This window comes from Azolla caroliniana, unplaced genomic scaffold (genome assembly GCF_043228905.1).
Source record: "Azolla caroliniana isolate FFs.n. ecotype wild unplaced genomic scaffold, voAzoCaro1.0.p SCAF_4, whole genome shotgun sequence".
Taxonomy (NCBI): domain Eukaryota; kingdom Viridiplantae; phylum Streptophyta; class Polypodiopsida; order Salviniales; family Salviniaceae; genus Azolla; species Azolla caroliniana.
Window position 1 is genome coordinate 4,464,953 of NW_028230439.1, and position 72,089 is coordinate 4,537,041.

At 45.9% G+C, this 72,089-nt stretch overlaps 1 pseudogene; it reads left to right on the forward strand.

Moving 5' to 3' along the window:
* Positions 1-46,834: 46,834 nt before the first annotated feature.
* Positions 46,835-48,399, forward strand: LOC147864913 (uncharacterized; annotated as a pseudogene).
* The last annotated feature ends 23,690 nt before the right edge of the window (positions 48,400-72,089 follow it).

A 72,089-nucleotide genomic window follows, 5' to 3' on the forward strand; every position in this document is an offset into this window, starting at 1 on the left:
TTGTATCCTTCTGGAGGTTCTTCATTTTCGATGGGATCGATTTGCCCCTTGACTATGAGATAGTCCTGCATTTGCTCCTTCCAGAAGTTGAAGTTCGATCCATCGAACTTTCGTAGACTCATCTCTGACGAGCCGGATGTTGATGCCATCAAATTCGGTTTTGGTTGACGAAGCTCGGTTCGGAGTTGACTACGAACCTTGTTGGAGTGCAGCCGGTTGGCTCACCCGATATCGTTCTAGTCGGATTTGAACCCGAGTCGGTTCGGCTTCGGAACTTGCTCGAATTGACTCCGGTAGCTTGAGGGACAGAACCGACTGGTCTTCCCGAATGTTGCCGAGTCGAAGTGAGCCCGGTTCGCTTCGGATATATATACCGAATACCGATTATTGAAACCGATTATCTGGACCGATTCGGCTTCGGGTGACTGCAGCGACGAGAGAGATGGATCCAACTGATCCTCTCGAATGTCTATCAGCCGGATGAAGCACGAATTTGGGGTTGTTGTCTTGAGATCGATCTGCACCGAGTGGTTACAACGAGCGGCGTTTGATTACCTCTTCGGATGCCGTTTAACCGGGTGGAGCACGATCGTGTCAATGTTGCACAAGGGGATTTCACCTCGAGCGGTTACGATCACAAGGAACGGAGTACAACCTGCTGGCTTACTCCAAGCAAAGATGATCTAACGCGATGAGATGCAAACCTGGTTTTTCTTCTTCTTCTCTCTTCTTCGAATGACGCAGGAAACCGAATGCTGAGACGACGGCCGACAGCGGATTGAAGGACCGACTACTGTGCAGGCTCTGATACCAGATGTTGTAGACAAGGTCGTCTTTGCGGAAGATCAAGAAGCATTCGATTCCTGTTGAATACCTGCGTATGACAGAATCTAGGTCGTTGCACAGAGAGAGAGAGAGAGAGAGAGAGAGAGGCACAAAAGACTCTTTATTTCATAAAGCAAATAATACAACAACCAACAACAACTTATGAAAAGGTTACAAGGTCACTATATATAGTGACCGACTTAGGGCAACTACCCTTTATGCTAATTACAAGAATGGCCAAAACGGGATAGTGTGAATACGTCCATTATACACATGTATTCGACAGGGCACTCCGAAACAAGTGGGTGTACAAGCTAAAAACGGGAGATGTCGGAAACCCACTGAGATACAAAGCCCAGATCATGTTGAAGGGGTTCCCGTAGAATAAAGGAGTAGATTTTGATGAGATCTTTGCCCCGATAATAAAGATGACATCCATCCAGACGGTATTGGGCATAACGGCAAGCATAGACGTGTGTGCTCACCCTTGTACATTCAGTGTGAATAACGAGGGCACCTTTATGGCGCCGAAGAGCAGTCAAGGCGGGACAGACGATCCCATGTAAGTCGGGATTTGTCCCACATTGTAACGCATCCCTCTCCTTGTTCTATAAAAGGAAGGGAGCACCCTTTGTGAAGGGGTTGCCCATTTTTGCATTAGAGGGTATACCGTTAGATTTAGGGTTAGTGACATTTCTTTTCTTCTTCTTCTTCTCCCCCTTTGTGTTCGCTTAGGGTTTGCTTCAGATCGTCTCCTACGCAAGACCCCGCTCAACGCGACAAGCCCGTGAGCTCCCTGACCGGCGGCTTGGCAGCTGACGACTACTGTAACCTACCTTGGTCCGGCTCGAAGCCATGAATGTATTCTTCCTTATATATATATATATATATATATAGTTGCGTCGGTCTGTGTATATTCGCGTCTCTGTTGGTGTCGGGTGCTCCCCTTTCCTGCGTTTCCTGTACATAAGGGCGTGAGTCGAGTTGGCCTATGTGTGTGTGTGCGCGCGTGCGTGTGCGTGAGTCGGTGTCAGCGCGCGCTCCCTCTCTTTCTCTCTCTCCCTTCGGATGCTTCCGGTGCGCTCCTGGGACGCCTCGGAAACGGTGAAGTATGAATTCCTACGCTCCGTCGCTCCCTAGTCCAAGACCCCCGTCGTCCCGCCTTTCTCCACGCACCGCATAGCAACAGATAAGGGCGTAAAACGGACGGGCGATTCTTTGTGTCTTCTCACACTTGCTCCCGAGACGATGGCAGTCGGGCCCGGGTGCCCACGTGAGTGCCAAGCGGAGGAAGGCGGTGGCGAAAGACCAAGAATTACCGGCGAGACGACACGGGGAAGGAGCAGACGAAAGCCCTCGGACCCGATTCCGGAGAACTCGGCTTTCGGGCCCGTATGCCCATGTAAGACCGAGGAGATGGATGGCGGTACCAAGGAGTCCTGGCACGATGCCAGCGAAGATGGATGGGAAACGACCAGCGAGGAGGCCGAGGACGAAAGCGGCACGAGATGATCGGCATTCCGATTCGGAAGGAGCAGAATCCGATCGTGGATTGTTTGATCGGGGCCGGATTCGGCATGAAGGTGCCGATACGGAAGAGGGTGCGGGACGAGCCGCCCTCTTTTACATGGGGAGAAAGACCGACCAGGCGAAGGTCGAGAATTCGAAGGAAGGTGATCAAAGGTTCGGAACGAGTCTGGGAAGGTCGGCGTTGGAGCCGAAACTACGGACATTGGAGAATCAAGCTCAAACGGGGCTTGATTGATCACAGAGCGGATGCTATCCACCGACACCACTAGAAGGGGCGGTGGTCCGAACGAGTCCCAGAAAGACGTTGCAAAATCGGTTACCCTGCGTCCTATCCGGAGACTTCGGCAGTTCGGCCAACGTGGCAACGTGAGACCGAAAGAGATGGAGGATGGAGGCAAGAACGCGAAGAGGAGGGAAACGACGAGTTCAGGAGAAGTACAAGGGATGAAGAGAACAAAGACCAGTCCCATGAGATCTTCGCACCAATCCGGCGGTCGGCCGAGTGCCGGCGGGAGTCCTATAGGAGAGGTCGGTGGCGACAGGAAAACGGGACTCGGCAATCCGGAGAATGACGAATGGACCTAGACGAGAACCGGGCGGTGCGGACTCCTGGATGACCATTCCGGGAGGGAGGAAGAGAGCAAGCCTACGAAGAGGCCGAGGACACGGTATGTCGGTACCACGGGAGAGGGTGCGGAGTAAACCGCCCTCTCGGCATGCGGAAAAGGACGATCCGAGACAGGGTCGGGAAGACAAATCGGAGGCCCAAGGAGGATCCTTCACACCGGCTCTAGAGAATTCGGCGGTCGGCAACGCGGCTGACGTAAGACCAAGATACTGACGATGGCGGCGAGGTGACGAAGGAAAAGGGCTACGGATGGGCGGTCTACGGAGATCCTCACACCGATATGGCGGTCGGCCCGAGAGCCGGCGTGAGTCCTATAGGAAGGGACGGTGGCGGCAGGTGAACGTGACCGGACGACGGAAGCAGAGAAAGAAAGTATCAGGGCGGCGGGGCGGCTACGAACCGAATCGGACCTTCCGGCAAGGTCAGTGGGCAAAAGGAAGTCCGGTCCTACGGGATCCCCACACTTAACCGGAGACCCCGGTAGTTCGGCCAACGTGGCAACGTGAGACCGAGAGAGAAGGTTGTTGGCGGTGGGAAACGGGACCCGACTACGCGGAAGACACGGGGAGAGTCCGGGAGGGACTCAAACAAAAGACACCCGGATCTCGGCAAGCGACGAAACGAAGACTGGTCTTATGGGACCCTCACACTGATCCAGAGACTCCGGCAGTTCGGCCAACGTGGCAACGTGAGACCTAGGGAGAAGGACGGTGGCGGCAGGGAACGGGACCCAACGACCCGAGGTAGCGGAAAGGGAGCCGGAAAGACGGGCGGACGAAGTGCGAAACCCTCACTGGCCGGTTACGGTTTCGGAAGGAGCCGGTAGGGTCAAACACGAGGAGGTGTGTCGGGCAGGAAAGGCACACCTGGGGCGGAACAAGAGTCTCGCAAGTGGCCATCGCGGGTCGGATCGAAGCGTGATTGCGGGACAGTGTTCGGCACGGGCGGTGCCGAACAAAGGAAGCGGAAGACGGCACAAGGGAGGTGTCGGGAACGAGGTGACAAGTGCCTAGTGGACTGCACAGGGTCGGAGTCAGGGGATGACAATAGAGGCGGAGGAGGATCCTTCACACTCGCTTCATAAATCTCGGTGGCTCCGTCGAAGTGGCGAAGACTGACACGGGAAGCCCGGGTGGCAAGCTGGTGGGGGCGAGGGGACAACGACAAGCGGAAGACTCAGGACCTGTTGCAGCAGCACGAAGACGGGAAGGGCCAAGCGGGCCACTACGGGCGTTCCTCAAGCGGAGGACATCGGGCATGCGGCGAAGAGCGGGGCGTTCATACGGCCGAACAAGGGCCAGCGGGGGTACACGTACTACGGAGATCACGACAGAGGACCCATCGACGGGTCGAACGAACCTACAGGGAGGTAAGCGCGAAGGAAGAATCAAAGCCGACGGATCAAACCGGCAGCGAGCCGGGATGTGGATCACGGAAGACCGGTTTCTCACCGGCCGAAATCTCTCACCCTTCACCGAATTTGGCACGTACCGGTGGACGTGCGGTTTGGTGGGGGGGGATGTCGTGAAGAATTTCGGCCAGAGGCGGAAACCGGGAAACATTGGCTACATCGGCGGGGTGCAGCGTGTGTGCTCACCCTTGTACATTCAGTGTGAATAATGAGGGCGCCTTTATGGCGCTGAAGAGCAGTCAAGTCGGGACAGACGATCCCATGTAAGTCGGGACAGACGATCCTATGTAAGTCGGGATTTGTCCCACATTGTAACGCATCCCTCTCCTTGTTCTATAAAAGGAAGGGAACGCCCTTTGTGAAGGGGTTGCCCATTTTTGCATAAGAGGGTATACCGTTAGATTTAGGGTTAGTGACATTTCTTTTCTTGTTCTTCTTCTCCCCCTTCGTGTTCGCTTAGGGTTTGCTTCAGATCGTCTCCTGCGCAAGACCCCGCTCGACGCAACAAGCCCGTGAGCTCCCCAACCGGCGGCTTGGCAGCTGACGACTACTGTAACCTACCTTGGTCCGGCTCGAAGCCGGGAATGTATTCTTCCTTATATATATATATATATATATAGTTGCGTCGGTTTGTGTATATTCGCGTCTCTGTTGGTGTCGGGTGCTCCCCTTTCCTTCGTTTCCTGTACATAAGGGCATGAGTCGAGTCGGCCTGTGTGTGTGTGTGTGTGTGCGTGTGCGTGAGTCGGTGTCAGCGCGCGCTCCCTCTCTTTCTCTCTCTCCCTTCGGATGCTTCCGGTGCGCTCCTGGGACGCCCCGGAAACAGTGAAGGGTGAAAGCATGCGAGTGGAAACAATTAGCTATGTCCTTGACATAGCTAATTAGCTATGCAAAAAGCTACCATTGATAAATAGTCATTTTAGTAAAAAGCCATCATTAATAAATTAAGTATGCAAAAAACTACCATTGAAAATACTAGAGTGTTTTAATTACATATGTAAATGAGTGCCATAAATGTGCAACATAAATTGATGTGTGCACCATAAATGTGTACCATAAATTATATATCGAATTCCTAGGTCCATTATGCATGATCCTTTGCCACATCACGTAGGCCATCTCTAGTTGAGTACTGTGGGTTAGTTGCTACCACTGTTGCTAAACCCTATCGAGTCCACCTGCCGCCACTCTACACTGAGGGGCCGCTACTGTGCGTTCCAAGCATCATCAAAGAGCTGCTCAATCTGACGGGGTTCTCTTCTCTGTGACACTCTACACTCAGGGGCCACTACTGTGCATTCCAAGCATCATCAAAGAGCTGTTCAATCTGAGGGGGTTCTCTTCTCTGTGCCACTCTACACTCAGGGGCCATTACTGTGCGTTCCAAGCATCATCAAAGAGCTGTTCAATCTGAGGGGGTTCTCTTCTCTGTGCCACTCTACACTCAGGGGCCATTACTGTGCGTTCCAAGCATCATCAAAGAGTTGTTCAATCTGAGGGGGTTCTCTTCTCTGTGCCACTCTACACTCAGGGGCCGCTGCTGTGCGTTCCAAGCATCATCAGAGAGCTGTTCAATCTGACGGGGTTCTCTTCTCTTTGCCACTCTACACTCAGGGGTTGCTACTGTGCGTTCCAAGCATAATCAAAGAGCTATTCAATCTGACGGGGTTCTCTTCTCTTTTCCACTCTCACTCAGGGGCCGCTACTGTGCATTTCAAGCATCATTGGTAACTGTTCAATCTGACGGGGTTCTCTTCTCTTTTCCACTCTCACTCAGGGGCCGCTACTGTGCGTTTCAAGCATCATTGGTAACTATTCAATCTGACGGGGTTCTCTTCTCTATGCCACTCTATTCTCAAGTGCCTTCTATGTGCGTTTCAAGCATCATTGGTAACTGTTCAATCTGACGGGGTTCTCTCCTCCATTGCCATCATTCTATACTCAGTTGCCACTACTGTCCAGTCCCGGATTGCTTCCACATTTCGATTTGACGGAGTTCACTCATCCAACGGCAACATTCTACACTCAGTTGTTGCCATTGGTCGGTCTTGGATCGCCTCCTCAACTATTGGATCCAACAGAGTGAAATCCTCTACTGTTCGGTCTTGGATTGCAATAACTTTTCTGTCTATTGATTATCTTGTGTATTGTTGTGTCTAATCTTGTGTATTGTGTGGAATATTTTTGTGTATTGTTGTTGCCCATAGCCATCTTTAATACTTGTTTTTTTTTCTGGAAATTTAGGGTTTTAACATGTCTAGCCAAATGGAAGGGGAAGAAGGGTGTTTAGAATTACCCCTCAATGATCATAAGGATAGGGATGATGTTATCAGGACACAACAAGCCATACGAAACTATTGGGCAGAAAAAAAAGGAAACATCGTCAATTGTTGAAGGATACGAAAGCCACACTCAGTAAAGGTAAGGATAGTTTAGCTGAGAATGTAAGTAATGCGACTACCATCATAGAGAGAAAGGTTGTAGACTATTTCAATGTTCAAACCAAGCACATCAGCAATGAAGAAAAGAAGGTAGTACTTTATGGAATATGTAATGATCCATCGATAAAGGACTTAGTTGATTGTGATGGTCTTAATGCAAACATATCATCTATTTTAGTAAATAATCTTCGTAATAGTTTCGTATCCATGAGCAGGTCAGAAGATGATCTTGTCTTAAAAAGGTCTAGTCTAATGATGTTACTTAATAGTGATGTTGACGATATAAACATCAGTGAGCTATCTAAGGTAATTGGTGTTAGTAGAAAAACAGTGTACAATACAATGAACCGTATAATTTCCTCGGGTGAAGGAACTAGTCTACTAAAGCTAACTACAAGATGTAAGCCAATGACACCCATAACATTTGAAATCAAGGATGTAATCACAATGTTTTGGACTAATGAGAGTAGGGTTTCACCCAATAAAAAGGATTTATGCAGGAAACGTGTTGGAAGAAATCAATACGAGGAGCATCCCATTCATCTTCTTGATGTACCTCAGGTATTTACATTTATCTCAACATTTGTTTTGACTCTACTCGGAAAGTTAATTAGCTCAGTTAGCAGAAAAGCTAATTAGCTTATCAGCTACATTTACCTCAGTTAGCTACTAGGATCGCTACTACATAGGTAACTAGCTACTCTCAATAGTTACTACCATGATAGCTAATTAGCTATTCTCAATAGCTAATTTAGGTACTACCAGATAATTAGCTGTACTGCTAGCTAGTTAGCTATCATGGTAGCTAGTTAGCTATTTCGTTATTACCAGCTAATTAGCTACTAGGAAAGCTAATTAGCTACCATGATAGCTAATTAGCTACTATGATAGCTACTACATAGGTAACTGGCTACTCTCAATAGCTACTACCATGATAGCTAATTAGTTAGGATAGCTAATTAGCCACCATTATAGCTAATTAGCTACTAGACCAGCTAATTAGCTACCATGATAGCTAATTAGTTACTAGGACAGCTAATTAGCCACCGTGATAGCTAATTAGCTACCATGATAGCTAATTAGCTACTATACCAGCTAATTAGCTACCATGATAGCTAATTAGTTACTAGGAAAGCTAATCAGCCACCATTATAGCTAATTAGCTACTAGACCAGCTAATTAGCTACCACGATAGCTAATTAGCTACTAGACCAGCTAATTAGCTACCATGATAGCTAATTAGTTACTAGGAAAGCTAATTAGCCACCATGATAGCTAATTAGCTACTAGACAAGCTAATTAGCCACCATGATAGCTAATTAGCTACTAGAGCAGCTAATTAGCTACTAGGACAACTAATTAGCTACTAGGACAGCTAATTAGCTACCATGATAGCTAATTAGCTACTACGACAGCTAATTAGCTACCATGATAGCTAATTAGCTACTAGAATAGCTAATTAGCTACCATGATAGCTAATTAGCTACTACGACAGCTAATTAGCTACCATGATAGCTAATTAGCTACTAGGACAAGCAATTAGCTACTAGGACAGCTAATTAGCTACCATGATAGCTAATTAGCTACTACGACAGCTAATTAGCTACCATGATAGCTAATTAGCTACTAGAATAGCTAATTAGCTACCATGATAGCTAATTAGCTACTACGACAGCTAATTAACTACCATGATAGCTAATTAGCTACTAGGACAACTAATTAGCTACTAGGACAGCTAATTAGCTACCATGATAGCTAATTAGCTACTAGAATAGCTAACTAGCTACTAGAATAGCTAACTAGCTACTAGAATAGCTAATTAGCTACTAGGATAGTTAGCTAGTTACGAGAATAACTAATTCCCCTTTATTACGCAGGTTGATTTATTTATTAGGTTCAAACGAATGCATCCAACTATCAAAGTTCAACTACGAACATTCGAGTCTCTTAAGCCACACTTTGTGAGACGCTTAAAGGATCGATACACATGTTGTTGCATTTACCATGTACAGATGGGTTTTCTGAAGGACTCTGTTAATCTACTACGTCACCATAGCGCATCCCTAACTAATACAGTTTGCACATGTGGGTGCCCAATCTGTCGATCAAGCCCGCAAGAGGAGTGTAAATCATCTGAGCACGTTATCTCTTCCATGAGTTATTTATTAGATTCAATATTGTGTCCGAGAGAATCTGATGCTATCTTCCATATTCATAAATGTGTCATGGGTTTATGTCAAGATTGTGGCCCTACTAGATTTAGGTGGTGTCCAAATGAATTGAGTAGTGAAATATTGATCTCTGTGAAGTTATTTGAGTCAGTGAACACCAATTTCGAAGGAAAGGTGTGTAAAAGAAAGGATCTAGTTCGGAAGATGCTTAAACCAAGGGATTTGGTGTCTCTGTTTGTAGTATCTCTAGGAAAGTTCATTAAACACAACTTCATTTATTCATGGCAGGCCCATCAGTTTAAGACTTGCATATCTGATTTCCCAAATGATGTAGTAGTCTCAGTAGTAGATTTCGCAGAGAATTATACTTTCAAGCAGCAGAATGAAATTCAATCTATGCATTGGTGTTCAGTTCAGGTAACCATTTTTGTGCACATAACATATTTTCGAGTTTCAGGTGATGTTAAAAAAGTAATTCATTTCTTTATTTCCGATGATAAGAAGCATGATACCTTGTTCGTCCAACACTGTTTTAAGTTACATTGGCAGTGGTTATTAGCTCAACGTTTGGAGCTTACTCAACATTGGGTCTGGTCTGACGGAGCTGCGTCACAATTCAAGGCTCGACGTCCATTTTATTTTGTGGGGAGGTATCCTGCTATAACAGGTTTAGAGATGAGATGGAATTTTTTTGGGTCTGGCCATGGTAAAGGTGAACATGATGGTGCAGGGGCTGTTATAAAGCGGGCACTTACCCATGAACAACTAAAGACAGATGGTGTGCACATGAATTGTGCATCACATGTAGTTGAATTTTTAAGAACAAATATGTCGACGAGTGCCACAGGTGTTTATTCCTCGCAAGTTCGAGATATCAAACGTGAATTTTGGGAAGTGAAGATAGATGAAGTAAATAGGGAGAAGACCTGGGAGTGCCAAGGAATTCCCGAATTGCGATCTCTGCATGCTGTTCGCGGTTATTCCAGGTTGGATGGTCATTGTATTGCGGTTAGAGAATTGACTTGTTTTTGCTTCCATTGTGTGCAGGGAAATTGGAGATATTGTCTAAACAAAGCATACATTCAGAATTGGGAGTATCACACTCTGAATGATAAGGAAGCAGTTGATGGAGAAACAGGGCAGAATGCTGACTTCACATATGAGGGACTTGGAGATACTTTGAGTGATGTCCTGAACGTTGGGGATAACTTCACTGTAAATGCTGAAGAAGGTAATTCAGAGGGTGCTGATTTCTATATATTAAAGTGCACGGTTAGTAAACAGTGTGCAAGGCAGAATATTGTAGATGCATGGGGAAATTTTGTATCTGCCGGGACATTCTACATCGAAGGCATTTTTTATGCAAAACTAGATGACTACGAATATGTGTACAGGCTGTTAGAAGACAAACCAGCGGCGTATATGTACTCTCATTTGGTCAGATGCATCAACGTCCCAATGTCAGAATACAATAGCTGCTCCGGTTTATACACTGTTGGTGCTAATGTGTATGAATGTATTTACAATAGTATGCCATGGAATTTGTAGCTACAAGTAGCACTTACCATGTTCTCTTGTAAAACAAACATGTATTTCGCGAAAACAGATCAATAAATTCGTTTGGAATCAATTTCTTGTATACAGTCTGCTTTCTGTGCTTCTTTCTCAATAAAATCATGTCTTTTTTGTTAAGTTTTAAGTTATAAGTTATAGCGAAATAGTCATCAGTAGCTAATTAGCTGTACAAATGCAGCTAATTAGCTGTACAAATGTATTTACAATAGTATGCCATGGAATTTGTAGCTACAAGTAGCACTTACCATGTTCTCTTGTAAAACAAACATGTATTTCGCGAAAACAGATCAATAAATTCGTTTGGAATCAATTTCTTGTATACAGTCTGCTTTCTATGCTTCTTTCTCAATAAAATCATGTCTTTTTTGTTAAGTTTTAAGTTATAAGTTATAGCGAAATAGTCATCAGTAGCTAATTAGCTGTACAAATGCAGCTAATTAGCTGTCAATAGCTAAATAGTCATCAATAGAATGAAATCAACAATCTGCAACATATTCCTCAAATTACACAGTAGATAAGTACAGTGGGAACAAGTAATTAAATTCTTCATTGAATAATGTCATCTCTTTACATATTTATAAATTACCATTGGAAATGTCTACAAATCTCCTATAAACAGCTAAGCTCTTGCTAGTCAGTGGAACGAGTCTACATATATTATCCGCATATTGAGCTCGGTATGGAGTCCACAACCATGCACCTAGTTGGCAGCTCACTGTTTGCACCAGGTACTGTTCAGGCATTTCCTCGGGTAGAATGAGACAGCATCTCCGAATATTGAAGTAGTGTCGGAAATGTTATGTATCCAAAATCAATGTATTGTCAGCATTATATTCAGGCCAAGTAGCCCAAAAATCAGAAAGTCTCTTGAATCTTGCAGCTTCCATCTGCTCACAATTTTCTCGTGCCCATTGACCTTTAAAACGACTTCGCCATTTTGGGAAGAATCTTGCCAAACACTTCCACACATCTGATTTTGGTTTTTCACTCCAAATAAACAAATCAAAGTACTCCACAGCCCACTCTAGAAACTGATTTGCGTCCCTCCTTGGCTGCATATATCTCACACTCATCAAGACTTTATCCAGCTCCAAGATCAAGGCTCTTCTTTCGACTTCTAGTGGTTTAGGTTTCCATTCCTGAAACTGAGCCGCTGTTACACCATTTTCTGGTAGGATACGATCAATCTCAATCAGCTCAGGTTCGGCTGACACAACTGGTGTCCTTTTCCTCTTTAAACCCCTAGTCGACTGTGTTGGGCCTAGCTTCACATTCTGGTGCTCTTGTTTTGTCGACTTAGTTATCAATCCTTGGATTACCTCAGTGCATGTAGCTACTGTTCTGCTCGATATCAGTCCACTGGTATCACATGCTGCATCTACCTGCAACACCAAGTCATCCGTGCTACATGCTGCATCTACCTGCAACACCAAGTCATCCGTGCTACATGCTGCATCTACCTGCAACACCAAGTCATCCGTGCTACATGCTTGATCAACTTGTGTGACCAGATCACTTGTGTCAGTTGCTACATCTACTTTCAAGATGGGGCCCTTTAAACATGCCGCAACATCAACAGTATCCACACTGCCATTGGCCTTACGAGCAATAGAATCAAACCCTTTAGACTCTGCAACATCAGAAAACACCAACATATTCACACTCACAAAGTAACTAATAGTCTCACAAAACAATATCCTGAACATCAAAGAGTTTCAGTCATAGAACAACACTCTTCAAATTATCTTGGAAAAACATCATAGAGTTCCATTACATAATGTGGATCAAGCAACAACCAATCTGAGGTTTTACTTGTCCAACAGGATAGTAAAACTTCATAAAACCCTAGCAAAATCCCTAAGCTAACAATCATATCCAACTAAACAGTATTTCGCTCCACTACGTCTGGGCCCCTTGACCGAGTAACTGGTCTTGTTCCCGATCGTGGCCCCTTCTTCAGCCTTTTTCTGGTTGGTTCCCCATTTAGCCTTGCTTCTAGGACCCAATGCGCAAGTGTGTCCTCCTCCGACAACCTTCCCATCGCCTCAGCAGCTAATTGCACATCAGCCGTTTCTTGAACTAGCTTTTCAAGTACAGAGGGATCTGTTTGGACATTTTCAGTAGTTGGGCTCGGTGGGGTGGAATCAAGGTCTTGAGACTCGAAGAAATGTTGCATCAAGTGTTCATAAACACTGTTGTTGTGAACCTCAGTTTTACATGTTGTTTCCACTATTTCATGGCATTTCACATCGTTGCCTAATTCAGTACACTGTTCCAAAAGAATAGGGTGCAGCTGATCTGAAGGAGATGTGATAGCAGGACTCTTACTTTCAGCCACATTGGCAGTAGTATCCTCATCTATTGCAGCATCATCAACACCAGACACATCATGTGCCGTCCTTAATCCACAAGATTCTACAATAACATGACAGTTATTTAGGATAGCTAATTAGCTACTTTACTAAACTATGGTAGAAGCTAGGATAGCTAATTAGCTAGTACGATAGCTAATTAGCTAGTATGATAGCTAATTAGGTACTTTACTCAACTATGGTAGTAGTTAGGATAGCTAATTAGGTACTTTACTCAACTATGGTAGTAGTTAGGATAGCTTATTAGCTACTAGGACAGCTAATTAGCTGCCAGTAGCTAATTAGCTACTAGGATAGCTTATTAGCTACTTTACACAACTATGCCAGCAGCTAATTAGCTAGTAGGATAGCTAATTAGCTACTAGGATAGCTAATTAGTTGCCAGTAGCTAATTAGCTAGTAGGATAGCTAATTAGGTACTTTACTCAACTATGGTAGTAGCTAATTAGCTAGTAGGATAGCTAATTAGGTACTTTACTCAACTATGGTAGTAGCTAATTAGCTAGTAGGATAGCTAATTAGCTACTAGGATAGCTAATTAGCTGCTAGTAGCTAATTAGCTACTAGGATAGCTTATTAGCTACTTTACACAACTATGGCAGTAGCTAATTAGTTACTAGGATAGCTAATTAGTTGTCAGTGGCTAATTAGCTAGTAGGATACCTAATTAGCTTTTTTACACAACTATAGTACTAGCTAATTAGCTAGTACCATAGCTAATTACCTACTAGGATAGCTAATTAGCTAGTAGGATAGCTTATTAGCTACTTTACACAACTATAGTAGTAGCTAGGATAGCTAATTAGCTACTATGGTAGCTAATTAGCTACTTTACTCAACTATGGTAGTAGCTAGGATAGCTAATTAGCTACTTTACTAACTATGGTGGTAGCTAGGATAGCTAATTAGCTACTTTACTAACTATGGTGGTAGCTAGGATAGCTAATTAGCTACAATGAAAGCTAATTAGCTACAATGAAAGCTAATTAGCTACTTTCTCAACTATGTAGTAGCTAGGATAGCTTATTAGCTACTAGGACAGCTAATTAGCTGCCAGTAGCTAATTAGCTACTAGGATAGCTAATTAGCTGCCAGTAGCTAATTAGCTACTAGGATAGCTTATTAGCTACTTTACACAACTATGTCAGTAGCTAATTAGCTACTATGATAGCTAATTAGCTAGTAGGATAGCTAATTAGCTAGTAGGATAGCTAATTAGTTGCCAGTAGCTAATTAGCTAGTAGGATAGCTAATTAGCTATTTTACACAACTATGCTACTAGCTAATTAGCTAGTACCATAGCTAACTAGCTACTAGGATAGCTTATTAGCTACTTTACACAACTATGTCAGTAGCTAATTAGCTACTATGATAGCTAATTAGCTAGTAGGATAGCTAATTAGCTAGTAGGATAGCTAATTAGTTGCCAGTAGCTAATTAGCTAGTAGGATAGCTAATTAGCTTTTTTACACAACTATGGTACTAGCTAATTAGCTAGTACCATAGCTAACTAGCTACTAGGATAGCTTATTAGCTACTTTACACAACTATGGCAGTAGCTAATTAGTTACTAGGATAGCTAATTAGTTGCCAGTGGCTAATTAGCTAGTAGGATAGCTATTTAGCTTTTTTACACAACTATGGTACTAGCTAATTAGCTAGTACCATAGCTAATTAGCTAGTAGCTCATTAGCTGCCAGTAGCTAATTAGCTAGTAGGATAGCTAATTAGAAAAGACTAAGCTTATTAGCTACAGTATGGTATACCTGTTTGTTTTCTCCACTCATTTGGTAGAGTTGTACTGCAATCTCCCAAACAGAATGCAGCAATTCGACAGGCATGTTGAAAACAAAGCAGATGGTATGTGTGGTTGCATGGTTGTAGGTGAACCAACAAAGACGCAGTTTTGTCCTCCACACCTAACCCGCAAGCGATGCAACGTGCTTGAACTGTCAATAAATCATTTTCTGGTTCTACTTCATTTGGTAAGGGAGCAAGAATGTTCAGGTCCAAATCCTGTCTGGTCCTTACCATTCCCTCCACAAAATGTAGCTTCTTCTTAAGGCAGCTAACTACCTGTTCTTGATGAATGTATTGTTCCTTCAACGCAACAGAGAAATTTACCGATTAATTATTCTTGTTGTTGAAAGATACACCAACTTTGCTCAGGAATCGTTAACTTACTTGAAGCTTATCCAAATTGTAATCTGCAACAGTATTTACACCTAGAAGGTCCAGGTTCATTGAAAGAACCTGGATCTCTATTTGCAGTTCTATTTTACGTTGGGGATCCAGTGGCCCCTCTAATTCAAGCTCCTGTTGCGCAACCTATTCCAGATAATGCTTGATTAGCACATTTTACCCGTTATTTATAACACAATCACATACCAGCAAAACAATAGTTACCTGAATCTTATTTCTAATTGTTGTAACAACAGAAGTAACTTTGCTCTCCATTGCAGAAGCCATTGTGGCTTTCTCTAAATCAGTCTTAAAAAATGCCAATGTCTCACAGGCTTCATGGACATTTTTTAGCATATAGCTAACCAATGTCTCACCTGTATCATCGACATTGGCTTTCCTTGGGTGTCGGTGTGGTGTATGCCCCCGGTCTTGCTGGGAGTCGGCAGTTGCATCAACAGCTGCCATGCTCCAAAATCTGTCTATTTTTTGTGCCAAGGTCCCCATCTTTCGGCATCTTTTTACCGATGCCTCACCATAGACTGCCCAAGCTACCCTATACATTTCAGGGTCTCTAGATTCCTTCGCTGTTTTGCAGTACTCATATGGAAATGCTCTAGCAAATGAAACTGACAACTCATTGTTGACTGGGATCTCCTGATGAACTTTCTGGTGCAGTCTCATGCAGTCATCGTACAAGTCGGCTCGTACATGCTTCAGCTTGACCTTGCCTTTGACTCTAGGCACTGTATATACTGTCATCCAGTCTATATCACTGATCAATTTATCACTTAGGACAGCAGGGTCAACACCCTCGAGTGACAGACCATAGGTGTTGTGGAAGTCCTCCTTTGTCTCGCAAAATTTTGCGAAGTTTAGCACTCTCGTATACGGAGGAACGAGCCATCTGAAATATCATTACAAAAATCAGAAATAGTGCAAAATCAGAATATGTGAGAATCAAAAACCCCAATCAACAACAACAAAAATGGTGCAAAATCTTTAACTTAGCAAATCAGAAACCCTAATCATAATTTGTAATCAAATTTCTAATTTGTAATCAAAATTTGTAACCAGAAACCCTATTCAGAAATTCTAATCAGAAATTTATAATCAAAAACCCTAATCAGAAATTTCAATCACAAACCCTAATCAGAAATTTCAATCACAAACCCTAATCACTAAAGACAGGATTAAACACAAAAAAAGTAATATAAACACACCTGTTGCTACTCCCCGATTTGCGAGACATCCTTGTATGGGACTCCAAGGACTTCGCCCTATTCGATTTTGGGGAAATATGAATCGGCACCAAAGTTCAGACAGTAGTCAAAAAGAAAAAACAAATGTTTGGGGTTTCTGTAACTGAAACATACCTGGACGATGATCGAGCGGGTTCTGTGTTATAGCTCTCAATCTGCAATGTCGATTTTTTGTTGTTGCGGGAGCTACGTCTGCGTTCGTGCTCTGAGTACTCCATCTGCGTTCAAAATCAGACTTAGGCTAAACAGGAAATTGATGACATTGAAGTCGACCTTAGATGATGGTGATATTCCCCAAGTTCCACTACGTCTGAAACAGAAGTTCAAATATTTGAGTTTTTTCATAAATTAGTTTTTCAAATATTTGATTTTCCCACAAGAAAGACTAGCTAAACAAATAGCTAATTAGCTATGGCCATTTTAGTAGCTAATTAGCTATAATAGTGTTTCCACTCGCATGCTTTTACCCTGAAGTACGACTTCCTACGTTCCGTCGCTCCCTAGTCCAAGACCCCCGTGGTCCCGCCTTTCTCCACGCACGCACGTAGCAACGCGACAACGGACTGAAGCAAGCACCCTGGCAATGGTATCGGAAGTTCGACTCCTTCATGACCGACCAAGGGTACCACAAGACGCAAGCCGATGACTGTGTGTTTGTGAAGAAATTTTATGGAGGAGATTTCCTGATACTCCTCCTATATGTGGATGACATGCTCACCCTTGTACATTCATTGTGAATAACGAGGGCGCCTTTATGGCGCCAAAGAGCAGTCAAGGCGGGACAGACGATCCCATGTATGTCGGGATTTGTCCCACATTGTAACGCATCCCTCTCCTTGTTCTATAAAAGGAAGGGAGCGCCCTTTGTGAAGGGGTTGCCCATTTTTGCATTAGAGGGTATACCGTTAGATTTAGGGTTAGTGACATTTCTTTTCTTCTTCTTCTTCTCCCCCTTTGTGTTCGCTTAGGGTTTGCTTCAGATCGTCTCTTGCGCAAGACCCCGCTCGGCGCGACAAGCCTGTGAGCTCCCCGACCGTGACTAAGTTACAAAAGGTTGGTTTAAATACCATCTAATCTAACGCAATATCCCTTTGTAGTTTTTACAACACTAGCCTAGTATGTCCAACAATAGTCCTTGTACATGATCTTCATGGATGGTAGGATTCGAACCTACAAGGGTGAACCCACATGATTTCTAGTCATGCCTTGCCTAGTATGTCCGACAATAGTTCTTATACATGAACTTCGTGGATGGTAGATTTGAACCTACGCGGGGAACCCACAGGATCACTAGTCATGCCCGATAACCACTCCAACACATCCACATGAGGCCCAACAACATTGAAAATAGAAAATATTATCCTTTAAGAAAAGTCGTTGACTTCCAAATGGTTTAACTTCTTCTTTTTGAATATCCTATCATTGGTTTAAGATTGTAAATAAATGGGAAGCGTAGGTGATGTTTTGCAACATCCACATGATTTCTAGTGATGCCAGATAACCACTCCGGTACATACACATGAGGCCCACATTGAAATCATCATTTGTAAAAGAAAAATCGTTGACTTCCAAATGGCAAGTAGGACACACACACACACATACACAGAGGAACAAGACGATATATTAGTAGGAGATAAAATTACAAAAGGTTGGTTTAAACACCATCTAACCTAAGGCAACTTCCCTTTCTAGTATTTGCAATACTAGCCTAGTATGTCCAACAATAGTCACGGTACATCATCTTCGTGGATGGTAGGATTCGAACCTACGCGGGGGAACCCACTTGATTTCTAGTCATGCCTAGCGTAGTATGTCCAACAATATTTATTGTACATGATCATTGTGGATGGTAGCATTTAAACCTACGCAGGCAAACCCACATGATTTCTAGTCATGCTTGATAACCACTCCGGCACATCCACATGAGGCCGACATAAGGCAAGCAAGAGAGAGAGAGAGAGAGAGAGAGTGTGTGTGTGTGTGTGTGTGTGTGTGTGTGTGTGTGTGTGTTTGTAACAAGATGATTTATTAGCAGGAGATAAAATTACATCCATCTAATGACTAAGTTGTGAAACGTTGGTTTAAATACCAATGCACCTAAGGCAACTTCCCTTTCTACTATTTACAACATTAGCCTAGTATGTTCAACAATAGTCCTTGTACCTTATCTTTGTGGATGGTAGGATTTGAATCCATGTGGGCAAACCCACATGATAACCACTCTAGCACATCCACATGACGCCCAACAACATTGACAATACAAAATATCATCTATTAAAGAAAAATCGTTGACTTCCAAATGGTTTCACTTCATCTTCTCGAATATCCTATCATTGGTTTAAGATTGTAAAAAAATGGGAAGCGTAGGTAATGTTGTGGAGCGGAAGTGAACCGTGTGTGTGTGTGTGTACGTAAGGCAAGGAGGAGAGAGTGAGAGTGAGAGTGAATGAGTGAGTGAGTGAGTGAAAGAAAGAAAGAAAGAAATATTAACGTCTTCTAAGGCCAAAATTGACCCATGAGACATTTAATGGTTTACAACAAAAAATGGGATATTTACCCATTCATCGAAAGTAAAAAATAAAAATAGAGTTTTAAGCTAAATAGTTATAGTAAAATAAAATAACAAACATGTTCTACAATGAAAATGATGTTATACTAGGCCTAATTTCATTTCCATCCAAGTCTCTCGAAGAGAAGCGGGAGGTCAAAGGGTTTCGATGTGGATGTGACCCGTGGCCCCAATGTAAAAGGTACCCCAACCATAGCTTCTAGTCGACGTACCTCACGTTCCCTTATCTTCTTAATCCTTTCTACTCCGTGTCGACTTGTTTTGAAGCCCAACATCCGAGGGCATTTGGTTGTTCTTTGCGTTTCGGCTTCCTCAAGAGAGAGGCCGAGCGGTGTAAGTGTATCCACATTCATCGTCTCCCCTTGTTCCTAAAAAATTACACTAGTTACAAGTTCATGAATAGTAAAAGGGTTATGGTTAACACTTTGTAATTTATTCTCCCTATGTTGTTTTAGCTCTAAGATATACCTACCTAGTCTCTTTACATCCGGGGTATCTAATAGTTTGGAGAGGGTGGGAGAGGGTCCTAATATGTCTTGGTATTCCACTCGTATCTCGGCATAAGTTGGGCACTTGCATGTGAAGTGATACTCATCCTCTATCTCTATGTGGCACAACCTACGTAGCCTTTCCTCCCTAGGGACTCTATTAGCCCGACCACTCTCAATCTCAAGTTGGTGAGATGATATCCTAAGTTGTCCAATGGCAACCCTTACTGCATTTGATAAGAATGTATCTAGATATCTTGGTCTTGTAATAAAACCTAACTGAGAGAAGTGCAACAAGTGTTCCTTATAGTACAACATTTTAGATGGGAGTCGCTTGTTAGGAAACAGGTCCCTCCGGATGGGAAGTGAGAAGAACAGTGTTGATGAGCAACTCGGTCGAGGCCGAATCTGGATGTGGAGTACCCGGCAAGAGCCAGATGGTGAAGGCCCGGTGAGAACCGGATGACGAGTGCCTGACAAGAGCCGGATGGTGTAGGCCCAATGAGGAGTGCGCACCGGATGAAGGGACATATTCGTAAATATGTTTCTGAGAGTCCATTGGGGCTATATTTGTAAATAGCCGAAAAGTCATATTAGTATAAATATAACTTAGGGCAAACTTAGTACAGTGCTGTTGTCATTCTTGTTGGTGCAAGATTTGAGTGCAACCGTGTACAGAGAGAGAGAGTGAGTGAGAGACGAAGAGGACGTTGTCTCTGTTGTAACCGCCGCTTGTGGCGAAGATAGTGAACAAGAGGTCGTTGCCTCTGTGTTCATCTATTGTATATTGTAACATAGTGATAGTTTGCAGTCTGTGGACTGCCGTGGTTTTTCCCGTGTTTGGGTTTTCCACGTAAACATCCTGTGTACTCTTCTCTTTATTGTGTCGTGCATACATTACCCGTTTTTCTGTGTTTGATCCTAGACTCGGTTGTGGCCGAGCGTTGTCTTCGGGAGCGTGTAGTCATTTCATGGCTCTCGTGGGGGGATCCATTTCTATCGAGTCTAAATTTGCCATATTTCTTGGCGTATCACTTTATTACGGTCTTCATGAGATATTAGAGTTTGGTCAGTCCCATGGTTGTACTTAAGGGGGGGTAGGTTATTAATGGCTATGCCGTTTGCAAGTAACCAACTCACGACAATGCTATACCAAGAGCTAGTGTCTCCAGACGCATGTAAGGATCGACATGCCTCAAAGGCTCGACGAGATATCCTATCTTGTGGTTGGCTATGTATCCGATGAATAAAAACTACCACTTGAAATAGTGCTTCTACTAACATAGGTGGCAAACTTAACTCCTCTAATAATGTCATGTGCTACTATCGATTTGCTTCGGAGTAGACGTGATAACTCCATTAGGAGGTCTGGAACAGGCTGCTCTCCAAGATCAGCTAACAATGGTGCTGCATCGACATGTTCTGTCTCCTCAACTGAATCTTGTATATGATCATAACCCAGTGCATCTTCAAGGTTGACAAAATCGCCCCCTTCTTCGTCTAAAGGTTCCATCGGCTCTCTAGAGGCCATCTGAAACATCTCCGTTTCGTTGATATGCTTTGCCCCAACCTCTTGGTCCTGGTTGGGACAGTCCCAGATGCCTTGCATCCTCATCTTAATAAAATTGACTTGGTCGGAGTCCTTTTCTAATGTGGCGCAGCTCCTAAACAATTTAAGAGCACATGCAGTTGTCATTCCTAAATAAACAATCACACATTCAAAAGTAACAAAACAGGACAAGAAATAATATTTCATTTTAAAAAAAAATTGATGAAACTTATGAGATTACCTATTCTAGAAAATAAGTCGAGAACCCAATCATCAGGGTTCGAGAACAACCCGACCAATCGATTAATCAATCGCTGGAGTGTTTAATAAGGGTTTACTAAACTCTTTGTGCCAGACACGTGGCGCAATTTCTTCGTTACAGCTGGGCACATGATATAGTTTACAACGTTCCACTCATTAACATGTGCCTGAGCCTTCTTCTTAGAAATTGTGTCGTAGTAGCCCACACACATGTGCTCCACAGTGATCACCATTCGATCACCCAAGGTACGAGTTATGTTCGTTTTAACCCTATTGTATCATGGAATGAGAACAAGTCAATAAATATGTAGTAAGCAACATAGAGTCCATACATTAAATATAAAGTAACATAATGCTTACCAATGCATATGTTCGGTGGCATGGCATCTTGACTTCGATGCAGTCGTGACCGATAACACTTGACACATACTATGAAATATAACAATACGCCATAATGGTGCTAGGGTCAGCTCCGCGAAGTCCTTAACCATCTTCTCTACTTGCGGATATTTGTATGGCACATCGTCGTATGTCGAGCCCAATATTCTGAAGCCATACGGTATATCCGCGACGAGCAATGTATAATGTCTCTTGGGAAATATGTCAAGCATATTGCCGACATCACCATTATATACACTATAATACAATTTTCGGAAAGGATCATTCTTGTGCAAAAAGCTTCTGACGGTATTTCAGTCCTCAGGCACCTCGAGCTCCTTTCCTTTTGTCATACGTTGTCGTGGAGAAAACCGTTCCTAGGTGGAAACCGCGTATAACGTGCGTAAACCGGCCCTTACACATGGGCACAAGTTTTGTTGTATAGTACGTAGATAGGTACAAGTCGGCTGAGGTGAAATCCTAAGTAGCACGCATTCTGTAAGGAGAAAACCGAGGCGTATCCCTATCCGAAAGGATGGGGAATAAACATGATGTAACGGGTGGTAACAACCTCCCTCCTTGGGCTATAAAAGAGAGGGAGAGGTGTTCACCAAAGATATCGCGTTTTGGGAGGACGAAGTGTTGCTGGACTAGAACCGAGCACTTCTCCTCTCCCCTATCGTCTCCATAATCGTTCTGTGCAAGTTTCGGGAGGCTGACTCTGCTCCGCGGGACGCCCGAGTGCTCCCGGCAAAGCCTCCATCTCGCGTTCTACCTGTGTGTGTGTGAGTGTGTGCGCGCGCGCAGGCGTCGGAGCCCATCACTCATCGGCTTTCCGGTTGTAACACCTTGATTTATATTTACATAAACATCCGTTCTGTCTCCATCGCATTCTGTAGCTAGTTGCAATTCTTGTGATTCGGTGGGTCTGTGCGCGGGCGAACTACATCATTAGTCTACATCATTGAGAGTCGGACCTGGGAAGAGTTTGAAGGTCGGCTCCCTGAAAAATACGGGCTTGATGACGTGCTTCGGCTGTCGAAACGAGACTTCATGGAATTGGTGGAGACCCCCGAAAAGGGGAGAAACGCGTCGGTGCTCCTTCGGGAGTTTGAAGAACACTTCGCACGACTTTCGGCGCTGGACCGGACCGTGTTGGACACGAGTCGTGTCCTATTGTTCGTTAAATCGATGGACGCAAGGAACCGGGAGCAAGTGGGCTTCCTGTTGGAGACCGATGACGGCCTAACAACCGACTGGGCCGTGGTAAAGAGACTCTGCGACCGTTTTGACAAACGGCGTGAGTGGGTCAATAAAGGCTTGACGGGGGCGGGTTCTGTTGCGACAAGGAAGGTCAAGGTACCCCCGCCGGCGCGAAGGGAAGAGACCAGAGACTGGCTCGAGACCGGCTCGACTTCGACCGGCATGGTCAAAGGCTCGTCCGGAGGAGCGGCTCTGGAGGAGCTGACTCAGATGGTGAGGGACCTCCAGATCACGCAAGCACGGAGGGACGACAACAAACAAGTTCGGGACCGAAGGCCTCCGGCTGGGAGCCGGTGCTTGTGGTGCGACGAGGTCGGCCACGCCCGAAAGGACTACAGGGACTTCGCCGAAGCGATAAGAGCTAGCGTGGTGTACCTATGGAACGGTCGGGTGCACGCTAAGAGCCTGCCCGAATGTACGAGTGAAAATCGGCGATGTCGAGATCGACCAACACTTCTTCGTGCAGGAGACGTCCTCGCATCCGGTGATACTTGGAGAACCGTACATCACGACGGCACGCATGGAGACAAAGGTGTTGGACAACAGTTCGGCATATGCGCGAGTCAAGAGCCAGGATGGGCGTCACTCGGTCCAGTTCCTGACGGTGCGACCGAACCATGAGCGTAACTATGAGACCCTCGGTGCCGAAAACCGAGGGGATTTTTAGAGAGGGCTATCAAGGCGTGGGGCCGCGATAGTCCGGACACCCCGGAAAAACCCCACAGATGTACTATAGGTGAAAAGACTTGTACCATAGGTAGAAAATTTTGGTTCTCCGATAATGGAGGTTGTACGATAGCCAGCGTAGTTGGCCGGGAAAAGAAGCGGGCGGAGGAGCGACTTCGGGCATGGGGGGTCCTCGGCCCTGAAGAGGAAATCAACAGAGCCGTAGAGGCGGTCTCTTTTATCGACACCTTGGGGAAGTTACGGGAGGTGTTCGGAGAAGGCCTTAATGAGGACCGGACGATTCTGGTATGTTCGAAAAGGATGTACGAAGTCATTGCCGACTTCGGTAGTGGACTCGAGTCGGATCACACGGCCCGGGTGGATACGAAGTACAAGACTGTGGACCGGAAGGTGAGGCCAGTCACGGCACCCTTGCCGGAGGACAGCGAGTTACGGATAAAAGGGGTTGCGTCGGACCCAAGTTTGCGAGATCCGGCCAGCATAGGACACACGTTCACCGACGTAACACTACGAGAGCTCAAGATCGGTGGGGGTGGCTTTCTACTGCCAACAGAAGAGGACCGGTTTCGGAGGATGCTCGAGAGGCACAGGAAGGCTTTCGCATTCTCACCGAGGGAGATCGGGTGCGTAGACCCGAAGGTTGTGGAATCAATGGTGATCTTCACGGTACTGCATGTGCCGTGGAGTCTCAAACCGATTCCGGTACCCAAAGCTCACATCCCAAAGCTGTGTACCCTGCCGCAAGGAGGAACGAACTCAGTGGCACACATGGTGAATGCGATGAACAAGGTGTTGAGGGACTGCATCCCGGACATCACCATGCCGTTTTTGGACGACATCCCGATCAAAGGATGTCCGGTGGAGGACAAGAACAAGTCAGTCGGGCCTAACGGCTGCCAGAGGTTCGTGACGGATCATATCTGCTACTGCGAGAAGGTGCTACAAAGACTCGAGACATGCGGCTCACCTTCTCCGGAGAGGAAACAACATTCGGACAGCCGGAGATCTTGGTAGTCAGATACCTGTGCGGGCCCTATGGCCGGAAACCGTCCCCAGCAAAGGTAGAAGTTATCTCCGTGATGAAGGACGATTGCGGGACGGTTACGGGGGTCCGTAGATTCTTGGGTGCGTGCGTGTTCTACCACATCTGGATTCCGCACTACGCACATGTCCCGAAACCGCTCTACGGGCTATTGAAGAAAGGGCGTAGATTCGAGTGGAGGATGGAGCACACGGAGACGGTCCAGAGGCTAAAGGAGGCGCTTGCTGCAACACCGACTCTCCGGAAAGCGGTTTACGACAAGGAAGTCCCCATCTACGTGACGGTGGACACGAGGCCGACCAGGATCGGGTAGGTAATTGTTGGGAGACAGGTCCCTCCAGATGGGAAGGGAGAAGAACAGTGCAGATGAACAAACTCGACCGAGGCCGAAACCGTATGACGAGTACCCGGCTACGAAGAGCCGGATGGTGCGGACCCGGTGAGGAATGCTCACCGGATGAAGAGGCATATTCGTAAAAATGTTTCTGAGAGTCCATTGAGGCTATATTTGTAAATAACCGAAAAGTTATATTAGTATAAATATGACTTAGGGCAAACTTTTAGACGACTGTTGTTGTCATTCTTGTTGGTGCAAGGAGAGTCAGAGCGCGTAACTGTGTACAGAGAGAGAGAGAGAGAAAGAGGTCGTTGCCTCTGTTGTAACCGCCGCCTGTGGCGAGGATCGTGAGCACGAGGTCGTTGCCTCCGTGAACTCACTGTTGTACATTCTAACATAGTGATAGTTTGCAGCCTGTGGGCTGCCGTGGTTTTTTCCCTTAGTTTGGGTTTTCCACGTAAACATCCTGCGTATTTGTCTCCTCTTCGTGTCGTTCGTTATTTCCCGTTTTCTGTGTATGATTCTAAGCTCAGTTGTGGCTGAGCATTGCGTATAGGGAGCGTTTACTTCCCGACAAGTGGTATCAGAGCGAAACAACACAGAAAATGGATGAATCGTTTGGCGGCATGTTCAAGCTCACCGGCTCCAACTATTCAGTATGGAAGTCGAAGATGAGGGACATGCTCGTGGTTAAAGATCTTTGGTTACCGGTTCAATTCGGGGACAAGAGACCGGACAAGATCGACGCCACAATATGGGAGGTGATGCACATGAAGACAACGACGTACATACGGTGCTTCATCGACATGAGCCTATACAACAACTTCAATGAAGAGAGCAAGGCTCATGAGTTCTGGGAGAAGATCGGCATTATGTTTCAAAACAAAAATGTTGTTAATCAGGTTTCGGTATTCCGGAAGCTAGTAAGACTCCGGTACCAAGATGGCTCTAGCATGGCGGAGCACATGAATGCCTTCCAAGGGCTGATCCACCAAGCAACATCATTCGAAGTAACTCTCACCAACGAGGTACTAGCACTACTCTTGCTCGGTTCCCTCCTGGATAGCTGGAAGACGTTGGTTGTCACTTTGGGCAACGCCGGGCCGGAAAGAAAGCGGTTATCCCTAGCAAGAGTAAAGTCGAGCTTGCTAGATGAGGAGGTGCGTCTGAAAGACAAAGATACGAGCTCCGACTCCAAAGCGCTCCTTACCGAATCGGAATACAAAAGACAAAGAAACCGTAGTCCCCAGAACCGGGAAAAGTCGGGGACATGGTCAAAGTCAAGGGGGAGACCTACTTGCTTCTATTGCAGCAAGTCGGGACACTTCCAGAACAACTGTCGGCATTTCCGAAAGGACAAGGAAACCGAAGGTACCGATTCGAAGCGGATACCGGACCGGAACGGTAAAGATCGGAGGAGAACGGACCGGAAGGGGACGACGGCAATCAAGACAAGTGAAGAAGAGTTGATGATCATTACCGAAGAGAGTGAGAGCGTCGTTCCACCTAACCCCGGACCGGAAATGCTTCTCATCCTACTCAGCCGGTGATCACGGCTGTGTCCGGATGGGGAATGAAGGTACATGCCGAATTGTCAACATAGGAGACGTGTGGCTAACAACACCAACCGGATGCAAGTTGTTGCTAAAGGATGTTCGACACATTCCAGAGGTTCGACTGAACCTGATATCAGCCGATCGGCTAGATGATGAAGGCTACACGGGTAGCATCCGGAACGATGTCATGAAGTTCAGCAAAGGGAGCCTGATTGTGGCTCGGGACCGGAAGGTAAACACGTTGTACCTCAGGAATGCCCGGTTATGTCCGGAGGAAGTGAACGTGGCATCCGACACTGCCGGTGAGTTGTGGCACGAGAGGTTGTGTCATATGAGCGAGAAGGGGATGAAGAGGCTTGCAGATGACAACCTCATTCTAGTGAAGAACGTGCACTTGGAGAAGTGCACTGATTGTCTCGCCGGTAAGCAAAACCGGACCTCCTTCCGACCAAGGCCACCGATGAGACGTAATGCACCACTGGAGTTGGTGCATATGGATGTGTGTCAAGTAGACACGAAGTCACATGCCAGAGCACAGTACTTTGTGACGTTCATAGATGACCACAGCCGGAAGTTGTGGGCCACACCGTTGAAGACGAACGATCAGGTGCTATCCGTCTTAAAAGAGCTCCACGCGAGAGTGGAAAGAGAAACCGGCTGGAAGCTGAAGGCGGTTTCAGCAGATAACGGAGGAGAATACCGGGGGCAATTCAAGGAGTACTGCCGCTCGAAGGGAATCCAGCTCGAATTTACCGTGCCGAAGACGCCGGAACTAAACGGGTTAGCCGAGAGGATGAACCGGACCATAATGGAGAGGGTCCGGAGTATACTGGCGCATGCAAAACTACCCAAGAAATTTTGGGCTGAGGCCCTGTCGACAGCGACATACGTGATAAACATATCACCCTCAGTACCCTTGGACGGAGACACGCCACAGAGAGTCTGGACTGGTAAGGAAGTGTCCTACCGACATCTGAAGGTGTTCAGGTGTCTCGCATACGTGCATGTAGCTAAGGACCGGAGAGCAAAGTTAGATCCAAAGACCCGGCCATGCATATTCCTCGGTTACGGCGACGATGAGTTCGGCTACCGAGTGTGGGACCCGGTCGACAAGAAGGTATTCCAGAGTCGAGATATTATCTTCATGGAGGACAAGACGCTCGCCGACTGGGAGTCGGAGAAGAAGATAATGAACTCCGAGTCGACCAGTAAGGATCGACTCTACGATGACTAGACCCAACCGGCAAGAGACCGGTTAGCACTCGAGGGACCAGCCGGTTACGGTGAGGATACCGAACAGGCTGAAGAAGAAGTAGAGGAAGCTGAAACCGGAACCGGCCAAGACCCCGAATCGGATTCGGATGAAGAGAAAATGGAGGAGCAAGTCACCGAAGCCCGAAGACGGAGATATCCTCTCAGAGAGAGAAGGGCCCCCCGGAGATTTCCGAATGTAGAGCATGTTCTGCTGACCGATGAGGGGGAGCCAGAAAGCTTCGAAGAAGCGAAGGATGAGCCCCACAGCCACAAATGGTTAAGTGCCATGCAGGATGAGATGGATTCCCTGCATGAGAACCATACGTACGAATTGGTGGAGTTGCCGAAAGGAAAGCGGGCACTCCGAAACAAGTGGGTGTACAAGTTGAAACCGGGAGATGCCGGCAACCCCCCGAGATACAAAGCCAGGATCGTGGTGAAGGGGTTCCAACAAAAAAAGGGCGTGGACTTTGACGAGATATTTGCCCCGGTAGTAAAGATGACCTCCATCCGGACGGTGCTGAGTATAGCGACAAGCATGGACCTCGAGGTAGAACAGTTGGACGTGAAGACGGTATTCCTTCACGGCGACCTCGAAGAGGAGATCTACATGCAGCAACCGGAAGGATTCGTGGAGAAAGGGAAGGAGCACCTGGTATGCCGGTTGAAGAAGAGCCTCTACGGGTTGAAGCAGGCCCCCCGGCAATGGTACCGGAAGTTCGACTCCTTCATGACCGATCAAGGGTACCACAAGACGCAGGCTAATCACTGTGTGTTTGTGAAGAGGTTCGAAGGAGACAACTTCCTGATACTCCTTCTGTACGTGGATGACATGTTGATCGTCAGACGGGACCAAGTCAAAATACGGATGCTAAAGAAGGCTCTCAACCGGACCTTCTCAATGAAAGACTTGGGTCCGGCAAGACAGATGCTGGGGATGCATATTATCCGGAACCGGTCAGCGAAGAAATTATGGCTGTCACAGGAGAAGTACGTGACAAAGGTGCTTCACCGGTTCAACATGTCAGATGCGAAACCGGTCAGATTGACACTTCCGGCAAATTGCAGGCTATCCGGTAAGCAAAGCCTGAAGACGAAAGCAGAGAAGGCGGATATGATGAAGATTCCATATGCCTCTGCCGTCAGGAGCTTAATGTACGCAATGGTTTGTACCCGACCGGATATAGGATACGCAGTCGGAGTGGTGGGCCGGTTTATGAGCAATCCCGGCAAGGAGGACTGGATCGCGGTCAAATGGATACTCCGGTACTTGAAGGGCACTTCAAATATGTGTCTCCGATTCGGCTCCGGTGTCACGTTGTTACGCGCGTGCGTGGAGAAAGGCGGGACCACGGGGGTCTTGGACTAGGGAGCGACGGAGCGTAGAAAGTCGCACTTCACCGTTTCCAGGGCATCCCAGAAGCACACCGGAAGCAACCGAAGGGAGAGAGAGAAAGAGAGGGATCGCGCGCTTGCCACCGACTCACGCGCACGCACGCACGCACACACACACAGCTCACGCCCTCATGTACAAGAAACGCAGGAAAGGGGGGAAGCACCCGACACCAACAAAGACGCCAATATACACAGACAGACGCAAACGTATATATATATATATAAGAAGAATACATTCCCGGCTTCGAGCCGGACTGAGGTAGGTTACAATAGTCGTCTGCTGCCAAGCCGCCATCGGGGAGTTCTCAGCTCGTCGCGCCGAGCGGGGTCTTGAACAAGAGGCCAAACCCACCTAACTGCACGTCCACCGGTACGTGCCAAATCTGGTTGAAGGGTGAGAGATTTCGGCCGGCGAGAAACCGGTCTTCCGTGATCCACATCCCGGCTCGCTGCCGGTTTGATCCATCGGCTTCGATTCTTCCTTCGTGCTTACCTCCCCGTAGGCTCGTTCAACCCGTCGATGGGTCCTCTGCCGCGATCTCCGTAGTACGCGTACTTCCGTTGGCCCTTGTTCGGCCGTATGAACGCCCCGCTTCCCGTCGTATGCCTGATGTCCTTCGTTCGAGGAACGCCCGTAGCGGCCCGCTTGGCCTCCGTTGATCATTCGCGTCGTCCTGATTGCCGTCCCATGTCGTTTCGCGTTGCCCTCGTCCTTTCGCCGCCACCTTCCTTCTCCATGGTCTTACATCGCCACGTCGGCTCAAACCGCCATGGTCTCCGGAATAGTGTCGACGATCCCTTTCCGGCCTTCTCCGCGCAACCTATCTCTGCGCTCGCCTTTCCGCTCCGGCACCTCCGTGTGCCACATACCCTCGTCTGTTGTTTGTAACTGCCTGTGTCGCACTCCGGTTCATCGCACGCCTTGTCGGCCCTTTTCCGGCCAGAACGTGCATCGCCGCTCACCCGCATACCGGTGTCCTCTGCATCCGAGGAACACCCCGTAGTAGCCCGCTTGGCCCTTCCCGTCTTCATGCTGCCACAATAGGTTCCTGAGTCTTCCGCTTGCTTTGTTCGGCCCCGCCCGCGCCGAACACCGTCCCGTAGTCACGCCTCGATTCGGCCCGCGATGGCCACTTGCGAGACTCTCGTTCTGTCCAAGGTGTGCCTTTCCGGCCTGACACACCTCCCCGTGTTTGCCCCTACCGGCTCCTTCCGAAACCTCGTGTCGTCGGGTCTCGTTCCCTACCGCCACCTTCCTTCTCCCTCGGCCTTACGTTGCCACGTTGGCCGAACAGCCAGAGTCTCTGGATCGGTGTGAGGGTCCCATAGGACCGGACTCCGTTTCTATGCTTGCCGAAATTCGGGTGTCTTTTGTTTGAGTCCCTCCTGGACTCTCCTCGTGTCTTCCGCGTAGTTGGGTCCCTTTTCCCGCTGCCACCTTCCTTCTCCCTCGGTCTTACGTTGCCACGTTGGCCGAATAGCCGGGGTCTCCGGTTCAGTGTGGGGATCCCATAGGACCGGACCTCCTTACGCCCTTTGCCTTCATCACCTCGCCGCCACCGTCAGTATCTTGGTCTTACGTCGGCCGCGTTGCCGACTGCCGAAGTCTCTAGAACCGGTGTGAAGGATCCTCCGTAGGCCGCCGATCCGTAGCCCTTGCCTTCGTCACCTCGCCGCCACCGTCAGTATCTTGGTCTTACGTCGATCGCGTTGCCGACTACCGAAGTCTCTAGAACCGGTGTGAAGGATCCTCCGTAGGCCGCTGATCTGTAGCCCTTGCCTTCGTCACCTCGCCGCCACCGTCAATATCTTAGTCTTACGTCGACCGTGTTGCCGACTGCCGAAGTCTCTAGAACCGGTGTGAAGGATCCTCCGTAGGCCGCCCTTTTGTCTTCCCTGCCCGGTCCCGGGTCATCCTTTTCCGCATGCCGAGAGGGCGGTTTACTCCGCACCCTCTCCCGTGGTACCGATGTACCGTGTCCTCGGCCTCTTCGTAGGCCTGCTCTCTTCCTCCCTCCCGGAATGGTCATCCGGGAGTCCGCTCAGCCCGGTTCTCGTCTGGGTCCGTTCTTCCTTGTCCGGATTGCCGAGTCCCGTTCTCCTGTTGCCACCGATCTCTCTTATAGGACTCACGCCGGCACTCGGGCCTGCAGCCGGATCGGCGTAAGGAATTCCATAGGAACGGCTTTCATTCTCTTTCCAAATCTCGACCTTCGCCCGGTCGGTCTTTCTCCCCATGTAAAAGAGGGTGGCTCGTCCCGCACCCTCTCCCGTATCGGCACCTTTATGTCGAATCCGGCCCTGATCGAACGATCCACGACCGGATTACGCTCCACCCGTATCGGAATGCGGATCTCCTCGTGCCGCGTCCGTCCTCGGCCTCCTCACAGGCCGTTTCCCATCCATCTTCCCTGGCATCGTGCCAGGACTCCTCGGTACCGCCATCCATCTCCTCAGTCTTACAAGGGCATACGGGCCCGAATGCCGAGTTCTCCAGAATCGGGTCCGTGGGCTTTCGTCCGCTCCTTCCCCGTATCGTCGCCGGTGATTCTTGGCCTTTCGCCGCCGCCTTCCTCCGCTTGGGACTCACGTGGGCACTCAGGCCTGACTGCCATCGTCTCGGGAGCAAGTGTGGGAAGACACAAAGAATCGCCCGTCCGTTTTACGCCCTTGTCCGTAGCCACCAACTCTTCGTGGTCGGCGGTCGTCTTCTTACCGATCGCGCAAGCCCCGTCTGGGCTTGCTTCCCCAATGACCGGGATCTCGGGCTAACACGCCTGAAACCGCTGGTCCCAACGTTCTGATTCCGCGATCGGTATCTCGGCCTCGTCCTTGGCCTTCTATCTCTACAAGTCGAGAGGGCGTTTCGTTCCACACCCTCTCCCGTGGTACCGTCGTACCGACGTCGCACCCCGGTGGGTCTTTGCCGATGCTACCCACTGGTCGAAGTCGTGCCGTCCCCGGCTCTTCCGCCGTCCTCCGTATGCCTTCAGGAGCGCCTCTTCGAAGGCATCCCACGAACTATGAGCCTCACGGAGCTCCTTTACTTCCGCATGCATCCGGACAGCTACGACCCGGCAGAAGAACTCCAGCCTCAACACCTCGTCTACGCCACGCTCCTCCATTTCCGCGTTGTAGGCTTCCAAGTAAGATGGGACTTTGTCCCCATTGAAACGGCCGACTCTTTTGACCACTCGCTCAACCGCTTGTTGCGCTGCTTCTCGCCTCAACACCACTCATGCCGACTCCAACACCACTTCGGCCACCATCTCCGCAAGGTCGTCGTCTTCCAACTCCATCCTCCCTTACCGCCCTTCACGTCGGGTTCACCAAATATGTCGCGTTGTTACGCGCGTGCATGGAGAAAGGCGGGACCACGGGGGTCTTGGACTAGGGAGCGACGGAGCGTAGGAAGTCGCACTTCACCATTTTCGGGGCATCCCAGAAGCACACCGGAAGCAACCGAAGGGAGAGAGAGAGAGAAAGAGAGGGATCGCGCGCTTGCCACCGACTCACGCGCACGCACGCACACACACGCACACACACACAGCTCACGCCCTCATGTACAGGAAACGCAGGAAAGGGGGGAAGCACCCGACACCAACAAAGACGCCAATATACACAGACAGACGCAAACGTATATATATATATATATAAGAAGAATACATTCCCGGCTTCGAGCCGGACTGAGGTAGGTTACAATAGTCGTCTACTGCCAAGCCGCCGTCAAGGAGTTCTCAGCTCGTCGCGCCGAGCGGGGTCTTGCACAGGAGGCCGAACCCAAGCAAACCCTGAGCAAACACGAAGGGGAAGAAGAAGAAGAAGAAAACTAACTCTAAACCTAACGGTATACCCTCTAATGCAAAATGGGCAACCCTTTCACAAAGGGTGTTCCCTTCCTTTTATAGAACAAGGAAAGGGATGCGTTTCAATGTGGGACAAATCCCGACTTACATGGGATCGTCTGCCCCGACTTGACTACTCTTCGACGCCATAAAGGCGCCCTCGATATTCACACTAAATGTACATGGGTGCGTACACACGCTGCACCCCGCCGATGTAGCCAATGTTTCCCGGTTTCCGGCTCTAGCCGAAATTCTTCACGACACCGGAAAACCTCAACTTGACGGTTTCACCGATTCGGACATGTCGGCTGATGTGGATACCAGCCGGTCTACATCCATGTATGTAATGACATATGCAAGGGGAGCTGTTTCGTGGTAGTCGAGGCTGCAGAAGACGGTTGCATTGTCAACCACGGAGGCGGAGTACATGGCAGCTGTGGAAGCCGACAAGGAAATATTATGGATGAAGGACTTCATCGGAGAGCTCGGTATCCGGCAAGATGAATACCGACTCTATTGCGACAGTCAAAGTGCCATCCACCTTGCTAAGAATGCGGCCTACCATTCCCGGACGAAGCATATCCAGCGAAGGTATCACTGGATCCGGGAAAGAGTAGATGACCAGGAGTTCGTGCTGACGAAGATCCACACGACCGAGAACGGGTCAGATATGCTGACCAAAGTGTTGATACCCGACAAGCTGGATGCATGCCGGAAGAGGATCGGACTAGTAAGACACCCCATGCTGGAGTGAAGGGGGAGTTTGGTGGGAGACAGGTCCCTCCGGATGGGAAGGGAGAAGAACAGTGTTGATGAACAAACTCGGCCGAGGCCGAAACCGTATGACGAGTACCCGGCTACGAAGAGCCGGATGGTGCAGACCCGGTGAGAACCGGATGAGGAGTACCCGGCTACGAAGAGCCGGATGGTGCAGACCCGGTGAGAATCGGATGAGGAGAACCCGGCTACGAAGAGCCGGATGGTGCAAACCCGGTGAGGAATGCTCACCGGATGAAGAGACATATTCGTAAATATGTTTCTGAGAATCCATCGAGGCTATATTTGTAAATAGCCGAAAAGTCATATTAGTATAAATATGACTTAGGGCAAACTTTTAGACGACTGTTGTTGTCATTCTTGTTGGTGCAACGAGAGTCAGAGCGCGTAACTGTGTACAGAGAGAGAGAGTGAGAGAGAGGTCGTTGCCTCCGTGAACTCACTGTTGTACATTCTAACATAGTGATAGTTTGCAGCCTGTGGGCTGCCGTGGTTTTTTCCCTTAGTTTGGGTTTTCCACGTAAACATCCTGCGTACTTGTCTCCTCTTCGTGTCGTTCGTTATTTCCCGTTCTCTATGTATGATTCTAAGCTCGGTTGTGGCCGAGCGTTGCGTATAGGGAGGTTTACTTCCCGTCAGTAATCAGTCGGGAGGATGAGGACGGTGTACGGTGTCGGGGTTGCTACGCCCTTGCGTGTAGAAAGGAGGAGGGACCACGGGGGTCTCGAACCGAAGAGCAAGAGAGAGAGGAGTAAGAGAGAGAGACCCGATTACACAGAACCGAAGATCCGATTGCGCAGAACCGACGATTGCACAGGGACACGGCCCAACAAACAGAGATCACAAATAAACGCCGACGCAGATGGACGCAACAACGAGAGATATGTGCTTATGAATGCAAGAAAATAACAGACTAAAGTGTTACAACCCACGGTGGGGCACAAAATAGATACTAACGAAAACGAACAGGGCGGCGAACAGCTGCCGACCCCTGTATGTCGCGACGCACAAAAAGGGAAAACAGGTCGGAGGTGCTGCAGGACGCACTCGGGGCGTTCCACGGAACAGCGCAAGCCTCCTCGAAACCTGCACAGGTACGCGATGGAGCAGAAGACAGAGAGAGCAGGAGTGAGAGAGAAGCTCCGAAATCGGTTCGGCAGCACTTCGTCCTCTCCGCGGGAGATACCACTTCTATTCTTCCTCTTCCTTTTATAGCCCGTCAAGAGGCCGTTTGGCATTAACTGCATACCAACCGAATCTACCCACCTAGGATCCTCGTATGTACCTACTTCGTCCTTAGGTACTTCTTGGCGCGCGTGTGTGTGTAGAGCCGTTTCCCACGCCTTGTTCCTCCGATTCCTCTTGTGGGCGGTTTTCTTCACGACAACGGTTCCCGATCCGGTTAGGGGCGAAGGTATTGAGCGAGCGGCAGCGAGGATACGCCCAAGTTAAGCGCGAGCTGTGGGGTATCGTTTCGGCAATCAAGGCTGACAAGGACTATCTGATCGGGATGGAAGTAATCATCGAGACGGACTGCCTACCGATTCTAGGTATGGTCTCCGGCTGCGCGACTCCGGACCTGGCGATGCTCAGGTCGATGGCGTACATCAAGTCCCTGATCCCGAAAATATGACACATCTTCGGGAAAGATTATGCCATGGCCGATATGCTTTCAAGGGCGCGGTTCAATGACGAGGACGGCATGGTTTCGGATAACGAGGAAGTCGTCGAGGATTTCTTCGAGTCAGCCAACGTAACAACAAGAAAGGGGAGCACTCCGGCACTTAACGAATTCGACGAGAGCAAGTACGACAGGGAGTGGTTCTAGATCGGTGGATTCCTGAAGGCAATGACGCCAGACGTGGCATGGACGAAGGAAGAGGCCAACCGGATTCAGAAGAAAGCGTACCGATTCTTTCTACGGGACGGGAGCATATGGAAGCACCCGAAGAAGAGAGACGGCATCCCGCTCCGAGTGGTGACAATGAAAGAGGAACAGGAAGAATTGTTTACGGCGTACCACGAGAGTCCCTGGGCCGAACACCGCGGGACATGGGCCACATTCGAGAAGCTAAAGGGGAACTACTGGTGGCCGGGACTATACTTGGACGTGCATCGGTTCGTGACGACTTGCGGAAGCTATCAGGTGCACTCCATAGTCCGACATCGGGACGAGCTCCACCCGACCTACCCTCCGACCGTCCACTTCAAGTGGGTGGTGGATCTGGTGACGATGCCAATGGGGGTAGGGAAAATGCGGTATCTGGTGCTGGCTCGGGAGGACCTGACGAACCAGGTGGAAGGCCGAGCATTGCAGAGCAAAACGACTGCGGCCGTGTGCCGATTTCTGATCGAAGAAGTGGTATGCTAGTATGGGTGCGTAGGTAAGATCGTGGCCGACCGCGGGGAATTGGACGCACAAGAGGCAGAAGAGTTGTTTGACCAGCTAGGAATTAAACTCTCGCTCACCACGGCGTACAATCCGGAGGCTAACGGGAAGGTGGAGCATGGACACGGGCCGATCGTCAAAGCGTTGGTACGGGCGTGTGGAAGCCATGTCAAGAACTGGCCACGGCTCTTACCCTATGCGTTGTGGGCGGACCGAACTACGCACAGTTCGGTAACCGGGTTCATGCCGGCAGAGCTAATGTACGGGCAGAAGCCGATCATGCCAACGGAGCAGACAATCTCCTCATGGGCCACGGTGGACTGGAACAACGAGATGAGTCGAGAGGAGCTGCAAGCGGCACGGATTCGGCAACTGGAGCGAAGACTGGAGGACGTGTGCCGAGCCGCTAAGAAGCTACGGGTGGCAAGGGAAAAGAACAAAGGACAGTTCGACCGGATTCACTAACTGAGACCGAAGAAGATCGAGGAAGGCGATTGGGTTCTAGTATATGACAACAGCCTCGACAACTAGCACCGGGCAATGCGGAATTTTGCAAGAAGGTGGTTCGGGCCTTATGTGGTGACGAGCGCCAACGACAATGGGACCTACCATCTCGCGGAGCTCGACGAGACAAAGATGGTTGTACCGGTGGCGGGGAAAAGGATCAAAGCCTTCAAAAAGCGGCACAAGGTTGAACCGGACCCAGGCGACCTGGATAGTGACAACGACCGACTCGGAACGGATGCCGATCCGAAAGACGAAGGATAAGCGTGGGCCGGTCTTCTCCAGCAAGAGTCTAATTTCGGCGCATACTGGTGGATGCGCGGTTAGGTGGGGGCAGATGTCGTGGACAAAACTGTCCCTGGGCGGAAACCGCGTATAATGTGCGTAAACCGGCCCTTACACGTAGGCACAAGTTTTGTTGTATAGTATGTAGATAGGTACAAGTCGGCTGAGGTGAAATCCTAAGTAGCACACATTCTGTAAGGAGAAAATCGAGGTGTATCCCTGTCCGAAAGGACGGGGAATAAACATGATGTAACGGGTGGTAACGGCCTCCCTCCTTGGGCTATAAAAGAGAGGGAGAGGTGTTCACCAAAGATATCGTGTTTTGGGAGGACAAAGTGCTGCCGGACTAGAACCGAGCGCTTCTCCTCTCCCCTATCGTCTCCATAATCGTTCTGTCCAGGTTTCGGGCGGCTGACTCTGCTCCGTGGGACGCCCGATTGCTCCCGGCAGAGCCTCCATCTCACGTTTTGCCTGTGTGTGTGTGTGTGTGTGTGTGTGTGTGTGTGCACAAGCATCGGAGCCCATCACTCGTCGTCTTTCCAGTTGTAACACCTTGATTTATATTTACATAACCATTCGTTCTATCTCCATCTCGCGTTCTGTGATTTATAGTTGCAATTCCTGTGATTCGGTGGGTCTGTGCGCAGGCGAACTACATCGTTAGTCTCCTTCCCCTCCCCTCATTCGGTTATTTCTCAGTCCGAGGCCCCGGTGGTCCCGCCTCGTTCTCCACACACACGCGTAACAATGCGACAACGTTTCTCGTATTTAGCTTGTTACAAATGGGTGATGAAGGCACTAGGTATGCCTTCATTGTTGTCACTATTCTTTTCTTTGAACGAGGTGGTTTCTGTAATTCTAAATTTTGTAAGAAGAAACCCATTATCCAAAAATCAATTAATATTTGTACAACATACATACCCATTCTCTAAACACAATAAAGAATTCTTCAAGAGCCTTGTAAGATGATGTTTTTGTGCAAGATTGCTCCACTTCTTCCCATGTAGGCAGGGACAATTTTTTCATCATCAGCTCTTGAATCTTCATATACACGTTATGGTTAAAAAAACAAATGAAACTAGAGACTAGAAAAAAGAACAAATCAACATACTCACTTTTGAAACTCTGTGACCATTTTGTCAAGGCTAAAATCCACTCTTGATAGTACAGATATCAATAACCTGTCATCCTTAATTCCTTGCAGTGACTGCCAAGGAAGTAGCTTCATATCTTTGGTTAACTCTTCAATTAATAAGTCCCTTTTACGTGACTTAGATTTCATCTCCACCTGTGGGTCGAGCTTAGCCTTCTTTGATTTTTGACCCTTTATTTCTTTACGCTCCCACATACTAAAAATGCGATCTTGGAGGTCCCATGCCTCCCCTATTCTAAAGGCAATTTGAAACCATGACTCATATTTTCTGAAGCCTTCAGACTTGGTGCTTTCATCAACTGCTATCCCCACTTCAAGCAGACATTGTCGTCACAATCCAGGATGTAGCTGAGGACCAAATTTTTGCAGCACATCAAGGTACTCGTGATGGAAGAACCTGATGCGCTCGATACATGACATCTTTTATCTATAGTCATTATCGTTGTTATGATCCCAAGCTAACAACTTGGCTTCTTCATGTGCAAGGCCTGCATACACTTTACATTCTACATACTTGAAGAAAGGGGTAAGAGGATACTCCTTGACTTGTTGACGTCGGGCTTCTATAGAGTGGGATCCTCCAATCACATAGTATGTAGTCATCTGTTGAACTGTACTTGAAGTCAACAACAATAGGGCATTGATCTAGGTCGACCATTACTAAGAATGGCACTACAGTCACATGTGGATTAATCTTCATTTTGCTTTTTAAGTTCTACACATGCACTGAATGTGGCTCCCTAATTTCTAGAGCCCGTCTTCCTGTCTCTGGATCGATGGGTGGTCGTTGAATAGAGCGGATTTGTAGGTGAAATAATTTTCCTTTACGAACAAGCTTCATCTTCACAATATTTTCTCTGATCCGGTTCTGCTCTGAGGTGAGTATCCCCGATGAAATGTGGACCCCTGGAGGAATAACTTCGAGCTCGGCTTCTTCCTCCTCATCTTCTACGAACTCGAGGACCCCCGGCTCATCCTCTTCTGGTTGCTGCCTTTTCTTGTAGTAGTTGTGTCTTTCTTAACTCCATTTGTCTAGATAACTGGGAATCAAGACCTTTGAACTCACTGTCGAGGTAGTGACTAGACTCGTTTCTGACCGAATCTTCGTATTCTAACATTTTTGCCTTCCCTTTGTCCAACTTTGGACTCGGCCGAGATGTGCTTTGATCACTCGACGGCTCTTGAGGTCCACTCACTCTGGTCGTTATAGCACTTTCTTCAAACATGTGCCAAAATCGATCTTTATTTTCTATCTCTTGGTCAGCCAAATCTAGGTCGATCGGAGTTGTCTCTAGTTCGTATCAAGATGCCGATTCATCGAAAACTACATCTCGACTCACTGGAACTTTTCAGGTAGATGGATTGTAACATTTATACCCCTTCTGTTCAAGTGAGTACCCTACGAAGATACATTTCTCCGACTTCAGATCAAGCTTTTATCGCCTCTCCTCAGGAACATGCACAAAAGCGATTGAGCCGAATATCCTAATGTGGGATAAATCCGGCTTCTTCCCGAAGAACTTCTCCTAAGGGGTGACGTCATGTACCCCAGAGGTTGTACACTTGTTCATGAGGTAGACGATTGTGTTCGCCGCTTCGGCCCAGTACGACTTTGGCAGGTTCTTCTCGTTCATCATTGCCCTTGCTACCTTTACTACGTGCTAATTCTTTCGTTCGGCTACTCCATTTTGTTGAGCTGTGTGTCGGCACGAGAATTCTCGTCGAATTCCTTCTTTTCGGACATAAGTTATAAATTCATCCGAGAAGTACTCCTTGCCCCCATCCGATCGAAGGCATCAGATATACCGACCTGTGGCTTTTTTGACTTCGTTCTTAAATGTTTGGAAGTATCTAAACACTTCGCTCTTCTACCGCATAGGGTAGATCCACATGTGCTTGGAGAATTCTTCGATGAACGTGACATAATATCGGCATCCGCCAAATGTAGTTGTTAGTGCCGGTCCCCATACGTCAGAGTGGACTACATCCAAACCCCTTTGCTTAGATTCCTCTTCATCAGGAATGGATGTCGGCATTGTTTTTCGAATTGGCAGGCCTCATATATGGCAGTGCTCTCTCTTTCTGTAAAGTTCAGGAGTCCTATGACGAATCCTTTCAATTGCATGTTCTGGAGCTTCTGGAGATTGATGTGGTTGATTCTCTTATGCGACAATTTCAAGTCGGTTTCGACTTTGATGCCTTTTGCAAACATGGATGACTTTACCTTGTTCGACTCAAGGATGAACATTCGGCCTTCTCTTCGACCATGAGCTATGAGTCGATCATCTTTTTCAATGAAGCACCGCACCCTTCTTTGTTGAACCGCACTTGCATGCCTTGTTCTACTATCTAGCCGACCAAGTCGAGATTTTTCATGATGGTTGGGACATGCAAGAAGTTCTTGAAGTAGGTTTGTTTGCCATCGTTCCCAAATGGGACATTTCCAATATGCCAAATTGGGTGAGTTGTGTCATCTCTAGTTTCGACATAGCCGGGTCGATCGGGCTTTCTCAACTCTCGGAACCAATCTTCATGAGACATCATGTGATTGGACGTTCCAAAGTCTACAAACCATACATTGTCTAAGGAAGAGATGCTAGTCGGACCCTGTGCCAACATCGAATGTGTTTTATGCCTCATTACGAACATTGCACGCCATGATCTTCATAATCGGAATTCGTGGCATAGTTCGTGAGTTGTCAGCTGGTTGAAGCCGACTCTCGTTTCTTCTTTTGGCACACCTCTTCGTAGTTGCCGAGTTTTCCATAGTACCCGCATTCAATCGGTTTGTTTTGGTGTCTTGGTCCGGTAAAATGGCTCCCCCTTCTGCCAAACTCCCTAGGAGTGTTCCTGGCCTCCTGCCAATGGTGGGAATTGTGTTCTCGTGCTGGCTAACCCTTTCAGCCTCAGCCGAATTGGTCGTTTTTTCCTCGGCCGAATCCTCTTCCCTCTTCTGGCTGGGAGTAGAGCATCTGGCCATCTAGTGCATTGCTCCTTGATTGGATATGGTCTTCCTCGACCAACAATATAGACTGCAGATCGAAAAATGAGGAAGGATTCTCCCTTGCAAGAATGACTGATCTGATTGTGTCGAATCATGGTGCTAAACCAGCAACACATATTTACACCATCTCATCATCATCGATGATGACATTGATCGAACCGAGAGCGTCGCACAGCCCCTTGATCTTCAACGTATAGTTGGTGATCGACATAACCCTTTGATGAATGTTGTTTAGCTCCTAACAGAGTTGAAGCTTGCATGTAGCCGTGTTGGCCGCGAAAATCTTCTTGAGGTTGCCCCAAGCTTCTTTTGGTGTTTTTGCCTCTAGAATATAGCCGAGCATGCCTCTCAAACCCACATGATTTCTAGTCATGCCCAATCCGGCACATCCACATGAGGGCCAACAACATTGAAATAGAAAAAATCATTGTTTGTAATAGAAAAATCGTTGACTTCCAAATGGTTTAACTTCATCTTCTCAAATATCCTATCGTTGGTTTAAGATGAGTAGCTAAAGTTCTACAATCTAATACTAGAAACCATTCCCAAAATAAAAGCTCAAAGACAAGAAGATGCAATAAATTTTACGAGAGAAAGATTTAGTGAATCATATATTTCCATAATGTTTTCTACATGTAAAACTCATCAATATGGTTTCGTGAAGTGACAATAGTCCTTGTACATGATCTTCATCAATGGTAGGATTCAAACCTACACGGGCGAACCCAATGAGATTGACCCAAATCACAAATATCATCTATAAAAGAAAAAACATTGACTTCCAAATGGTTTAACTTCATCTTCTCGAATATCCCATCATTGATTTAAGATGAATAGCTAAAGTCCTATGATATGACACTAGAAGCCATTCTCAAAATGAAAGTTCATAGACAAGATCCAATAAATTTTACGACAGGAAGATTTAGTGAATCATATATTTCCATAATGTTTTCTACATGTAAAACTCATCAATATTGTTTTGTGAATTAACAATAGTCCTCTTACATGATCTTTGATTCGAACCTATGTGGGAGAACCCACATGATTTCTAGTCATTCCAGCACATCCACATGAGGGCCAACAAGATTGAAAAATCACAAATATCATCTATAAAAGAAAAATCGTTGACTTCCAAATGGTTTAAGATGAATAGCTAAAGTTCTATGATCTGATACTATAAGCCATTCCCAAAATGAAAGTTCATAGATAAGAAGATCCAATAAATTTTACAACAAAAAGATTTAGTGAATCACATATTTCCATAATGTTTTCTACATGTTAAATGGAATGAGATTGAGGAAATTCAAAAGATGTTTTTTAGGAGGCCATCAGGAGTTAAATGTACTACCTTTTACCAGGTTATGCTCTTGGAAACATGTGTTTGGCCCATAGAGGTATTTGGCACTCCAAAGAGTATATAGATACATTACAGAAGTCAAGAATATGCCAAATCATCGATTACCACGTCTTGTTTGGAATGTTGAATGTAAGCTACAAAAGAATCATAAGAGTAAAATTCACATGCTCTCACTTGAGTAGCGCGCACGCACGCACGCACATTTACTTGACAATGTTAGATTAATAAAATATTATGTTAGTTAAAACCTATTAACTTACACCTCTTGTATGCACCTTCTTAAGTGCTACCTTTGAAAGCATCGATATCAAACTATTCTTGAAAGCACCTCTTTTTTTAAGTGCTACCTTTCTTAAGTGCTACCTTTACAAAGCTTGTATTCTCAACTCTATCCAACTCTCTCGCCCTATCCATCCTTAAATGTGTCATTGCTTCTTTCCCTTACTTGGTATCAGAGCCCCTCTAAGGGTCATTAAACAATTAACAAATACAACACATTTTCTTGGATTAATCCACACAAAATCCAAATAATACGTAATCCAAAGAAGAAATGAAAAACTAGCTTCATCCAGTACATCCATTGAAGTGAAAAATCAGAATCTCAAGTCATCAATGTTCGTCAAAAGTACAAGAAAATATTTAGTAGAGAAACTACTATTGGATGTGGAAGATAAGAATGAAACTAAGAGGAAACCTAAAAGAGCTAGTGGATGTCTCATTACATCCTAATATAGAAAATGGTCACTAGAGGATGCTACCTACATAACCAATTCTGGAAGGAGGTTGTTGCTACAACATGCTACCTACAAAATTGGTCACCACATAAAGTATCGCGATTAAACACGCCATATACAATATGGTATGGCCACAAACCACACCTAGGTCACTTAAATGTGTTTGACTCCATTGCATATAGCCATACGCGTCAAGCGAAACGAGGAAGTTGGACCCTCATGTAAGGAAATGCATCTTCACAAGATATGGAAAAGCATCAAGTGTAAAAGCATACAAACTATTTGATCCAAACACACAAAAAAAGCATTTAATTGATCTGGAACTTATGAAGCAACAATCATGAAGCAATGACGAAACCATGAGGTGCATCGTTTGAATGAAAATTTTAAAAATAAACTAAGAATTCCTAGTTATTGTCAAATAGCAAACTATGGTGGCCCTAGTACAAGAAATTGATCTAGGTGCCTCCAACAAAATCAACATCAAAATAAAGATTTGCCAAATCAACACAATATGCAAATCAAGTCTATGTTGTGCAGATAGAGAAGAGAATGAATGCAACATGCAAATGACGTCTTTTACAGATAGAGAAGATGTTAAAAACAAAATGATACCTATTCAAGAAGACTCAAATGTTGAGACCAAGGTGAACCACTGAAATCAATAAACGTCAATAGCCACAACATTTTTGTATCAGAAAATCATGGTGGCCATGACATACCTAAAAGAGAAATTCGTCACAACCATGACATACTTGGACAAGAAATGGAGCACAAAGCACAAAATCATTGTGGTTGTAACATACTTGGAATAGAAAATTATGATGGTCGTGACTCGTGACCTAATCAAGTATGAAAAGCATTGCGTTTGTGGCACAATTGGAAGAGGTCATTGTGGAGGTTGTAATATGAAAAAAACAGCAAATAACCAAGAATAAGGCATTGTGTTTTCTCCAACAAAGAGCCCTAATACCTGCAACCAAACTTAACAAAAATGTGAGTCAAGAATCCACACCCAAAGAGGACTCAAATGAAAACCCACATCACTTATTTACACTGGAAGAAGACACCAATGTCAACAAACAAAAAGATTGCCATCTTCCCAAAACAACCTAACAAAAGTATAGAAATCTCAAAGAAACTATAGTTGATACCAAACCTCTTGAAGCACTCATCTCAGATCTCAATGATTAGGAAGACTCAATTTCTTAACCCCTTGAAAAAATTAAAATCATACTTGGGGAAGATATATCGCTAACTTAATATGACGCTCTTAAAATAGTGCAAGAGGTGGCGTCACTTTTAAAAAATGGTACATGGGAACTCATACCTCATCCAAAGAAAGCAAACGGATTTTAAAAGTAAAATCAGATGCAAATGGCAATCCCCTTCATTTTAAGGCTAGGGTCATATCTCAAGGTTTCCCATAAGTTCCATACATTCATTTTAAATAAACATTTGCTCCCACACTCAAATCTCGCCAATGACGGTAGTGTAGGGAATTATGATGGCGATGAATCTCAAGCTTTATTACATTGATGGTAGTGACAACATTTCGGTGAACTAGAGGAGGAGAACGATGAAGCCAAAAACAATGGTGAACATTATTATCCGCCAAAGCTGATTACGTGGCCACGACATTAGCAAAAAGAAGGCTTGTGGCCTTTTCTTGCTAGCTCTCTTACAAGTTACAACAATGCTCTATCACTATCCTCGTCAGTAATTACTTAAACACAGCAATACATCCACGGCATTGAAGACTCTTTTAAGGACGACCCATGGAAATTTGCATGCAATAATGAGTAGCCAATTTTAAGTTGTACCTTGGCCATAGTAATGAGTTAATATGCATTTGAGCACGTACAAAAAGCATCAATTTAAAAAGAAGAAAGAACTAATCCATCTCCTTATATTTTCCAAATTTAATGATGTAGAATCCACTGAAGATGGAACATAATCATTAAAATTGTTCCTTCAAATTTGAAGTGTTGAAAGTAATTATACCAAAAAAACATTATATTATCATTTACTATTAGCCATTCTTGCAGGAGGACCCCTCAGTAGCAAATCTTATATTATTATGGAATAAGTGATAATGCAAAATTTTGGACTCAGTGTCAGTTCAAGACAGCTACAATAATTGGATATAATATGCACTTATTTGTGGAAGAATTTTATGGTAGTATTTTTAGCCCCCAATGTTGTTATTGCTATCATTATCATTCATGGTAATCAATCATCGCCCCCTTCTCCACCTCATCGTCAGAAACTGTCATCCTTGATGATCATGACCATGATGACCATGAGTTGGGGAACCATGAGCATGGTTGTCCTCTTCTTGGGGTGGGACACGGACAACCACGGGCGAGGATTTATGCTCCGGAACTCGGACATGGACGGGGGAGGATGGGGTCAGTCCGGGGACGCGGATTGTGAGAGGGGTGGACGGGGTAATGTCGGCACCGGGGACATCGATGTAACCTCCCGGGACGCGCACATGAACAGGAGGAGGAGGGCCATGGCCATGGCCATGCTTATCATCTCCACCGCTACCGTCCACAGAAACCCCCTGCTCATCATGTTCATGTTCATGGCCATGGCCATGGCTACTGCTTTCCGTTAGAACCCGACCTCGAAGATGGAGCCGGGCTGCATGAGGAACTCCATGAATGGCTTGAGGAAGTGTCATGGCGGTAGCGAGTAAGCATAGTAGGGCGGAGGAGAAGACGAAGGCGAGGTCCATCCTGAACCTCATCATCATCATGACTGACGAGGCTACACTCGCACGTGCAGGCAGCAGCTGCTAAGGAAGGGGTATGTATAGGGAGAATCAGGAAGAGAACTGTGGTGAATATATATATATACATATGTGCGTGTGCGTGTGTGTGTGTGTGTGTGTGTGTGTGTGTGTGTGTTGGTCCGCATAAGTTGGGGCGAAGGGCAAGTGGGGAGGAAGCATGCATATAATATGATAGGAAGAAGGCCAAAGCCCATGCGCATCCCTTCTTTTGTCCACCCTTTGTGCTCCTATTCATGGGCATATCATACCATATGCTGCCACGATTTTTAGCCAACAACATGCCTTCAACTGACCTACAAAACCTAGTGTGTGTATATGTATGGGTGTGTGTCTTGAATGGTGTGACCCACCACATACATACTCATGCATTCATCTTATATTGGTAACTTATAGGCAAAAGTACCACCAGGATACCCTTGGAAGTTCGCCTATTTACCAGAATGCCCCTCTAAGTTCCAAATTTACCAAACTACCCATATGTCCAAAAAAATACACTTTATAAAGTAATTATACACTCAAATCTACAAGCCCTATTTACCATAATACCCTTCAAACACCAATTTCTTTACTTACGCGATTCTTTGGGTCCTTTGTACCTAACAGTGTAGTCTTTCTGTTCTTTCTTGTTCATTGGGTTGATCAATCGTCTTCATCATCAAGATCGATAGAAGGTCAATACTCTCTCTCTCTCTCTCTCTAGGTTTGCTCTTTCTTCTTTTATTATTCAGTCCCCTTTTCCTTCTAATTTCTCTTTTTCATGTATCCTTCAAAGATTTCTTTTTCTTCTTCTCTCTATCTCTCTCTCATTTCGATGGTTGATGTCTCTCATAGAACGGCTTTGGTGGAGGGAAGGCAGTTTGACTCTTTGACGGAGCTTCGACAAGCTGTGAGAGATGATGCAATTAGCTCTCACGTTGAGCTACGAGTGATCAAGTCGGATAAAACAAGGTTCACATGAATTTTGCACCTCATATGGCTTTTAAACTCACTTGACTTTTAATCTTAAATTTATGATCACGGGACTTTTGCTAGATTAACTATTGCATACAAAAATTCTGGATGTCGATGGAGGTTGCATGCATCTTGTATTGAAGGAGGTCCAACATGACAGATCAAGAAGAATAGGGAAGAACATCAATGCAGTAGCACTCAACACTTGGGGAACAACGAAGTAAGCTCAAAATGGTTGGCTGAAACAACATTCGAGAAGTTTAAAGATCATCCTACATACACACCAAAGGAACTAATTGGTGATGTGCGTTGTCAAAATGCGTCACTATCTCTTACAGGGTAACGTGGAAAGCAAAAGAAAGTGCACATGCTCAAATCCATGGGGATCATGTATTTGCATATCAAAATCTTCGTAATTATTGCCAAAACATTTTAGAAGCTAATCCTGGTAGTGTGGCACATGTTCAAGAAATCGTTGAAGGTCACATTCTTCACATATTCATTGCTTACAATGCGAGCATTAATGGTTTCATGCATTGTAGACCAATAATTGGTCTAGATGGAACTCATTTGAAAGGAAAATATCTAGGAATCCTTCTCATGGCTACTACCATCGATGCACAAGGTGCTTTGTTTCCGATTGCATTTGGTGTAGTAATAGCAGAGAATGATGATAATTGGTGTTGGTTTCTTCAGAGTTTGAGGGATGTTCTTCGACTCATAGATCCACTAACATTTATTTCAGATAAACAAAAGGGTTTAGTGGATGGTTGTGTCATGTTGGTGTTTGACAATGATACATCACATGGATATTGCATGCGCCATCTATCAAACAATTTCAGAAAAGCTTTTAAAAGCACTCAACTATTGGGGATGTTGTGGAAATCTGCAAATGCAACTACTACTCAAGACTTTGATGTTATCATTGGAGAAATACGCACTTTAAACAGTAATGCAGTTGAATGGTTAATGAGCACCGCCGACCCCTCACATTGGGCTACATGTAAGTTTTCAGGGAAAAGGTTTGGACACTTGACATCTAACATTGCCGAGTCCCTAAATGCATGTTTGCTAGAGGCTAGAGTTATGCCTATTCTAGGGATGATGGAATTGATACACCAAAAGATAATGTCATGATTTTATAAAAGGAGGGTTAATGGAGAAACTTCTAAAGCACGTATTGGATTGGTTAATGGAGAGATAACACATGATGCATTGGTTGGATATGCAGAGAAATTCATTAGAGAATCCATACAACGTGGAGGAAGACTATACCGTATTTTGCCATCTACTAATGATGTTTTTGAGATCCATACTCCGAAACATGTTAGGATTGTTTATGTGGATAAGAAGATATGTACTTTTGGACAATGGCAGGATATGGGATTAGCTTGTGCACATGCAGCGGCTGCTATTTTGTTTTGAAAAGAATGAGATCAATCTTTTGCACACAAGGCATATTTGTTGCAATCATATTGTGATACTTACAGGGTGCCAATATTTCCTGTTGTTGTAACGCATGATAATATTGTTGGAGGCATGTTACCACCAACCACACGAAGACCTCCTAGACGTCCAAAAACCAAACGTATACGCACAATAGAAGAAGGCACAAAGAAGAAAGAACATCTTTGTGGAAGGTGTCGTGGGAAAGGACGCAATGCTCGCAGTTGTAGGGCCCCAATTTAGTGACGATTGTGCATTATTAGAGATTTTGTTGAGTCAATAGATATATTTGATTTTGTGGATATTTTTGGAATTAAACTTTTTGTAGATGGATCAAATTTAACATGTAATTATTACAAGTCAAATTGCCTTCCCTCCACCAAAGCCATTCTATGAGAGACATCAACCATCGAAATGAGAGAGAGACAGAGAGAAGAAGAAGAAGAAGAAGAAGAAAAAAGAAAAAAAAATCTTTGAAGGATGCAGGAAAAAGAAAAATTAGAAGGAAAAGGGGATTGAATAATAAAAAAAGAAAGAGCAAACCTAAACATAGAGAAATGACCACACACACACACACACACACACACATATATATATATATATAGAGAGAGAGAGAGAGAAAGAGAGAGAGCCCAGATGGATGTAGCTCAGTTGGTAAGGTTGCCCAATGGAGACCAGGTGGTCATGGGTTCAACCCCTACATTCCACAGTGGCATCTAGTGAAATAGAGATATATATAAAGTATATAATAGAGGTGAGAAAATTGGGTTTCGAACCCAAGACATAGTGCTTGTAGTGCTATGAACTTACCACTACGGTAAGCTAATTATGAAAGAGAGAAGAAGAAGAAGAAGAAAGCAAGAGTGGAGAGGGGAAGAAGAAGAAGCGAATTCGTTTTTGTTGATGCACTCTCTATCAACAACGGAATTGGGCACAAAGACAAGCGTTAGAAAGCCCTCGATTAGAGCTTCGTAATGAGATATAGCACATTAAATTGGTGGTCTGTATGAGAAGTAGCGATAGAAATAAGAAATCTTGTCTTATCGACATCCACATACTTAACACACATTGCGGGTCTTCTATTGTCCTTATCATCTTCGACCTTTTCAATCGGATGAGTTCCGGTTGTCTCTCTTGTTCATGGAAATTTGTTTTTATTCCGGATCGATATCACCTCAAGAATAATGGATATAAACATAAATTCCTCACAAATTGTGGGGGACATCGATATGGAAACAATTTATCTGAAAAAGAGTAATGTGATGGTTGAATGTAATCGTGAAAGGGAAGACATTGGAAGCTCTAAGAGGTTTAAGAGTGTTGAAGAAATTAATGAGAAAAAATTGACATATGCCAAAGTAATACATGTAGATGAGGTTGACAAGGATCATTGTAATTGGGATCATTTATGGGGAATTGCCAATACCTTGTTGTCTGATATTGTGGAAGAAAATGAAAATGAAGTGAAAGAATGCATTGATGAGGATGTGCATGATGTGGAAGTTGATGTTAAGGCAGTGTTGCAATCTTTTGATGTATTCTATGATCGTGCAGTTATATTATTTTTTACCAGGAAACTCCCATACATTAATTGGATTAAACAATAGTTGAACACAATCGTGTCACCAAATTGTGTTGAAAATATATATGCAGGACCACGAGGGTTTTATGATGTAGTGTTTCGTTCACCGGAACATCAAAGTGTGTTGTTGGCTAAAGTTCTTGTGTTTTTTTATAAAGGATTGGTACATGTAATGCAATGGTCCCCCGTTGTGGACTATCATGCTTTTTTAAAACAAGAATGCCCTGTTTAGGTAACAATGGATTGTAAGCATGCTTTTTTATGGTCACTTTTACTAGAGTTGATGAGTCAAATGGGTAAAGTGTTGGTATCTCCATGTCATGCAAATGCTACAAATAAGTGCAGATTTTGTGTGTTATGGGATACAAGCCGTAAGAGGCCAAGATGGGTGCATATGAACACACCTGGTATGAAAAGACTTTGTTTTAAATTGAAGTGGGAGACATTGTAGGTCATTGTTTTGGATGTGGTGAATGGGGTCACTTTGTGGCGGAATGCCATCGTCATGGTCCTTCAACTATAGAGGTTCCTACTGAAGGGAATGGTAAGGAAGGAGTTGGGGGACATGTTGGTGTGTCAGATATTGTGGTTGTTATGGATGAAGGAACATCATCTAGAGCAGGATATAAAGAGGTTTCACTTCAAGGTTTGGGCCCTAAGAATAAGGGAACTCAATCTATGGATATAGTAAAACAAAGTTTGGTGGTTATAGATAAGGGGAAAAAACTGTTGGATAGAACTAGTGATGTTGTTGTTGAAAAGGACTGGCATCATGTTAAAGGAAAGTAAAGGAGAAATTAATGAATATGTTGTCACAAACATGACAACAGTCATGTCAAGATTTGAACTCTTGACCTCTTAACATATATAGTCAAGTGTTGTGTTCTAACCAACACATCCAAATATATGGTCATGTTATATATATCTTAGTAGATTATTAATGGATTATCTATTTCAAGTTCTAGGAGTTTTTAGAAAGTTCTAGAACTAGAAGGTTCTAGAACATTCTCCCGAATATTCTAATGCATGTACTTCGACTCAAAGTAAAATACTTGTAACCTCCTTGGTCCCTTTCAAGGGATTCAACGCCAGTCATTGACACATCAACCTAGTATTCTCATTTCATTCCATCTTGTGTCCCTCTTCATCTCTGTCTTCGTGCTCTAATGTCGTGTTCCTGGCTTTCTTAAGTTCCTCGTAGCCTTGTCATCCGTGCTTCGTCCAAGTCTGCAGTTGGTGTGTCTGTGACAGTTTGAATCCTTTCCAACTGGAAGCATTACCCGTCTTCGTCATCGCCCTTGCTTTTGGAGTTACCATCGTCACCATCATTAGTTCTAGAGTTACCATCATCAACATCCCCTTGTTTTCTATCTTCCTTGCCATCTCTATCTCTTAGTTTCATCTCATCATCGTCTTTGTCTTTTAGATTCTTCTCATCCTTCACATCTCTATCTCCTAGTTTCTTCTCATCATCATCTCTATCTCTACACTCCTTATCATCTTCCACATCCCTATCTTTGCATTTTTTGGAATTGTCATCCTTCTCCTTGTGTTTCCTACCGTTTTCATTTCTATCTATGTGTTCCTTATTATCTTCGTCCCTTTCTCTACGCGTTTCCTATCACCTTCATCCCTATCTTTGTGTTTTCTATCATCCTTTTTATATGTGGCTTTGTGTTTCTTCAGAACCTCAACATCTCGATCTCTATGTTTCTTATCCTCTTCATCTCTTTCTCCGCTTCCATCATTGCCATAGTCAAAGTCGTTGCTTCCAAAGTCGCGTCGTCAACATCATTGTCTTCATTGCTTCTTCTTCAACATCATCATCTTCACCCCTCTTGTTGTCATCATCAACATTACTTTGCCTAGCCGTCATTGTCGTCAAGTGCTCTAGTTCCCGTTGAGGACCGTGAAGGGTCGCTCACGTCCTTTGGTGTTCGTGTCTCCGGTGAGGACCGCACATGGTTGCTCACGCCCGTTGGTGTTCCAGTTCCTAGTGAGGACCACATGGTCACTCATTTCCATTGGTGTTCCTGTCTCCAGTGAAGACACGCTTGTTGGTGTTCCAGTTCCCGGTGAGGGGAAATCAATGAATATGTTGTCACAGACATGACAACAGTCATGTCAAGATTTGAACTCTTGACCTCTTGACATATATAGTCAAGTGTTGTGTTCTAACCAACACATCCAAATATATGGTCATGTTATGTATATCTTAGTAGATTATTAGTAGATTATCTATTTCAAGTTCTAAGAGTTTTTAGAAAGTTCTAGAACTAGAAGGTTCTAGAGGGTTCTAGAATATTCTCCCGAATATTCTCCAAAATATTCTAATGCATGTACTTCGACTCACAATATAAATACTTGTAACCTCCTTGGTCCCTTTCAAGGGATTCAACACTAGTCATTGACACATCAACCTAGTATTCTCATTTCATTCCATCTTGTCTCCCTCTTCATCTCTGTCTTCGTGCTCTAATGTCGTTCCTAGCTTCTTAAGTTCCTCGTAGCCTTGTCATCCGTGCTTCGTTCGAGTCCGTGGTTGGTGTGTCCGTGACATATGCAACGTAGTGGTTTGTCCACTACTCATGAGACTGGTTGGAAAGGAAATTCAGGAACTAGGGAGGGTCCTCGAAAAGTTCCTTGACAAAGACAATTTCGGGATAAGGGATTACCCCTTCACCTTCAATTTGATTCATTGGGACGGGTTGTAAATTCATCGAATTCTCGAAGTTTTCGTCAAGTGGGAGAACCTAAACAAAAGAGTTTGATAGACAACCCTAAAGATGTGGTGCATGAAAATCCATATGCAACATTGGCGCATGCTTTGACTAGTTTCATGACATCAATTGCTCTAAAGGACCAAGTGCACCCATGACATTGTTGATTGAATGAAAGTCGTAACGTGGAATGTGAGAGGGGCATGTTCTCCTCATAAGAAGTATATATTATGGGAAACTTTGTTAAGTAAAGAATGGGATGTATTATGTGCAGTTGAGCATAAGTGTCATGAGTTAGCAGGATCCACAATTCATTTACGTGGATATTCATCATTCTATGCAAGACATCTTAATAATCATTATTCAAGTGTGGTATTAATCGTGCGGGATAAATATTATCTTCAAGTGGTGCATAATGATCCTTATGGTTGGTTTTTGGTTCTAGAAATCACTTTTTTTGGCGAGGTTGTGTGGGTGGTTGGGATTTATGCCCCTAACCAAGCCACTCAATGTATTGCATTATGGGGCTCACTCCTTCAAACCCTATGTGTGGGTGGTCCCGGATTACTTATGGGTGATTTTAACATGTGTGTTGATGCATCTCAATCTACGTCTGAACATTGAATCATGGATGATCTTAAGCAACTTGCTTGGGATGCATTGGCTATGGAGGTTCTGAAGTTGGATGTTTGGACATGTTTGCATGGGAATGATCTAGGTTTTACTTTCCAATCCGCTCAACATAGACAAACATGGAGTTGGTTAGATAGAATTTATGTGATTCACAATGATTCTTTTTTACCGTCATCACTTCGTATGAAAGTTCTACAAGATGTAGGAACTTCAGATCACTTTCCTATTGGTTCAGAGGTTTGTAATCATGCAATTGACATGTATAAATCATTATTGGGAATGCCTCCATTACGCTTTAACTCTTTTCTTTTGTTTCAACCTCACTTTGATTCTCTCATGGAGCAAATTTTGGTAAATTTTTCACAAGAAGGGAATCTTAAAGGAGTCAAAGCATGGGATATCACGTCACAAAACATTAAGATCATTCATCGTATGTATGGAGTATTTAATGCTCAACGAAGAAGAGGTCTTCTTCGACAATTCTCACAAGTTCTCTACAGGTGTAATGCATTATTGATACATGCACCCTTAGATGAGGAGCTTTTGGATATCCAAAGTCAATTGCATGTTATTATTTCTCAGTTGCAATGCCAAAGTTAACGTTATGCGAAGATGCGACAACTGAGGGATGGGCTCATAGATAATCAATGTCAATCTCATTTGTTTTTCCAAGCATTACATCCTACTTATGCTTGATCTAATGTGGTACATGTTAAACAAGGGGATGAATGGATAGTGGATCCTACTACAATAATTGACATATGTGTTCATTACTTTAAGGAGTTGATTGACCCACAATTGTTAATGACAAATAAGGCGAGTAGAGCACGTCATGAGTTTTATGATGTGGTTGGATGTATTGTGCATGATCGCATTAGTCATGAATTGGATGCGGATTTCACTGAGGATGAGGTGGACACAGTTTTAAGGCATCTTCCTAGTGGTAAGAGCCCTGCTTGGGATGGCTTGACAAATGAAGTTTTTAAGCGATATTCGAACATTTTAAAGGGGTCCTTAACTTTGATGTTTCAACATTCTTGGGATTCTAGTTGTATGCCTCAAGGTTGGAAGGTTGGTCTAATTAAATTAGTTCCAAAGGTGGCATCTCCCGAGTCATTTCATCAATGGAGACCTATTTCTTTGATGGGGGGGTTGTATAAGATATTTACAAAGCTCTTGGCAAATCGATTACAAAAGTATTTACCAAAGTTGATATATCCTGCCCAATATGGTGTTATTGCAGGTAGGAATATATTGCATAATGTGTTGAATGTTCAAATGGCCATGGATTATGCTCGAAACGCTCATCAAGAATTGATTATGGTGCAATTAGATTTGGAGAAAGCTTATGATCATGTTAATTGGTCCTTTGTTTCTGGGTTAATGGATACAATGGGATTTGGACCTCGTATGTCTCACCTCGTATTTTTATTAGGACAAGATGCAGTGTCTCAAGTAATGCTTAATGGCGGAGTTACATCAGATATTGCGCTCACAAGATCCGTTTGTCAAGGATGCCCTCTTAGCCCATTGTTGTTTGCTATTGTTACTCATCCCTTGTTAGTGATGTTATCAAGGCTTGCAACAAATGGTGACATTGTGGGTCTACACCTTCCGTTTAGAGGGCAACTAGTAGCACAAGCTTTGGCAGATGATTCTTTCATGTTTTTACAAGCCTCACAAGAGAATCTTGAGAAGGGGATACTTGTATGGAACCAATTTGCATTGGCTTCCGGATTACATATTAATTGGAGGAAGTCTAGTCTCATATCATGTACTGAAAGGGATTTGGAATGTTTAGGATGGCAAGGATCCGTGGTGAAGAAAAGCTCTATTTTTCGACCCTTGGGCTATCCATTAGGAATGAATGTTACAAATGGTCAATTGATTGAATGGATGTCTAGTAAGTTGAGGGATAAGTTCATGTATTGGAAGTTACAATCTTGGCCATTTCATGTATGCTTGAAGGTTCTACAATGTATTGTGGAACCCATGATACTATATTACTTGCCATTGTTGCCATGGACAAAGAAGGCTTTGCATTCTATTTTGCAACCTCTTCAATATTTGTTGTGGAAGAAGAGGGATAAGATGGGAATCACTTGGGTTTCATGGAATCATCTAGCAACCCCTAAGCACTTGGGGGGAGCTGGAATATTGAACTTATCTAAGCATATGATGGCTCGTAGATTTTCATTATTACAAGACATGTGTTCAAACTCACAACCATCGATATCTATTGTTCAATATTTCATTGAGAACAAGGGTTTAACACATGGGAGGACAACGATTAAGGCTTCATGGTGGCAATTACTGAATGGATGTATTTCACTTAGGATTTCGGGCTCTATATGTGTTCAACACTTGGTTACCTCATGGCAAAAAGCACTCTTGTTATGTGTATGGAAACCATCACCTAGTAGAGAGAATTGTAATTCTTTGCAAAAAGAGTTTATTGTATCTTCTCCATTATGATGTTGGCCAGGAAAGGAGAGATTGCGCTGTCGTGAAGATGTTCGGCAACGGTGTGAAAATTGTGTGCAACGAATGAAATCGAGAAGGTGCAATGTGCACGTGTGAAAGGGGAGAAGACCACTCGCATATGCTAGTATGTTGTAAATAGGACTGAAATGAGAATCGTAAAAGAAAAGCTAGATGTAAAGTTAAAACATGTGCACGTGTGATGTGCGCTAAATTGTAAATATAAAAATAAGACTAAAGCTTAGTAACATTTAAGTGCATACATAGATAGGGGTGGAAGCAAGGCTTAAACCTTGCACCTCCAAGATAGGAGACAAATTAACTTACCACTAAACCCACTACTGAGTGCTTTAGAATTTGTATATATTCTTTTCATATTCAGTATTTTGTAAGAAGCAAACATATAAAAACCGTAGGCACAAAACCATGGTTTTAGCCCGTGGTTTTAGCCCATGGTTTCAGCTCGTGGTTTTAGCCCATGGTTTTTGCATGGAGAGACCTATAAAAGCCTACAATTGGGCTTGTGTAAGGGAGGCAAGTGATGTAAGTAAAAAAGAAACTTTTAATCAAAGATCTGAGCTATCCTAAAGGTGATGTATCTTGTCTCGTAAAACTAAAGTCAAGGGTTCAATCTCTATCTCAATCTCTCTCTCTCTCTCTCTCTCTCTTCATCCATCTATCAATCTTCAATACTTTCTCACTTACGTTGCTAAAAACATCGAATCCTTCCGGTCCAGGACCTCGGTGGTCCCACTTCATTTCACGAACATGCGAGGATTTGCTCGACATCTTATTTGGTGAACCCGACATGAAGAAGCGGTAGGAAGGATCAAGACGAGGATCGACTAATACTTGGAGATGATATCCTCAAGCAATCAAGTGGGAGAGTTCGAACAAATGATGAGACCTCGGGACAATGATGCGAGTGTGGAGAAGGTTGTCAACCGTGTCGTGGAGCTCAAGGGTCAATTTGACGGAAGGAACATTACGAAGTTCCTTGACACATATAGAAGGGAGATCAATCAGAGGGACGTGTCTGAAGCACATCAAATCACAAGAGAGTTGTCGCCAACAACGTCCAAAGGCGGGTCATCAAGCTCCAAAAAGGGAAGTCAACGTGGTCCGATTTCGAGAAAGGAATATTAGCAGAGTTCACGACCGAGGATTTTTCGAGGATGAGTCAACATGTCTTGATGAAGTGGATAGAAAACTAGAATAAGAGGATGAGCGCTTCGAGGGTGTACGACGAGTTCGACCAAATGTTTCATCGCCTCCCCGCCACAAACCAAGTGTTGCTTGAGGAGGAAAAGACTTTGTACTTCTTGAAGGCTGTGGACATGAAGGATAGACGAGAGTTGGGGACTCTCCTCAAAGATGATACCCAAGCGAACGGGCTTGTGGCGGATTGGGTTGCGGTGAAGCAAGCATGCAACAAGATCGACAGGTGTCATCAATGGCTTGATGATATTGACTTGGTAAGACCAAGCGTAGAAAAATCAAAACCATCTAAAGAAATCGAGATGCCTAAACAACGCATCCAACATGAAAAGAAGATTGATGATGACTCGAGGACGATGACGGCCATTTCAAAGGAGGACAAATGTTTCGGAACGTGCGTCGTGTTCGAAACAATGAATGATGGAGCAAGCCAAATCGAAGCTTGCATTAAGGGAGATAAAGAGTGTGAGATCGACATGATGAAGGATCTTGCCACTAAAATCAACATCGAGGAGGCCTGATTTTCTCCACACATGTTCCAGAGACTTGGGCAGTTGCGTCCGAGAACCAACAGAAGACCCAAGAGATGGAAGGTGTCGGTGGGGAGCCGGAGGTCGAAACGAATACATGCGACGAAGAGAGAAGCATGATCGAAGCTTGATCAATCAAAAGAGGGTCAATGGGTACGAGGCCCATGAGATTGAAGAGATAGCCACAAAAAATGACATCGAGTCAGAGGTGGCTATGGAAGAATTAATGGTAGATGGTTGCGTTGAGGATTCCTTCACACAAGTTCCAGAGACTTGGGCAGTTGCAGAAAGCCAACGTGAGACCCAAGAGATGGAAGGTGGTAGTAAGGGGAAGGACCAAGACGGTGTGCACAACATCGAGGCGAAGATGGCTATGCACGAGTCGATGGCGGATGGTCATGTGGAGACTTTCCTAACACTTCATCTAGAGACTTGGGCAGTTGTGTCTGGGAACCAACGTGAGACCCAAGAGACGAATGGTGGCGAAAAGGAAGAGAAGGACCAAGATAATACAGACAATGATGACGGCCAAATTTTTTCCACACTTGTTCCAGAGACTTGGGCAATTGCGTCCGAGAACCGATGTAAGACCCAAGAGACGAGAGGTGATGGCGAAGAACCGAAGGTCGGAGCTAATACATGCGACAAAGAGAGAAGCATAATAAATGCTTGCTCAATAAAAAGGATCAATGGGTACGAGTCCCATGACTTTGAAGAGATAGATATGGAAAATGACGTCAAGGTGAAGATGGTGAATGGCCATGAAGAGCCTTTCCCCGCACTAATTCTAGAGACTTGGGCATTAACCAATGTAAGACCCAAGAGACAGAAGCTGGCGGCGAGGAAGCAAAGGTCAATGTTGATTTGAACAACTTTAAGATGGAAATGGCTAAGTGCTGCATGAAAAAGGCGGACGACAGAAATGTATGGGTCCCTCCACACTCGTTCTAGAGACTTGGGCATTAACCGATGTAAGACCCAAGAGAAGGATAGTGACGGGGAAGAAGCAAGGGTTAAAGCTTATGTGTGCAACAAAGAGTTTGAGCAAAATATGACAAGGGATGGCGATGGCCAAGCGAGCCATGAGGATCCAAAGGATGTGATCAAAACATCTATCAAAGACACTACTATGAAGATTGTCAACAATAACATGAGATTGTACCATGAAAGTGGACAAAGTGAGAAACATAGAGCATGGTCACGTAAGGAGCTCGAAGTGGGCATGCACTTGAAGGTACTACATGGGGTAGTCAATATCATTATTCAGATAAAGGCTTGGGGATAAAAACACAAAACAAAAATGTGTGACGGGTCAAAGTGCCTTGAGCAAGGAGACGATCGGGACAAAGGTGGAACATGCGTAAAGCCTAAACAGATATGCTCGAAAGAAGAACAAGGGACCATGACAAAAAGTGATGGTAAAGCAAAGGAAAAGCGAATGATATGGTGGATTGGGTGGCAACAATTATTCGAGTGCAAAGAAATGGACATGCTCGACGTGGAGGAGTCATGTTGATCACCATTGCCGAAATCTCACATTCTCTTTTCTTGGCACGTACCCGAAGGACGTGCGGTTTGGTGGGGGTGGATGTCGTGAAGATTTTCGGCAACGGTGTAAAAATTGTGTGCAACGAATGAAATCGAGAAGGTGCAATGTGCACGTGTGAAAGGGGAGAAGACCACACGCATATGCTAGCATGTTGTAAATAGGACTGAAATGAGGATCGTAAAAGAAAAGCTAGATGTAAAGTTAAAACATGTGCACATGTGATGTGTGCTCAATTGTAAATATAAAAATAAGACTAAAGCTTAGTAACATTTAAGTGCATACATAGATAGGGGTGGAAGCAAGGCTTAAACCTTGCACCTCCAAGATAGGAGACAAATTAACTTACCACTAAACCCACTACTGAGTGCTTTAGAATTTGTATATATTCTTTTCATATTCAGTATTTTGTAGGAAGCAAACATATAAAAACCGTGGGCACAAAACCATGGTTTTAGCCCGTGGTTTTAGCCCATGGTTTTAGCCCATGGTTTCAACTCGTGGTTTTAGCCCATGGTTTTTGCATGGAGAGACCTATAAAAGCCTACAGTTGGGCTTGTGTAAGGGAGGCAAGTGATGTAAGTAAAAAAGAAACTTTTAATCAAAGATCTGAGTTATCCTAATGGTGATGTATCTTGTCTTGTAAAACTAAAGTCAAGGGTTCAATCTCTATCTCAATCTCTCTCTCTCTCTCTCTCTCTCTCTCTCTCTCTCTTCATCCATCAATCTATGTTCAATACTTTCTCGCTTACGCTACTAAAAACATCAAATCCTTCCGGTTCAGAACCTCGGTGGTCCCGCTTCATTTTGCGAACATGCGAGGATTTCCTCAACAGCGCTCTCAATTTAATCGTTTGTTTCATTTGGGGGTCAAAGAGCTGGGAGATATAGTTGAGGCTCCATCTCAAGGAATTTTGGAGTTTGTTGAAGCGCGACAATTATTACGCATTCCACCTAATTATGGGTTTATTTGGCAACAACTACAAAATATTCCATTGATGCAAGATCCCTTACCTCTACAAACAGGAGAACAACCATGGATTGATTGGTGTTTAAAGGGCCAAACGTCGTTGTTACAAGTGACTACTAATCTTTTGTATCATTGCTCTGTTGAGTCTCCTGGATGGTTATCATCTAAGGCTGAAGAAGAATGGGGAATACACAAATCTGATCATGGGTGGTGGCAAATCTTATAACGTAGTTGGCATTCTAAATTGCCACTTCTAGCAAAGGTCTTCATTTGGAGAGTTTTGATTGGAGGATTGCCTTTGGGATTAGCTCTAAAGCGTCATGGACTAACAACGTCAAATGGAAGATAGTACTCATCGATTTATACAATGTCAGATTGCTTGTCAAATTTGGAATTACATTTCTCCAATTTGGCAAGTCTTATCACGATGTTATTTGACACCTAGACAGTGGGTGTTTGCACAATTTACACAGGTTGACCCAAAATCAGAGATGGAGATTGTTTTTCTATTTCTAAGATATTGGGGATTGCGTCATAATTGGAATATGTGTGTTAACTCTTAGGGCCGGACAATGGCCTAACACAGGGTGTCTACGGGAGACACTTCACCAAAGGGGTGTTACGGCAACAGGATTAGACTCAACGATTAATCCGACTTAATTAGGTTACTTAGCATGATCGTCTTTAATAATCACATGCATAAGATATAACAATGAATGCAGAACGGCAATTAACACAGAGAGATAACAACATTAAGCTTTATTAATTAACCGATGTTCATTACATTGTATCCGGGCCTTTAAATAGGTTTTCGGTCTGTATTACAAAACGGTGCCATCCGCACCTGTTCGGGATCGGTCCGGATCCGGAACGGTATACCGATTCTGGTCCGTCCGTCCACACTCATAGCTTACAACCATTCCTACTAATTAAATAACTCCCCGTTTCACACTCTGGACTCCTTTGTCGGCCGGTAACACATGGCACGCCTGTGGGACAGTACCTTGTACATTGAATCCACAACCGACCCTTGCTATTCTTCGTCCAAAATATCCAGAAGGCTTTGTTCGAGAGTCTCCAATGGTTCATCTGGAATTGGTTGTTGTTGTTGCTGCTCTGTTGGTGGCTGTTGTGGCTACTCCTCCATTTGTTGCTCTGATACCGGCGTCTCCGTCGTTGATCCCTCCGTCGTAGTGGTCTCCGGTTGACTGGTTCCGGACTGGCCCTCGGCCGGCGACGGTTCCTCATCACTAAGGTTAACCGTTGCCGCTTCCCGTGCTTTTTCTTCCCGAACCCGGGACCGCTCGTAGCTTTCAAACTGGATTTGAGTGTCCAGCCTATCATCGTCTAGCTGAGCTACGAGTTGCCGGACCTGCGCCAGCTGTTCATCCGCCAGGACTTGGAAGTCGTCAGCCAACTCGTCCCGTATGGCGGTGAAGTCCTCAGAAGTCAACGTATAACAATCATCTCCTTCCTTCCGCCGGTTTGCCACGTCTGCCCATAGCAATTGGAGTTCCGCCGCGTTTTGTGCCCACTTTGTCCACCATCTTACGGAGCTTTCGTCAATCAAGCGTTTTGTCTGATTCAACCATGCCCGGAGGATGCACTGAATTCGGCATGTTCCCAACTGCGATTTGGTCTCCGCAGCTTGCCGTTCCTCCTTCAATTGCTTGATGATTTTGACGTTGTCTTCCGCCTGCTCCTTGTAATGCGTCAATTGCCTTTGATATGTGCTTTGTAATTTCTGCAATACCGTTGACACTCTCTCCTTTTCTTCCTGCTGCTACCTCTGGAGCTCCATCCAGACCTTCTCCGCCTCGTCCAACCGTCTTGTATTTTCCGCAAGTTCGTCGGCGATCGCCGTCGCGGCCCGATCAACTTCCTGTTGGAGCTCGGCCATCCATTCCTTATGCTCCGTTTCGAGCCGTTTGTAGTCCCGATGCAGGTGCTCAAAATCATCTGTCTTTTGCTTGAGTCGTGCGTTGATCTGTCGACGGGCCCGGTCCTCGCGGTCCTTCTGCTGGCGGAGCTCTTCCTTTAGCCGTTCAATTTCCGTTTCCGCCGTCTTCCGCAGCTTGTCCTTTTCCTGCAGCACTTTGTCTTTTTCCTCCCTTAGTCGGTCGTACGCTTGATGGCCTTTCCGGAGGCTCTCCTCTGCCCGATGGAGGTTCTCAGCAGTCTTCTTTAATTCGGCTTCGGCCGCTGTCTTCAATTCCCATTCACGGCTCCTTAGCGCTTCTTGTGCGGCAAGTTCATCTCTCAATTCCGCAAGCTCCTGGGCTTGCGCCGCATCTCTCGCCGGAACGGTTTCCGTTGCCGGGGTCTTATTGGTATGTACAGGTCGATCTGTTTCTTTATTCTGTACACTTACCGGAGTCACCAGTGATTGGATCTGTATTGCCGTTAAGGCCATTTTGGCCATCTCTACCGTGACCTGATCCAAGTCTCTTTCAAGGCACCGGATTCTAGACCGGGCCGTCTCTAGTTGTTCGGTTGTGACGAGCAACCGTTCGCTTTGCGCTCTTTCTTCCGCCTCAATATACCCCACTGCTCCGGCAATCTGTTCGCCTATCCACCGAAGCCACAGGCTACCGGTGCCTTGTTGCATTTGCCCGGAGGTTTGACGGATGGGCTCGCTTGTAGATGGGTGGTCCCGCCTTATTGCGCCGAGTTGCACTTTCGTTTCTGCCCGTGGACCACCCTGCTGTCCTGGTTCCCCTTGCGCTTCTTCTTGGTTGGCCGAGGGAGGCTGCATTGACCTTTCCGGCTCTGGCGGGATGGGACTTGCCGGTGTTGCCCGTGGTGCCGGGGCTTCTGATTCCGGTGCCATGTGCACCGGTTCCGGTTCTTCCCTTGGCGTGGGAGTCTCAGTATGGGGAGTCGGTGTTCCCTCCGTCTGAGGGTCCGAATGTTTCCCGGCTGCCTCAACGGTCCCTGCCGACGACCGTCGCTGGAGGTGCTCCGTAGGTTCCTCCTCTATTTCCTCTTCCTGAGTCCCGACATTGAGTTTTGCCGCCAAGGGGTCCGCTTCTCTATTCACCGGTCAGCGGAGTGTAACCTTTACGGGCCGTGCCGGTGGTTCCTCCTGCGCATCCGTTGGCCGCTTCCGGCTGGCGCTCTCCTTTCCCGCCTGTTCTGCGTCCGCCGCCTTCCCCTTAGTGGCCTTAGAGGCTAACAGCTGTTGTCTTTTGGAAGCCGTCTTTGGGGTGCCGTCCGCCACTCTTCCTCGCTTCTTGGGCTGGACGGGCTGGACGGGTGGCACAAGCAAGGTGAGCCACTGCGTTACGGCGTGCCATATCCTTCGTCCGTCTCGGCCTTCTTTGCCGTCTTTGCCTCTGACGATCTCGATCGCCGCACACAACCCATCTGCGATCAATACCGGCCAATCCACCTTGATTTTGCCTCTGACGATCTCGATCGCCGCACACAACCCGTCTGCGATCAATACTGGCCAATCCACCTTGATCCCTTCATAGGTGGCGATGATCATCCCTGCCCGGTTCTGCGGCATGACAGGGGGTCTAGGGTACACATGGCCGTATTCGTGGAGCACACGAGCAATCTCACGGAACAGCATATCTCTGCCGCCCTGTGTCCGGTAGCCCTTGCTGCCTAGGGAGTACTCACCAAAATACCTGATGAGTTGCTCCGAGGTCGGATTGTCAATCGTGAGTATGCCTCCCTCCGGAAGGCCTGTTAACGCTCGAATCGCCTCCGCCGTTATGACCTCTGTGTCGATTTCTTTGATCACCTTGTCGGCTTCTTTGTGTGGCGGTACTTCCATCATCATCAAGAAGCCCTCGAGCCCGTGTTCCTTTAGCCATGTCTTGGCGGCTTCCGACAGCGTTTGCGGGTCCATGTCTGTGTTGAGGTCAGATTGCGGTGGCGAGGTTGGATGGTGATGAGAGTGAGATTGAGAGAGAGAGAGTTCAGAAGGCGGGGGTTCTCTGTGCGTAGGTTCTCGTCTGATGATCTTGCAACGCCTTGGTGCTTATGTGCTCCTGGGTTCGCGAAAGTAAAGGGTCTCCACGCGCAGTGGTTTTTCTCTGTGCATTCTGGCGCCTTTTTCGAGTGTGTGCACGTCGTGTACTAAAATAGCATTATGTCCTGTGGTGGCGCTTTAAATGCCCACTACGTACCTTTTCGCTCCTCGCTCTTTCGTCCATTCATTCCTCACTTTTGCATGATAACTTCGTTTTTTTTTTTTTTTTACTGTTAGTGTGACGTTACTTGTCCGTTGGTCCTATCAGACCCTTACCGGCCTCATTCTCCCCAGTTACCGGCTCGCCGTCTCTACTGTCTTGGTGGTTGCCGTTTCCCTCATCGGTGTCGGTCCTTTGCTCAAATGGGTTCTTAGGCATCAGTCCTCTATATGGCTTCAATCGGAATCCGTTGACCCATTTGCCTAGCACTTTGCCTAGTATGGTGTGCTCCGTTTATGGACAACGGCATAGAATGTCGTCAGGCTTTCAACTACTTGGCCGAGAAAGTGCCCCCCTTGGTCACTTATTAATTTGATTGGGCATCCGTAACGGCAACAGATGTACTCGTATAGAAATTTCGCCGTTGACGCAACGGTGTTGTCTCTTAAGGCTTTGGCCTCCACCCATTTCGTGCAGTAATCCGTCGCGACGATGACATACCGATTACCCGTTCTCATTGCCGGTGGTTTGAACGGTCCAACAAAGTCCAGCCCCCACTTCTGGAATGGCTCGAGTGGTAGTACCGGCTGGTGTGGCATACGAGCCTGCTCCGTTGGCTGGCCCATTCGCTGGCATAGGTCACATTCTTTTGCGTACCGTACCGCGTCTCTTAATGTCGTTGGCCATCATAGGCCACTTTGCCATATTTTCCTGGCCGTCGCATCTCCGGCATAGCGACCTCCGGCATCTCCGCAGTGGGCTTCCCTCAGTATCAGGTCCTTTTCGTCGTTGCGCACAGCCCGTCTCCATATGCCGTCCGCGCCTTTGTGGTAAAGTGTGTCTTGCAGTAAGCAGAAATGTCGGCTTTGCACCGCTAGGCGTTTCCATTCGTCCCGGTTCATCTCTTCCGGAGGCAGTCCTGTGCTTAGAAACTGGTGCATGTTTGTGAGCCACTTGTCTTCCTGTGCCACCGTCTCATCTGCTACCGTTTCCGTAGTGACTCGAAACAGCTCCGCATCCGGAAACTCATCCGCTACTCCGTCACCCGTCTCTCCGGACTCTAATTGGCTTAAGTAATCCGCCACGGCATGCTGTATACCGGGTCGGTGGAATATTTCAAACTCGAATTCCTGTAATAGTAAGGTCCACCGGGCCAATTTACTGGTGAGTGACGCTTTGGACACCAGGTAAAGGAGTGCCGAATGATCTACATGGAAGGAAAACTTCCTTCCCAATAAATAATGCCGAAACTTTGTCACACTGTAGATCATCCCTAGAGCTTCCCGTTCCATGGTAGAGTAGTTCCGTTCTGCTTGGGATAGCTTTCGGCTGGCATAGTACACTGGCCGGTACCACTTTGGCTCTGTAAGCTACATCAGTACGCTTCCGATTGCAATGTCGGAGGCGTCCACGAACACATGAAATTCTTTACTCCAATCCGGAGGCTGCACTACCTGTGCTTGCGACAATAGTACCTTGAGGGCCCTATACGCCCTATCCTCGGTGTCGGTCCACTGGAATGGTGTCCGATGTACGGCGGCATGCAACGGTGTAGCCAGGTCGGCCAAGTATCAGAGCATCCGGTTGTGCCACCGGATCTGGCCTAAGAACTGGCTTAATGCCTTTGCCGGCGCCGGCGCCGGTGCTTCTAATATGGCTTTCACTTTGTCCGGGTCGACTGCAATACCTTCCTGGCTCACGATATGTCCTAATAAAGTTCCACTGGACACGCCAAATACACACTTTGCCGGATTCAAGCTTAGCCGGTACGCTCTACACTTTTCTAGACAAAGACGGAGGTGCTGAAAATGGTCCTCCTCTCGGCTATAGACGGCGAAATCGTCAAGGAAAACCTACATAAAAGCCGGAATATATTCACCAAAGATTTCCATGATGATTCGTTGAAATGTTGTCGGTGCCGTTTTGAATCCGAACATCATCACCACGGCCACAAACACCCCCCATTCGGTGACGAAAGTCGTTTTCTCTTGGTCGTCGAGGTGCATCCGGATCTGTTTATACCCGTTGAATCCGTCTAGGAAGGTATAGACCTCATGGTCGGCGACGACATCCAACACTCCATCTGTGAACGGAAATGGAAACGCATCTGTTACCGTAGATGCATTGAGTTTCCGGTAGTCCACACAAACTCGAATTTTTCCGTTCTTCTTCGGTACGACTACGATCGGGCTCAGCCATGTCGCTTTCTTTACCGGACGAATAAAGCCAACTCTTAGCAGTTTGTCGATTTCCTCCTTGACTTTGACGGCATAATTGGGATTCATCCGGTACCGTCTTTGTGCCACTGGTTTTGCGTCCTTGCTCAAGTGAACCTGATGCTGGTATAACTGAGGGTCGAGTCCTCGCATGTCTTCGTATGACCAGGCGAACACATCGCGAAATTCCGTGAGAAGTGTGATCATCGCCGTTTTGTCTTCGGACTTCATCTCCTTGGCGATGTGCACTGGTTTTGCTTCGTCCCTGGACCCTAGGTTCACCTCTTCCAGTTGCGACGCTTTTACGCGCTGTGAAACGGCCATTTCCCGTTCCAATGCTTCCTGCGCTTGCCGTAACTCCCGGATTGCGTCTTTATCCGGTTCTGCTTCAGCCTCTTCCGGTTGCGGTAAGTATGGTGCTACTGCTTCGGCAATGTCAATTTCGAAGAGGGGTATGATCTTCGGATTTTCCTGCAAGTACTGAGCTTCTTCTTCGTCAGCTAACCCTTCTAGCATGTTGACGCACTCTGCATACAACGGTGTACATTCCTTGCCAGTGCTCGTCCTTGGCTGTGTTGGTACCCGTACCTTGGCTTTTCCTCGTCGGAAGGTAATTATATTTTTCCTCCAATTCTGTTTGATATGTGTCGTTTTCAACCACGGCCGCCCCAGCAATAGCGGGTATGCACCTTGTGCCTGTAATTGTAGCACTACTGCCGAGATGTGAAATGTATGACCGCCCACGGTGACTTCTAATTTCCATATTAATCCTGTCGGCCGCACTGAGCTTGTATCGGCCATCCCTAACCAGAACGGACACGGTTCCCACTTGTGGATTCCTAGGGCATCACACGTCCGGAGGCTTATTACATTCACCCCGGAGCCTCCGTCTATAACTGTGTCGGGGAGTTCTTTCCCTTTTACAATGGCAGTGATTACCGGACTGTTGGTGTCCACCACCGTTGGTCCCTCCTCCGGATTCGAGAAGAGTACCGGTGCCGGTGATGATTCTCCTGCCGTCATGGCCGTCTTCAGTCCTTCCGTGAATCTTGGCATGAGTTGTAGGAGTCTTCCTAGTGGCAGCGTAATCTGGCATTCTTGCAACGCCTGCCATGTCTCGTTCTCGAAGTGACTGCCGCCGACAAGCCCTACGGTGTTCTCCTTTTGCCGTTGTAAGTCTGTGACATTCTGCTCGTTTGCTTTCTTCACCCATTCCGTCGCTTGCTTCCGGATGGTCTCCTGCGTCTCCCATTCCTTGGCCATGCCCTTCGACCTTGTGGTCACCTGCTGCAGATCTGCCACCTCAGGGACTACCATATTTACTACCGGTCGTTTTTCATAGCTCTTCACCGGTCATTGATTACTATAATGGCCTTCCTGTCGGCAGTAGTAGTAGTAGGCTTTCCGGGTATTGCTGGATTCGGCATTGTCTGTTGTACCCGAGGCCGGTCCTGTGGTAAGCGCGGGGTTTTGGGCCGGTTGGCTGCTTGAAGCTCCTTGTTCCGGATCCCGTGGGTAGCCGCCTTTTTTGAAATGCCGTTTTTTGTTATAGCTCTTCTTATTGCGGTACTCTCGACGAGGTTGCTCGTTATATCTGCCTTATTCCTCCCATTGCTTACGATACCCGGGGGAGTGCTCCCGGTCGTAATGTTCGTATCGTCAATTTTAATCCCGGTACCGATCATATCTATCATGCCGGTCATAGTTATCCCGCCGATCACCGTACCGGACATCATTCTCCCGTCGGTCGCCATACCGGACATCCTGTGTCGGTCGGTTGCGGTCCATTCGCTGCCAGCGTTCCTCTTCTTCATCCTGGCTGCTGCGTGGTTCTATTTGTCGGACGGGCAGTGCTTGTCGGTTCAATAGATTATACTCGCACCTATCCGTCGTATGGCCCTTGGATTGACAGATTACACATTGCGTCCTCATAGTGCATTCTAGAGCCGAGTGTCCGGAATTCAAGCAGGTTGTGCACTGTATTGCTTGCCGAAACCGGAGGTCTTCATCGGACGGTAATGCTCGTTGGAGTGCTCCCAGTGTGAGCCAGGAGCTTGTCTTTTCCATCTCTCTCACCCGGTCAATGACCTGGTCGATGGTACTTGTGCGGAAGTCAATTACCGTGCAAACCGTGCGTAGGGGTTCCCGGAGCGCATTTAGGAATATAGTCCGTAATTCCTCCTCCGGGGGTGCGCGGGCAAGTTGACTATGCATCCGTTGAAACCGGATGACAAACTGGGGAATGCTCTCCCCTGCCTCCTGTCGGATGGTATAAAATAAGCCCACCATTACGGTCTGGTCCACCTCCTTTTGGAAAAAATGCAAGAATTTAGCTTTTAAATCTGCAAAGGTGGTGATGGTAGACGGGTCTTGCGTCCGGCGCCATCTTGTTGCCGGTCCCTCCAATGTGACGCCAAATTCCGCTATCTTAAAGCATTCCTCTTCTTCTGGGATCAATCGCTGGGACACATGGTTGGCTTCCCATGTCTGTTCAAAGGCGTGCACATGAGCTTCCGCGTCCGGATCATCTCTATACTTGGAGTACTGGAACGGCATGTCGTCGTCCGGTATCGGTGCGCGTGCTGGCAGTGTTGGTGCTCGTTCCGGGATTTTCTCCGGCGTCGATGGTCTTTCCTGATTTGTTTCCGGTGTCGGTGGTCTTTCCTCTTCTTTTGGTGATGGAGGCCTCTCCTCTTCGACTTTCTGTGTCGGAGGTCGCTCTTCCTCTGCTGGTTCCAGAGGTTCCAGCCTTAGCACTTCCGGTTCCGGTGTCGGTAAGGTATCCGATCCTTCATCCTCCGGTCCGCCCGGGGTTTCGTTGCTGCTACGGTAGTTCGTGTGCACGTTGTATTCCCCTTCGGAGTCTGATTCATACGCTGAAAAGGCTTCTGCTTCGCCTTCTCCGTTTGCCAACGCCTGGAGAAGAGATTCAGTTTCCCGGAGGCTGCTTAGGCTGCTGCCGTCGTCCGAGTGCGATGTTTGTTGTAACCAAAGGGAGTCCTCCGCTACTCTCCGGATTACGTTGGAAAACGAGCGATCCGCTCTAATTTCCTACGCCGCTTGCTGGAAAGCCTCACGTCTCCTTTGCCTTTCGGCAAGGCGTCGAGTTCGATCTGTAACCAGGTCGTGCGTTGATCTAGTCATCCATTTGTGCCGTCGTTCGCTACAAAAACAGGAATCGTGGTCGCCAAAAACTGTGTTAACTCTTAGGGCCGAACAATGGCCTAACACAGGGTGTCTACGGGAGACACTTCACCAAAGGGGTGTTACGGCAACAGGATTAGACTCAACGATTAATCCGACTTAATTAGGTTACTTAGCATGATCGTCTTTAATAATCACGCGCATAAGATATAACAATGAATGCAGAACGGCAATTAACACAGAGAGATAACAACACTAAGCTTTATTAATTAACCGTTGTTCATTACATTGTATCCGGGCCTTTAAATAAGTTTCTAGTCTGTATTACAAAACAGTGCCATCCGCACCTGTTCGGGATCGGTCCGGATCCGGAACGGTATACCGATTCCGGTCCGTCCGTCCACACTCATAGCTTACAACCATTCCTTCTAATTAAATAACTCCCCGTTTCACACTCTGGACTCCTTTGCCGGCCGGTAACAATGTGCAACTCTTTTGTATTCGATGGTATACATGGGGTGAAAGCATATCTACGAAAGTTGAAGGGAGTACTAATGTGGCAATTTTCTTTATTGGAGCAAGTGGAAATTCTTTCCTCGGTGGAGTGTTCGTCTTGCCTATTGGCAATTCAACATGTTCCACTACCCATGTAATGTAGTTAGTGGGTAACCATACTCCATTGTCACACCCATTGTAAGTAGTGTTGTTTACACACATTTATTAATATAATTGTGTGTTTTAAAGAGAGAGAGAGAGAGAGAGAGAGAGAGAGAGAGAGAGAGACTATGTGTGTGTGTGTGTGTGTGTGTGTACTGACCTTCTATGGATCCTGATGATGAAAACGATTGATCAACCCAATGAACAAGAAAGAAAAGATAGACTACATTGTTAGGTACAAAGGACCCAAAGAATCGCTTAAGTAAAGAAATTTGTGTTTGAAGGGTATTCTGGTAAATAGGGCTTGTAGATTTGAGTGTATAATTACTTTATAAAGTGTATTTTTTTGGACATATGGGTAGTTTGGTAATTTTGGAACTTAGAGGGGCATTTTGGTAAATAGGCGAACTTCCAGGGGTATCCTAGTACTTTTCCCTAACTTATATTACGTTACATTTATTAACAACATGCGTAGTAACCTGGACTCGATTACTTGTCATACCTTCTCAAATCACCACGATCAACAAGTTGTTGACTCCACTCCCGACTAGTTTCTGACCTCTCCTTCAATATCTTGCACTATCTCCCCACAATCGACAACTTTCACCTTTCCCCTACTCTTTCTATCGCCACTCCCATTGGCTAGGGCTTGGTGCGATGCACCCAAGAGCATGTTCTAACTAGGTTGGGGGGGAGGTTAAGCCCCTACCACATGTAACACAATTCATCCTTTACAATGACAACAAGGACAATGTTTATTAGTCCCTATCAACGTTGCACAAATCACAACTCACAAAGATATTTAATGACTCATGAAGACATCAGCATCGTCAACATCACCAAGGACTAACTTCACAAGAACAAGGAAAAAAGAAGTATAACAATGTTGCTAGACTAGAGTTTTAGCCCTACTTGGTAAAGGGTTATGACTACTTGGTAACCGAGATGTAGTTATTTTATTGTCACATTGGGTTTTTTATTGTACTTGTCTTGATATAGTGAACACCCAAGTTCCTAAAGGATCCCACAAATTTCTTATTGACGGGGTCTTCGTGAGAGAGAGGAGTGAGAGTTCACAAAGTTACGGTTTGCAAAGCTAGTGGCTCAAGATCAATTGGCAATTGCCCTCACCTCAATCTACGATATCAATGTGAAGGCATGCGCTCGGCGTAACACACGTAGAACTGACACAATTACATAAAACAAATAAATTCCAAGTCCTATGCATTATTGCAACTTGTGTCTACACTCTTTGGACTTAACCACAAGGTATTCAATGTTAAAGACAATAGAATGTCTCTTAGCAACATTCATTTGATCAAGTCATGAATCAAACTAGTTTCCTTTTTACTAATCCTATCACCAATTTAAGAAGTAGAAAAAAACAATTTTTGTCTAACAATAACAATATCTATGAGATAAAGTCTTCCAGAAATCCTGTTGTACTAAATGGAATATTGAATATCACTCCACAATGAAATTGAACATGAAAATTTGTTTGAGGAAAAAAAATGGGTTCGAGAAAAGGGTATTTGAATCATTTTTCAACTTGGGCATCTAAACCCTAAGTCAATGAAGACAAGCCAAATTCACAAGATGCTCGAAGAAATTCCCATCAAAACATTCAAGTATGTTTTTTGTATGTGAAGGTTGTTTGGACCCTCATGCAAGGAAATGCATCGTCACCAACTATGGAGAAGTATCAAACCTAAAGCATACAAACTATTTGATCCAGACACACAAAACAATTTATCAATCTGTCTATCACTTTTGATAAAGTGACACTCCTGAAGTTCCTAGTTATTCTCAAATAGCAAACTATGGTGGCCC